The sequence below is a fragment of the Chenopodium album genome, chromosome 7 (genome assembly GCF_948465745.1).
Source record: "Chenopodium album chromosome 7, dcCheAlbu1.1, whole genome shotgun sequence".
NCBI lineage: Eukaryota > Viridiplantae > Streptophyta > Magnoliopsida > Caryophyllales > Amaranthaceae > Chenopodium > Chenopodium album.
In genome coordinates, this window is record NC_137840.1 from 16,003,697 (window position 1) to 16,075,785 (window position 72,089).

A 72,089-nucleotide genomic window follows, 5' to 3' on the forward strand; every position below is an offset into this window, starting at 1 on the left:
CTATTCCTGTGATTAATTTGGCATTTTTGCATATGTATAGACGTTTTAACGTCGCATTTAGGTCTGTCCCGTAAGAAAAATCGAATAACTTAGTTGCGCACGAAGGAAAACAGGGCACCAGTCAGATCTTCTGACTGCCGTGCCACGACAAAATCTGTCGTGTCACGGTACAATTCACCATCTGACGGTGCACAGTACCGTGGCACGGGAATTTTTTTCCGTGTCACGGTAGTCTTAAAATCAGTCCAGTGGCTTATTTTCTCTTCTCACAGTGAACTTCCTTCGATTTTTCTGAAAAAACATATGTGTTCTACATGCGTCTTCGCCCCGGGGGATTTAAGCTCTATCAATCAAAAAACGCTCATGGCAATAAGGGTTCATCCGAGTTATTAAATCCACCCAAACCATGGAGTCGAGTTCGATTTCATCACAAACTCGCGGAGCCGCCCGTTGACATACACCCTCAAGGGAGGCTGCCTTGCTAAGGCATCCAAACTCTTAACCATTGTACCCTTTTGACACCCAAAGCTTGACCAAAAGTTGAACATAGATGTTGACTCTAGGTTGAGAACTTTTTGTACATCATCGTGCCTAAATGCTACATGGTTGTTTGGTGCTAACCCTAATGTGTTTCCTCTTTTGTTTAACCCATGACCGAGGGTTTTTATTCTCACATAGTAATTAGTATGGACCTTAAATCGATTAAAATCTGGAAAAATCACAAAAATGACTTGGAACTGTGCACCGTGTCACGACATGTTCTGTCGCGCCACGATGAACAGTGCCGTGACACGGGGCTTTCTACCGTCTGACGGTAGACTGCACTGTGTCACGTCAGTCAGCACCGTGACACGGTGCCCAGGAAAAGTGTCCTGTCAGTATTTTTTCGGTTTTTGTGCGAACGTATGTGGTTGATGTGTCCAGTTTGGTGTCATGTCTAGCTGTACGGTCAAAACACGCGTCCATAACCTCACTTAATCACTCACATATCGTGTTCACACACTTTTTTCCTTAGTCGTGCACTACTTTTTGACCGTATTTTAGGGTAGTCTTGTTTTTGTGTCTTTTTTTTTTCTGAGTAAGTCGGATGGTATCCTCCCATATTTTAAAATAATAAAAAAAAAATAAACAAATAGAATTTCAAAATTATAGATTGTTTTTTTTAAAAAAAATTCATTTTTTTTTTAATCCGGATGGGTTAAGGTTAAGTTTGGTCATTTAAGGTGTGTTTGTTTCGGTGTCACAGCACTTGGTCAAGAAGCAGGGGTAGATTGTTACGGTTCGAATCAATACCTCAACAACCTCTTATACCAAAGTGGCATACAAGGAAACCACCACAATCGTCTCCACAAGATCCATCTCCAGTCTACTTTCAATCAATGGCTACCAAGGAAGACATCGAGAACATCAACAAGACAATCGAAATGTTGTCTAACATGATGCAGACTCTCACCACTAGAGTCAACATGGTAGAGCAAGACAATCAAAACAATGTTACTACCGCTGCAATGGACAAGATTAAGGAACAGATAAGCAAGATTTCTGTAGAATTCACTTATGTAGAACAGCCTGTCACCTCTTCGTCCATAAGGGACAAGCTTCCTGAGAAGTTTTCCACTGCTGACATTCCCAAATTCAAGCCTGCTGATAATCCGCTTTTGCATTTGAAGGCTTTTTCTGCAACTATGGCTCTTAAGGGGGTCGATGTGACACTCTTCCCTACAGTGTTCCCTCTTTCCTTAGAGCATGCCTTTCAACAATGGTTCTATTCTTTGGAATCCAAACATGTCGCGACCTGGGAGGATGTTGTTGAAAGCTTTATGAATCGTTACAAGTGTAACATTCAGGCCAAGACTTTTGAACGTGAACGTGAATCCAATGCCATTAATAGTTGGAGAGACCATGATTAGTCTCGATGAATTGAAAAGGGGCCCAAAAACGCCTTTTCGCGGTTCTCCAATTTTATTACAGGTAGAAAAATAACATTTTTAATTACAGAAATAAAAAAAAATATATATATTTTTGTATTGTAATAATAATTTTATTTGCATTGCAATTTTTTTACAAATATGGCTAATGGAGAGGCTAGGATTAATTAGCCCTCCGGATGACATCGAAAAATATACTCCCAATTGCTTCGTGAGAAGAAAGAAACGCATCCCTAAAATTAGGCGCCATGGGTGGAGAAAAGTATTTGAATCACGTGATTTTGCTATCAAGTTGGTCATCCCATGGTGGAAAATAGAAAGGATGGTTGGTGTTAACAAGCAACCTTTCTGTCGTCTTCCAAGCTTGTCTCGCGTAACATATTATTATCCCTGCAGGGTAAAGAGACAATATGACTTACTTCAAAATATTCCTTCCGGGGATCTTCGTCCTCCCTATGAGTACCCTGTATCTCAAGAAGTAGATAGATTCGACGCTTACTGGAGCACTAGACCTTTATGGGAAGTGATTACCTAAAAGGTTCCCCCTTCTTTACCTAATGATGTAAAGAAGTGGTTGCTGAAGAAATCTTCTATTGATCAGGGTAGAACCGATGTGAAGAATCGTCTAGGTGACATGGTGACGCCTGCCAAAGAATGCTTAGGTGCAAAAATTGAATTCAAAACACCTACAATGCCTAGGAAGAAAGATACTACTAGAGACAAAGGAAAAAGGAAAGCTAACACCACAGACAAAAAGGCTTGGGTGGAAAAGAAGCATGGAGTGCTAGCTGAAGGGGAGACAATCTATTCCAAAATTGAATGTAGGTCCTCTAAAGGATGCCTACTAGCTAAAGTAATGGATGAAGAGGAGGAAGCAGAAAAGAATTGGAAGAGAGCTAAAAAGGAAAAGAAAGATTAAAAGCATTGCTTAGCTTTAGATTTATTAGACTTAGCTTGTTGTTTTTATTTAAAGTTAATTTATTTCAGCCTTATTTAAATTCCATCAATAATGTAATTTTATTTTATTAATGAAATTTCAGCTTTCAATTAAATTGTTACTTTAAATTTATTTTATTAAAGCAATGAAAATCGAAAAAAAATTAATTTTCTAGAAGTTCTTCGAGTACGGAAGTCGAAAATTTTCCGAAAAACACCGAAATTTGCCCAGATTTTATTTCCAAATTGGCGCCAGTAATTGGGGTTTGGCGCCAACTATTGAGGTCTGGCGCCAGGCGCCAATTCCATTCGCTGGCGCTGATGACCTCTGGCTGGCGCCAGGCTCTGCTCTGCGACGCCAATAATTTGCCAATTTTCTGTTGAATTTTTAATTGATTCTGGAATGCGGAGATGTCGAAAAATAAAGTGGCCGCACCCGTAAAGGGTTGCCTACGTATCCTTTCCTAAGGAATCAGGCCGAACGTAGCTCTCTTGAGTATCCTACTCAAGTAATTATGGGTAGTATTTTTTTAAGTTGGTCAAGATTGGTCATGTTTGAGAATTCATTGCCATCCATATCAGTTAGTTTTGCTGCACCACCTGACAGGATTGTTTTGACAATGTAGGGACCAGACCAGTTAGGTCTAAATTTTCCCGTTGGGTTTGAAACATTTTTCCTTAGTACTTTTGATACCAAATCCCCTACTTTGATATTTCTTGTCTTGACCTTCTTATTAAAATGTCTAGCCATACGAGTTTGATAACACCGAGTGTGATGTAGAGCTTCTAGTCGTTTTTCGTCGAGTAGAATCAATTCTTCATATCTTGCCCTAGTCCATTCAACTTCATCGAGTTTACTCTCTAACGCAATGCGTAGAGATGGTATTTCTAGTTCGATAGGTTGTACGGCATCCATTCCATATACAAAGGAAAATGGCGTATTTCCCGTTGATGTACGGATTGACGTGCGATAACCCCACAATGCGAAGTGGAGCTTGTCAGGCCAATCCTTATAATTTTCTGTCATTTTCTCGATGATAGTCTTTAGATTCTTATTAGCTGCCTCGACTGCTCCGTTTGCTTGAGGTCTATAAGGGGACGAATGATGATGTTGGATGCCATATTTTTGTAGCAATTCTTCACATTCGGCTTGAAAGTGAGTTCCATTGTCACTTATCATTTCATGTGGGACTCCATATCGACAAATAATATTTCTCTCGATAAAGAGTGCTACATGTTTTGCAGTGAGTTTAGCGTATGATTGCGCTTCGACCCACTTTGTAAAGTAATCAATTGCTACTAGAATAAATTCGTGGCCTCCTGTCCCTGGGGGAGTGATTTTGCCAATTATGTCAATTCCCCACGTAGAGAATGGCCAAGGTGATGTGTAGGTGTAGAGCAAAGATGGAGGGACATGTTGTAAATTGGCGTAAATTTGACACTTAAGGCATCTTTTTACGTATTGATGGCAATCCTTATTCATTGTAGTCCAATAATATCCTTCTCGCATTACTTTCTGGACTAACATTTTGCCATTTACATGAGTTCCACAGATTCCTTCGTGAACTATTCTCATTATTCTTTGTGCATCCACCTTTCCTACACATAGGAGAGCTCGACCTTTAGGTACCCTTTTATGTAGCTCGTTGTTTATGAGTACATATTGAGAAGCCAAAAGTCTCAGTGCTCGCTTTGCTCTTTTGTCAGCATGAAGGGGGTATTCTCCATTGGTGACATAGTTGAGTATGCCTGTGTACCATGGTTCTTCTTCTTGTTCTTCTTCTTCATCTTGGACATAGTCGTTGTCTTCTATAGCCTGGATATACGCTGGTTTATGCCTTTTTCGATAGTTAGAGGCATTTGCTCGATTTCCGTGGGAATCCTAACCATTGAGGCTAATCTTGCCAAGGCATCAGCAAATTGGTTTTCTTCTCTAGGTAGATATGTGTATTGTACCTTCTCTAACTGATCGGTAAGAGTTTCCAGATAGGTTTGGTAAGGGGCTAGGCTTTCGCTCCTTACTTTCCACCTTTTAGATATCTGATTGATGATCAAAGAAGAGTCTCCGAATATCCTTGACTTCATTACTCCCAATGCCAGGGCTGTTTCAAGGCCTACCACACATGCTTCATATTCAGCAGCGTTGTTGGTAACGTCGAAATCAAGCTTTATTGAGATTGGAACGAGTTCTTCTTTATGTGATACTAGTAGCACTCCGACGCCACATCCCTTTTGGTTTGAGGCTCCGTCGAAATACAAGGTCCAAGTATCATCTTCAGTAACCATCAAATCTTCATCCGGAAATTCATTGTCCTGTATTGGTGTCGAGTCTTCTATTGGAAAGTATACCAGAAAGTCTGACACCACGGATCCTTTAATAGCTTTTTGTGGCATAAACCGTACATCAAACTGGGCTAGATTGACTATCCATCTTGAAATACGTCCATTGAGTGTTAATTTCTCGAACAGATACTTGAGTGGATCCAATCGAGAGACTACAAAAACGGTATGTACCAACATGTAATGTCTCAACTTAGTTGTGGCCCATACCAAGGCGAGGCACAATTTCTCGAGCGGTGTATAGCATGTTTCGTATTCGAGCATCTTTTTACTTAGGTAATAGATTGAGTTTTCTTTGCCTTCTACCTCTTGTGCTAGCATGGCTCCCATTGTCTCTTTGGTAACCGTCAAGTATAACCTAAGAGGTATTCCGGGAAGTGCTGGCGCTAATACGGGAGGATTTGCGAGATAGGCTTTGATCTTGTCAAAGGCTTTTTGACACTCGTCATCCCATATTACTGGTACATTCTTCTTGAGCTTCTTGAAGATTGGTTCACATATCGTTGTCAGTTTGGATATGAACCTACTTATGTATTGCAACCGGCCAATAAATCCTCGAATCTGTTTCTCAGTCTTGGGCGATGGCATCGACATGATTGCTTTAATCTTGGTTGGATCCACCTCTATTCCTCTAGAGCTTATGACGTATCCTAAGAGCTTGCCCGAGGTGACTTCAAAAGCACATTTTGATGGATTCAACCTCATATTATATTTTCTTAGCCTTTCGAAAAATTTCCTTAAGGCTACTTGATGGCCTGGACGGTCCTTTGATTTCACAATCATGTCGTCGACATATACTTCGACTTCTTTATGCATCATGTCATGGAGTAAGGCAGTTGCTGCACGTTGGTAAGTAGCACCCGCGTTTTTCAACCCAAATGACATTACCATGTAGCAGTAAGTGCCCCATGGTGTGATAAAGGTTGTTTTCTCCATGTCTTCTTCTGCCATGAGAATCTGATTGTACGCTGCGTATCCATCCATGAATGAGAGAAGCGCGTGATTTGTCGTGTTGTCTACCAGAATATCGATGTGTGGCAAAGGGAAGTCGTCCTTTGGACTTGCTTTATTTAGATCTCGATAGTCGACACACATCCTTACCCTTACGTCTTTCTTTGGAACTGGGACGACGTTGGCGACCCATTCGGGGTATTTGGATACCTTGATGAAACCTGCATTTATTTGTTTTTGAACTTCTTCTTTTATTTTAAGTGCTACGTCGGGTTTCATTCGACGCAACTTTTGTTTTACATGTTTCATTCCTGGGATTAGTGGTATAGTGTGTTGGGCTGTTTCTCTGTTAATGCCTGGCATATCTTCATAAGACCAAGCAAATATATCAATTATTTCTTGTTTATTCAATGTTAGTCCGATTTTAACTTCTCTTTTATGAGTTGAATAATTCGAGATGTCAACTGTTTCAGTTTCTTCGATTACTGGTGTTTTCTTTTTGAGTGTTTCCATTGCTTTAATAATTTCTTTGTCTTTTTCATCGTTAGCTAAGCAATGCTCGTCATCTTGGGTTAGGGAAGAACACAAGAAGTAAGGAGAATGAGAAATATTATTATACTCTGAGATCATTACATCAAAGAGTGATATGTCCTTAGGGACTGGATCACTAACTATCCTAGGAGAAGAAATAGGAAGGGTAGGTGTTATTGCTAAAGACTTAAAAGACTCTAAAGGGAAAGACTCTGACTCGGACTCTGACTCAAACGACTCTTCGAACATCAGCCCTTGCCCTGTCGTGATTGATATCTTCCTTCCACCTGGAGTAGTCACTTTGATAGTTTTGCGCCACCCTTGTAGTGATCCCTCGGCTGGAGTAATTAGCTTCGAGGGGTCGAAGTTTTCGCTTTGTAGGACTGTTTGAATGAGCGAGGAGTTATCTTCTTCATAAGTTGGCTCATTCTTTTCTCGCCCAAACAGTATCCCATGACGTTAAAGTCAAAGCATGGGGGTGCTTTCTCCTTATGGACGGGAGTTGGGATTTCATCAGTGAAGTAGCAATCCAAGAAAATCTCGAATCCTGGTTGTCGTATGCCATTTACAACAAATGGCTCGGGAAATTCATGTCATGGATAGTCCTCTCCTTCTTTTATGAACTGACCATTAAGTGTAAGAGGGTACTGATCCATTGGAATTGCTTTCTTTTGAATGCGAGCGTCCCTAAGTGCTTTCAATTTGTCATGGGCTCGCTTGAGATCTTTCCGAGTCGGTTCGAAACCAAGTTTGAAAGTATCTAGCTTAGGGAGGCCAGGTGACTCCAGCGATTTTGCTATCCCCTTCTTCTTTCCTAGGGTCATCCCAGGGAAGTGTCCTTGTTTCTTCAGCATGGTGTTGACGATCATGTTGGAATGGGGGTCATGGCAAAGAGATGTCCTTTCATCCTCTTGGATTAAGGAGACTTCTTCGTTAAAGCCCCATAGGTCTTCATCATCTTCGTCGTGCTCCACATTGATGATTGGATTCTCTATGGATTTGATTCTCATCGGCGAAGCATCAATAGTGATTGGAATTCCTCCAACTATGGCTTTCACTTGTTGGTGGAGAGATGAAGGGACGGCCTTTAGATCATGAAGCCAAGGGCGTCCCTACAACAAGTTGATTGAGGCTTTGATGTCTACTACTTGAAAAGTAGTAGCATGTTCTATTGCTCCTGCCGTCACATTTAGGGTTATTTTGCCAAGAGCTTGACGGCGAGTATTATCGTAGGCTCTTATTCCTTGTGTGGACGGAGTTAAATCTTCATCCCTTATGCCGAGCATCCTCGCAGTTCTAAGTGGATAGACATTGATAGCTGATCCATTGTCCACAAGAGTCATGGGAACATTCATCCTTTTGCAGACTACCGTGAGGTTTAATGCCTTGTAGTGTTTGTCACCTTCTGGGGGTAAATCTTTGTCAGAGAAGGTGATTAGATTAATCGGACTAGGAAGGTCACTTGTGAGGAAGTTAGCTAGTCCCTCAGGAGTAGTGTTAGAATCTATCCCGATTTTATCCAAGGAATTCATTACAACCAACCTAAGTTCTCGAGATGTTGCTAGGAGCTTCCACACATTCATCTCAACTTTTGTCTTCTTAAACTGTTTAACAATGTCGTTGTCTTCGATGATAGGTATGGGAACTTGTTGTATGGTAGGCATAGGTTGTGTTGAAACGGGAGGTTGCATCCTCCCGGATCTTGTGAGGACGTCTATTGATGAATCTTCTTCAGCCCAAATGTCGTCTGTGGTGTATGATACAGAAGGTGAAGGTCCTACTATGTCCTTTAGGTAGACATCTTCTTCATCACTGTCCCACACTCCATTAACGGTTATATCCTCTTCTTGTTAAACTTGGACTAATTTCTTTTCATTAATCATATTCTGTACCAAATCCTTGAATTTGAAACAGTTTTCTATGGTGTGCCCCCCTGATTGATGGTACTGACAGTAATATCTGTCTGTCCTTTTTAATGACTCAAATAGTCTCGATTCAAGAGGTTTGACCTCGCCACTCTCGGAGAGCATTTCGAACATTTGCGCATATGGGATCCCAATTGGAGTGTAAATTATATTGCTCTTCTTGGGTTTTTCGGTGACTTGTAAGGGAAAATATTTTGCCTCATAAGTCGTTTCCTTGCTAGCTAGAGGTAAAGAGATCTTATTAGCTTCCACAAGATGTTGAATGAGGTTTTGAAACCTGTAGCATTCATTTGTGGTATGACCGTTTCCTTGATGGTACTTGTAGTAGGATTTGAGATCCCATCTTGGAGATCGCTTTTCTGGTGTTGGATCCTCTGTTGGACCAATAGGTTTGATTAGTCCTTGATCATAGAGACGATCAAAAGTAGCATCGTAGGTCATTCTTATGGGTGTGAATTCTCTTTTAGGTCTATCTTTCAGAAGTGGAACCTCATCATATTTCTTATGGAGTTCGTTCATAACTTTGAGAACTTCACGTAGTAGTTACGATGCCTCCTTCATAGACAGTGTGAGCAATTGTATGTCTTCCTTATTTGTCTGTTCTGGAAGGTTATCTCTGACATCGAAAAAGATCTCCTCTCCTTTTTCTATGACATTGATTTCTTCGACAGGTTTAATGAGAGACGAGGGGTCAACCTCATTTTCTTCATCGGAGATAGCCAAAGTATGAGCTAGAGGTGCATTGTCAATGCTTTGCTTGTTACTGGTAGGGGGCAACGGTAGTTTGTTATTGTCGATTAGGTCTTGGATAGCTTCCTTAAGCTTCCAACAGCTTTCAATAGAATGGCCCCTACGTTGCTGGTACTTGCAATGTGCGTTGGGGTTCCAGTTAACCGACCTCTTCTCAACTGGTGGATCCCCAAATGGTCCAATGGGAGTTATAAGACCTTTTGCATTTAATCGATCAAATGCGGTGTCATAACTCATGCCAATAGGAGTGAAGTTCCTCCTAAATGGTTTCCTTTGTCCTTGGTTGTTCATGGCGAGGACTTCTCCTAGATAAAAGGTGCTAACGTTTTTTGAGTGGGCGATTTTAGAAGAAGAAGGATTGTCGTTCTTCTTTCCTTTCCAACCACTGTTGGAGTTATTTTTGGCAGCTTTTGACTTAGCCAAGTCATCTTCAATATTGATTCCAATATCATAAACAGCCTTAAAGGTATGGAGGTTATTTTGATATTTAAGATGTTTGAAATATTTTTCTTGGAGATTCTTGATAAACAGTCTCACAGACTCTTTTTCACTTGGTACCTCAATCATTTTAGCTGAGGTTTCTCTCCATTTGTTAAAGAAAGAAGTGAAGCCTTCATTCTCTTTCTGTTTGAGGATTTCAAGTTTTCTATGGTCCGTCTCGACTTGAATGTTGCATTTGTACCTATCAACGAAAGCGTTTGCTATAGACTCCCAGGTAGAGGTCTTTTCTTTCTCGAGAGAAAAGAACCATTGTTGGCAAACGGTCTTGAGAGATAGTGAGAAAAGAGAAGGGAAGACCTTATCAATACCCTTGATACTCATTATTGTTTCAAATGCTCTTAAGTGGAAGTAAGGGTTGTCAACTGCTCTGAATTTTGGGATGTCGTTGGCGTTGAACTTCTGCGGAAGAAGATCTTTATCCAGCGAGACCCCTTGGGATGTGAGTTCTTGAAACTTGTAGTCGCTGGACAACTTGCTTAGGCTCTCTTGCATGAGGTCCATTTGTTGTTGTTTCACGCGATCATCGATCCTAAGTGCGAGAAGCTTCAGTGTCTCGGTCACAGTAGCCAGTTGGTTCTTAAGATCATTGACTTCTTTTTGAGTTGCCATTATAACCCTTGCTTTCCTCTTGCGGGCTATAGGTTTGTCGAAAAGTTGGACTTGTACGAAGAGGTTATCTTTGATTAATCGTCCTTCCTTTCTTGACCACGCGCTGTAAATTAAACCATTTTGCGTTTTAATTACTTGACTCGAATCAACTTGACTTTATGGTTTATTTTAAGAAAAAAAGAGGGGTGCATATTTTTGGCAAAAATAACGTACATATTTTTAGGGAACTAAGTATTATTATTTATATTGGAGGATTAATATCCGACTTACCCCCCTAAAAAAATGACGGAAAAAACGCGCACACAAGACTCTCTTAATCATGTTCAAAGCATGTGTATTGGTGTGTGCATTGAGTGTAAGTGACATGCTTGGACTCTTGTGTAAGACCATGGGACTTAATGCCTAAACTCGATCATTGATCCAATTAAGCATTATTGTAAGCAAAATTAACCGAATTAAATAGAGGACTGATTAATTAGACTTTAGGTGACGACTCCACAAATAATCCGAACTGTCGGCCAAGCTACAGGACTGGCGTCACACTGTGGAGGTTGGCGCCAGACAACTTAGCTGTCGTCTGGAGCTACACACCATAGTGTGGCGCTACAGCTCATACTTTGGCGCCAATAGTGGAGCTTCGGTCTGGGACTGTTTTCGGTATTATTAGTCAACTGGGGTTAGCCTAAAGTCGTACTAGGTCAATTCCGATTGAAAAAAATAGACTTTATTGACTCAAATTAAATAATTATGTAATTAATTAATTAATTAGGCAAAGTTCTTTAAGTCATTAATTTATTTATTCTCAACACAAATCAACAAACGGTTAAGAGAAACATAGAATATATATGCACAACAAATAATGCACAATTATTTAAGTAGGCACAATATGATGCAATAAGTTCGCAACCTAACCATGGCTCTAGTTCTCTAAAGTTCGGGATATAGTTTAGTCAAAGAGGGTCCATGGTTAATTGTCCGGATGCACCGCGCGGAAGCCTAACCTTGAAGGGTTGGCGCGAGTGGATGGGACACCGCGAGTTTTAGAAAAACTCGCATCCATGGTTTGGTGAATTCAACATCTCAGATGTACCCTTTGTTGCACGGAGCGTTCAATCGGGTAGATGGAGCATGAATTCCCAGAGGGTTATGTCCATATGTAGAACACATATGGGTTTCAATCAGGAAGTAGGATCGAGCAAACAATATGAAAAACCGGTCGAAATTAGAACGCATATTTCTGGCTCGGTATTGGGGGAAATTGGCGCCAGCAAACAGAGACTGGCGCCAGATTTTGACTGTAGCGCCTGACGCCAATGCTGGCGTCTGGGGCTACGGCTAAAAGTCTGGCGCCATGCTCTGGCCTCTGACGCTACTTCCCACATGCCTCAGCAGCTTTCTGTGCTCGATAAAATCTTCCAGTTTCGCGCGGTGTTATTTCAGTCCTAGTTGTGAAAGATATTTCTCAAATTTCCTACGTGTAAAATCCTATGTTTTTTACTCATTACGGATGGTCTTTCCAATGAGATCCTTTTTATGCATATGACAATAATGTTAATCAAAATTACGCACATAAAATACTTAGAACTTTTCGAGTCTCATCCACTCATTCTAAATCATTGCTGAAACAAATTCAGGAATTAAAATAGAAATCCTCCCTAGTGGAGTCGCAAAAAACTGTAGGGAATAATTTCAAGCCTTTAAAATCCCACTAGCTTGAACCCCACTGTGATCATACACTAAAGTACGGTGGCGTCCAAAAGGGAAGAAGATAGAGCAAAAGAGTCGCCAACAAGTTTTTTAGGAACTTGTAAACCATTCACATGGTGAAGGTTACACCCCTTAACGATCCAAGATATCGTCAACTCCATAAGGTCTAGAACCAAATAAGGGTTCGGGGATGATGGTACAAATCCAACCTAAAAGAGATTGAACCTGCCCTAATAATAGGCCTCTACTTTATTCTAATCGTATTCATGTGCGCTTTCTGACTAACATGCAATCAATAGATTAACCCTAAACCTGTTTAATCTATGTTGGTTGAATATTAATGCACAAATAAATCTATTATTGGCGATCACTTGAATTATAATCACAATTAACCTAACAAGATTATTAATTATCTTATTAAGCGTGATTACAAGTACCAAATTCCCTTTAAACATGCAATAAAAGGTGATCAAGCAATAACAAAATAAGCATCAAGCAACATGATAAATAATAATAAATAAATAACTATAATCATGATCATAAAATTATAATAATCAAAATAATAATCACAAAAAATAATCATCATAAAAATAATAATAATAATCATGAAATCATAATAAAAAATCATGTTAAAACATAATAAACATAGCAAGATCCTAGGCATGATACTAAAAAGATAAATAACAAACCCTAGCATGTCACTAAGCTATAAAAATCAAGTCTTTAACCCTAACATGATACTAACAACTATAAATATTAGGAAGAATATAGGAAGCATCACAAGAATCATATTTAATATTAAAATTACCCTAGACATGATACTAGGAATCAAAATAACAATATAAACATGATTTCTACATCATAACATGAATCAAATCAATTAAAGCACTTACTTTGATGCCTCGTACCTCTTTCTAATAACAAAAAACACACGTTAGTAACTTCAAGGAAAATAATAAACAAAAAATTAAATTAAATAATTGAAATAGAGATTTGGGACCAAACCCTCAGAAATTAAAACCTTTCACGTCTAGGGCGAAGGCAACTTCGAATATGGCTAGGTGTATCTTGATCTTGTGAATGCGGAATTTTGTATGAAAACAAAGTAAGAAAGAAAGATGAATGTTTTAAAGAATGCTAATTAAAACTTGTGAATGAAGAGAATTGGTGAATGATAGATGTAGATGATGAATTAAAATGGAATTTTTGATACGATATTTATAGAGAAAATCAGCCGAAAAAGATAATTTAACAAAACAGAGTCTGACACTCAGGAAACAGAGCTGGCGCCAACCCTGGCTAGCTGGCGCCAGGCGCCAATGGCTAGCGTCTGGCGCCAAGCCTGGTTCCAGGTGCCAAGGCCTGGGGTGAGACGCCAGTCTTGATTTTAACGCGTTTTCGAAAATCCGATAAGTTTACTGTACTGGAGGATAAAATAATATAATTTCTTCGAAAGTGCTATTTGATTTTGATTAAAACTCTGAATAGTCAACAAAATCAACTTATCAATGCGAATTGAATTAGGAATGAAAAGAACCTTCTAGAAGATTCTAGAAGACTAAAACCATTCCTAATTGAATTAGGAATGATAAATCATATTAGGCCCTCCCCTAGATCATTGGGCCGTACATAAAGCTCAAAACGGGCCCAGTTTGGTAAATTAGCCATAACATCCTCAATATTCATCGGAATTGGGCTTATAATATATCGTTGGAAAGGTCTTTGCAAGCCCTATCCAACTACACCACTATTAGACCCATATCATGGACCAACAAAACTTGATTGGCTGTTTTCTTAAGATAAAGTTTTTAAAAACAGAGAGAAGAGAAAAGAAATATAAACTTTCCGCAACACTAGACCTTTCCACACTTTCGTTTCATTCGATTATGATTCGTCGTGAAAGGTACTCATCACTGGGTTTGGTTTTGGGGAGACACATATGGGTGTCTACAATGTCGAATTAAGCACAAGGTATACCAATGATTTAAGGCACCCCTTGTAGCCACATCATATCTCCTTTCACCTTTCAATTATGCAATCCTTTCTTCATAAACCACTTTGAGCCTCGTCTAACGATAGACCTTTCTTTTTTCAACCACATCTACCGAACCTTGGGATGGGATGGTGTGCAACTTATGCAATTCTAAAAAAGGGCTTGAGTGATTCAAAAAATTAAAATAGCAAAAATAAGCAAAAATAAATAAATAAAGTGTACAAAAGGGCAACTGTTCCAATGTCCTTGATATGAAAATATCTTCGATAAGAACACGTCTCAGATTGCGTCTCTGTTGACTGCTCGGTACCGTGCCTGAGAAACATGAATGCCAAGTGAGTGATAGACCGCATGATCGGGATTGCCCACACTTGTTAAAATAAAATAAATGCTAAAGCAAAAAGAGCTAAAAGAGAGTAGAAACTCAAGCATAAAAATATAAAGATTCAAAAGCGAGGTTGCACGCCTTGGGGGCTTATCTAGGGTCTTGAGCCTTTATCCCCTTCTTCTTCAAACCTTTAGCCTAACCACGTTACAATCCTTAAAAAAGACCTTTCTGAGGTATACACACTTGTGCGAGGTTCGGCTACAGCTACGTTCGGCCTGATTCCTAACGGATACGTAGGCAACCTCACATCGAGGCGCGACCGTAATAAACATGCATTCATATTCATGTTCACACACTTACACCACGATCATATCAAGAGATATCCTATGCTCATCCCTATTCATTTAGAGCTAGACTTGGGGGCTTGATCCCTACATCATTAGCTTACCTAGCCTAAGAGTCACCATCATTTGACTCTTCTTAAAATAATATTTTCTTTACACATTAAGCCTTTGCGGCCTAACTTTAATGTCACTTTCACACACTGCACAGATACATGACCAAATATACTTTCCTTAGGAACCCTTTGTTATAGAATCTTAACATAACGCTGAAGCATGCCTTGTCATATCAAAATCGCTCATCAATCATAATTGTCATTGCATCACGAAGTATGAAGTACTTAGCCTCCGTGCCTAAGTTACCCAAATACTTTCATCATGGAGTCAGCAGTTGAGATAGCCTAGTATGGATTAATCCTTGCACCTTGAGAGATAGTATCAAACAACATTTGACTAAACTCCTTCAACATGCACTTTCAAAAACTTTGATTCTTTTTCACGTCTTTCTTTTTCAGGAGAAAGTCGGTACCCTCCACAAAAATGACAGAAAATTTTTGCTTTTTTGCATTTTCGAGTCGCATAATCAACACTATGCACACACGGGTCATGAGTCACACGGTCATTCCACTTCGAGTCGAGTCAACCTCGAGTTAGTCGATCACATTGAGTCAAGTTTATAACCTGAGTCGTGTCAAGTTATTGAGTCAAGCAACATTAAACCTTAGGTCAATCCTAAGATAATTTAAAGCCTTAGGTCAACCCTAAGATGGTTAAAAAGATTAGCAAAGTTCGATAGTAAAAAATAAATACAGGTGCAGCAGAATAGGGAAGACCCTATCACAGCATTCGGCGATAGAGTCAATTCTTGGAGCCAGAGATGTTTCAGCAATGATAGAGCTCGAAGCCTCTCAGAAAGGTGATTTCAACCTTATACAACAATTTCGGGTTCCTTGGTACGCCAGTTATCCCCTATAAGCAATTTGACATGACTAAGTAGTCAGATTGATTACAATCACAATAAGTGGTCGACCTGATGAAAGATCGTCTCACTTAGCTTAAAGCGCCTAAGAATTGGCTCATCACAGAAACACCGACATACTGGTTTTAGCGGAAGCAAAGTTCAGGAGAGCTTTAGAGATTGACAAACGTTGGTCTTCGGAATTTTTTCTTCAGAATATTATCGCAACAAATGCTCAAGTACCGAAGCTCTATTGTTCAGAGACGCGTAGACATTTCATCAAAGCTCTTTGCTCTAGAGACGCGTGGACATATCAATCAAGCTCTTTTAATCAAAGACGCGTGGACAATCCTTTCAAGCTCTTTTGTTCAGAGACGCGTGGACAATCCTTTCAAGTTCTTTTGTTCAGAAATGCGTGGACATGTTCTACAAGCTCTTTTGCTCAGAGACGCGTGGGCATCCTATTATCAAGCTCTTCGTTCAGAGGCGCGTGAACATATCAAAAAGAAGCTCTTTGTTCAGAGACGAGTGAACATCGAAACGGCAAGATGGCGTTCCCCAGATTGTGGAGAGTTGTCACAAAAAACTGAAGGTGATTTCAAGAGAAGTTGTCTTCAATCATGTTCCCTTAGACGTGGAAGATGGTCATAAAGCGGAAGGGGATTGTTTCAAGCGAAGCAATATTCGATAGTGTTCCCTTAGACATGGAATATTATCAAAGCGGTAGAGGATCGTTTCAAGTGAAGCAATCTTCTATATTGGAGGCAGTTACAAGCGTAGCGGTTTTCAAGCGGGATGACATTCTTTTGGCAATAGGTCGTAAAAACAACAGAAAAAGCGGCAGCAAATCGGTTACTTCTAGAGACGTGTGCTCGACGGTGCAAGATATGTGTTTCTTAACTCTCTTATCTGTTTAACTAATGCTAGTTTGCAGGTATCGGCGTTACAAGAATGATTTAGGATCGCAGAACGTTCTGAATCATTCTCCGTCCCTATCAATACTTTGACTTTTGTTTTCGAAACTTGCGTTTCTCCAAACTCAATCAAAGTGGAGGCTTCTGTAGACACCCATTTGTGTCTCCCCAAAACCAAACCCGGTGATGAGTACCTTTCACGTCGAATCATAATCGAATGAAGTGAAAGTGTGGAAAGTTTAGTGTTGCGGATAGTTTTAATTTCTTTTCTCTTCTCTCTATTTTTAATTTCTTTTAAATTACCAAACTGGGCCCGGTTTGAGCCTTATATGCGGCCCAATGATCTAGGGGAGGGCCTAATATAGATTTATCATTCCTAATGCAATTAGGAATGGTTTTAGGCTTCTAGATTCTTCTAGAGGTTCTAGATTCTTCTAGAGGTTCTAGATTCTTCTAGAAGGTTCTTTTCATTCCTAATTCAATTAGCATTGATAAATTTACTTTTGTTGACTTTTCAGAGTTTTAATTAAAATCAAAGAGCATTTTTTAAGGAAAGATATGATTTTATCCTCCTGTATGGCAAAATTTATCTAATTTTAGAAAACGCGTTAAAAACGGGATTGGCGCCTAACGCCAGGCATTGGCGCCAATCTCGTTTTGCGTGCGTCAATGCTCTGTTTTGTTAATTTTATCTTTTTGGCTGATTTTCTCTATAAATAACGTATTAAAAACTCCGTTTTCATTCATCAACAACCAGCTTTTCAATTATAATCACCTACAACCAGTTTTCAATTCTCTTTCATTATTCTCTTTAATCATTCGTTAATTCTCATTCTCTTCTCTAATCATTCATCCATCTCTCTCTCTCTTTTCTAAACTAATCTTTTGCATACAAAATTCCGCATTCATTAGACTTAGAAACACCTAGCCATATTCGAAGTTGCCTTCGCCCTAGACATGAAAGGTTTGGTTTCTGAGGGTTTGGTCCCAAATCTCTATTTCAATTATTTAATTTAATTGTTTTAATTATTATTTTCCTTGAAGTTACTAATTTGTGCATTTTGTTATTAGAAAGAGGTACAAGGCATCAAAGTAAGTGTTTTAATGGTTTTTATTGATATTATGATGTAGAAATCATGTTTAAATTGTTATTATGTTATTCCTAGTATCATGTTTAGGGAAAAAGTTATAATATCAAATATGCTTATTATGATTCCTGCGATGCTTCCTATGTTCTTCCTAATATTTATGATTGTTATTATCATGTTAGGGTTAAAGATTTGATCTTTATTGCTTAGTGACATGCTAGGGTTTGTTATTAATCTTGTTAGTATCATGCCTAGGATCTTGCTATTTTTGTTATGCTTTAATAGTAACATGAACATGATTATGATTATAATTGTTATAATTTATGATGATTATGATTATTATTATTATTATTACGATGATTGTTATTATGATTAATTTTATTATGATTTCATGATTATGGTTATGATGATTATTCTTATTGTTATTATAATTATGATTATTGATTATGATTATTTATTATGTTGCTTGATATTTATTTTTATTGCTTGATCACGCCTTTATGCATGTTTAAAGGGAATTGGTACTTGTAATCACGCTTAATAAGATAGTTAATAATCTTGTTTAGGGTTAATTTGATTATAATTTCAAGTGATCGCCAATACTAGGTTTATTTGTGCATTAATATTCAACCAACATAGATAAACAGGTTTAGGGTTAATCCTATTGATTGCATGTAAGTCAAAAAGCGCACATGAATACAATCTGAATAAAGTAGAGGCCTATTATTAGGGCAAGTTCAATCTCTTTTAGGTTGGATTTGTACCTTCATCCCCGAACCTTTATTTGGTTCTAGACCTTATGGAGTTGACGATCTCCTGGATCGTTAAGTGGTGTAACCTTCACCCTGTGAACGGTTTACAAGTTCCTAAAACTTGTTGGCGACTCTTTTGCTCTATTTTCTTCCCTTTTGGACGCCACCGTACTTTAGTGTATGACCATAGTGGGGTTCAAGCTAGGGATTAACGCTTGAAATTATTCCCTACACTGTGAAAAAATTAATTGGCCGGTTTGGGGTTAAAGTAGGTGATTTCACATCTGATCGTGCTAAGATGTTTCAATTGTGTATGAAGATGTTTAGGCACAAGTGTGCTGAACTTTTGCAAGAGAAAAGAGGAATACAAGATGCTAGTTCAGGTCAAGGGCCTAATGTACTAATGGAGAATGTTCATGTTGCAATTAACTATGTTTAGTTCTTAGGTATAGTTATGAGGAAAACTGGTGCTTCTGTCACTCCTATAGAAACCACTTGGGTAGAGAGTCGTGGTTTTATTTCTTGGTTAATGGTTACTTGTCCTCGTACCAATACTAGGATTGAGTGCATTTTTAGTGATCCTTCCCCTGAAATAAGTAATTTTGAGCAAAGAGTTGCAAAGAAAGCTATTTTTTCCATAACTTGTAAGTATAATATGGAAATTGTTGATGCTAATTTTGGAGCTACAGCTAAGATAAGTAGAGAATGTTGCCTTATGAAAGAGAAATTTATGGTTTTAAAGGAACATCTTGAAAGTCTACAACAAGAGCCTAAACAAATTGACACCGTATCTTGTATACCTGATGACGGATTTACTACTCCAACTGGTGAAGATTCACAAGCACCTATCACTACTGTTCTTCCACACGGTCCTGTTAAGTGTAAAAAGATGTTGGAGTTTTCTTATGCCAAGGACATGTGCGTAGGGACTTCTAATAGGATGGTGGCTGAGCTTCCTGAACTAGAAGATGTATTTAAGGCTGCTAGGTTTCGTTAGCTTGTTTCATTAGCTGCTATGTTTAAGAATTATCTTAGATTTTATTAAGATTTTTAGGTTGATGTGGTTTAGGCAATATCTCCTTGCCTTTTTGTAAACCTTTCTCTAGATTATATGGTTGTTGTGATTCAGGCAGCATGTTCTTGCCTCTTTTGTTGTAAAAGAATTTTTGCTTTGCATATATAAAACAACCTAGGTTGTATTATCTTTAATGTTATTATATAAAGTAATGGTTTATTTGTTATTAACAATCTGTCCTTGCAAAGTACTTTTTTCTTTGAATTTAAATTGTCTTTGCCTATTTCAAATTCTCGTATGTCAATCAGTAATTTACCATAAAGTAAATATATTTGATATTTGCAGGATGCACACTCATTTAATTTATAACAGAGCCTACACATTATTTGGTTGCTACTTATAGTAATGGGTATTTGTTCAACCAGTTAAGTTTCATTACCATTACATAGTATGCAGTATACTTCTACATTGGCAATATTGTAGAATGAAAATGTTGGTTTTCAGACATGTGTATTTGTCTTTTAATAGATTACCACTCTGGGATACTTCGATTATCTAAGAAAAGTTGCCATAGATTAAATCAGGTTGCACAAAGAACATCTGAGTCAGCATTTGCAAGGTATAAAGTACAATAATTTGTAATATTTAAAATGCCATATAACATCATTCCTAGTAATCGTTAACTGTATTTTGTCCATAGCTCATCAACAAGTAGCAATTCCACTGAAGTTCCACGGGCTATTAAGCCTCGAGTATCAAAAAGAAATCGCTATGTTACTGAACATATGGAGATGCAAGGACATGGGTATATGATTAATTAAGTTTCTTTCATTTTTTATTTCTTCCCTTTTCTTTTCCTGAAAAGTTTTTGCATACATTGTTGCATCATACTTATAATAGCATTTCTAATCTTTAATATAGCGCCCAGGTAACACCAGCTAAAAATAAACGCTTAAACGCATTGAATCAGACTTCATAAAGGTAATGGCAATGAATTAAAACTATTTATGTATTATTGTTCTATTTACAGACCTGTTCCTATTGTATTGTTTTTAAGGCTATTACACTTTAGCTTAATAATATATTGGACTAATCTTTAGTAGGTTAGATGGAATTGGTTCTTCAGTGAAAACGAGAACCTATAAAATGAGTCGAAGTATCCAAGGATCTGCTCCATTGCTTCTACCTAGGGACAGTGATCAACAACATAAGACTACTAAATCTTAAAAAAAAAGGGGGGGGGTTCTGCATGAGGGGAACAACTCAATTTGACCTTTGTGCTCTATACTTTACTAAATATGACATTAGTAGAGTATTATTTGATTAAAGTCTTTATTGTTTATGACATCTTTAGATATCCTAGCTGCTGCTATTGATCGTGAAATACCAGCACATCCTTTGAAATTACCTGTTCCTGAGCAATGTGACAAGTGTAGTGCAAAAATTTTGCATTTAAGTCTCTTAATTTTTGCTGTGGTGATGAAGAGATAGAAATTGCAGCAAATGAATATCCTCCTGAATTAGCACGCTTATTTACATCTCAAGATGAAGATGCTATACACTTTCGCACATATGCAAGGCTATATAACAACTTATTTGCCTTTAGCTCTATTGGTGGGAATTATGATGCAGACACTTAAAAAGGCATTAACGTCTTCAAGTTGCATGTGAAGCTATATCATTATGTTCCAGATTTATTACCTGAAAAGAAAATTCCTAAATATTTACAGTTGTATTTTTATGATGGCCAACATGAACCTAAGAACAGTCTTGCTTGTTTTCCTGAGTTAAGGGAGGATGTGATTGACATTCTCATGGGTGTCTCATTGCAAAATCCATATGCTGCATTCTTTCGATCTGTAAAAGAAAGACAGGTCACTGCTGATACTAAGATTGTTCTGAATCGAAATACAGTATTAGATGAACAATTTTATAATGCCCCTGCTATAGATGATGTTGCGGTCATTTGCCAGAATATGCTTCAAGTAGCGAGAGTTTAAGTCTTCACATAATGGTTTCTGGAAAATTAAATGAATCTCATCGAATATACCATAACTATGGCTGCTATGACCCACTACAATATCCTTTGTTATTCCCTCGTGGTGAATGTGGCTGGACAAAAGGACTTAAAAAAAAGTCATGGAGGTTCAAGGCAAGCAGCTACACATACAAATCCTGTACAGTCTTGTGCTATACACACAGCTAAAGAGTTGTTGGAGGAAGAGGGAACACTTATACATTTCTTTTTTGCAGTCTTTAGTCATATTTTTATGTATAATATATCACATATATGAGACAATTAATGAATCTATTCTATATTTTTGTACATAGGAGCACGGAGAAAAAACACTGGAGCAGATAAGTTTATTTCTCCATGGGAATATTATGCTTATAAGCTCCAGATTCGCCCCAATAACATGTTGCTACGAGCTGGTAGATGCCTTCAGCAATATATAGTTGATATGTATGTGAAAATAGAAAACACCTAGTTAGATTATTTTCGTAACAATCAGGAAACCATCAGAGCTGATCTTTATCAAGGCATCCTTGATTAAATAGATTGTGGAGAAAAAGTAGCATACAATGTTGGGCGTAGAGTAATATTACCTCCAATTTTTCTTGGAGGGCCACGAGACAAGAAGAAGAGATATTTAAATGCTATGGCTTTGATTCAGAAATATGGTTAGCCTGATTTCTTTGTAACCATGACTTGTAATGCTAATTGGCCAAAAATTAAGGCTGAGTTAGCTGCAGGTGAATTAGCACAGGACCGACTTGATTTATTTGCCAGAATCTTTAGAGCAAAGCTGCTTGCACTAAAAAAAAGAAATTATGGAGAAAAAGGTTTTGGGCGAAGTTGCTGCAATGATCTATGTTGTAGAATTCCAGAAAAAGGGACTACCCTATGCTCATTTTTTGATAATTCTAAAACCACAATACAAATTGAAATGCCCTGCTGACTACGATAGGTTTGTATGTGCTGAAATACCTTCTACTAGTGATACTATGCTACGAAAAATTATACTTGGACACATGATGCATGGTCTGTGTGGTGAATTAAATCCAGAATGTCTTTGTATGCGTACAAATGGGCTAAAACAAACTTGCAAGAACAAGTATCCAAAGCAATATGCAGCTAAGACGACAAATAACAAAGATGGGTATCCTATTTATAGAAGGCAAAACACTGGAGAAAAGGTTAAGATCCGAGGTGCACAGCTTGATAATCAATGGGTTATTCCTTATAATCCATATATGTCTATGCTATATGATTGTCATTTAAATGTTGAAGTATGTTGTACTATTAAGAAAGTAAAGTACTTGTACAAGTATGTACAAGGGCCATGACAAGATTTCATATACTATTGTACCTGATGCTACTAAACCTATTGATGAGATTGAACAATATTAATCAGGAAGATGGGTATCTCCTTGTGAAGCAGCACGGAGAATTTTTAGCTTTGACTTGTTTGAAATTTATCCCCCAGTGCTTCCTCTACAAGTGCACTTACCAAACATGCAAACTTTTCATCTGCACCCTCATGAGAAACTGAATGATGTTGTTGCTAATTCAAAGCGTTTTAGAACTCAATTAACTGAGTTCTTCGCTGTAAATGCAGCTACTGAAGGTGGCACAGGTCACTTATATGGAGAATTTTGTGAACATTATAGTTGGGAACGAAACAATAAACAATGGAAGCAGAGATTTTATGATAGATTTTCTGTTGGCAGGTTAGCATTTGTTTTCCTTGCTGAAGGTGAGCGATTCTTCTTACGCTTGTTGTTATTAAATGTCAAAAGTCCTACATCATTTGAAGACTTACGCACTGTCAATGGCCAAATCTATCCTACATTTAAAGAAGCAGCATTGAAGTTAGGCTTGATAGAGCATGATGATATAGCCAATCTAACTTTATCTAGTGCCTGTCAAGTTCAAATGCCTGTTGCTTTGCGCCGTTTATTTGCAACCGTTCTTATGTTTTGTCAATTAAACAACTAATCTTGAAGCTCTTTGGAATAAATATTACTCTCATTTGTCTGAAGATTACCGCCTACAATTTCGAGAATTCTCAGAAGTTTCATTGCCTAACTGTAAGAGCAATAGAACAGTACCTTAAAGCTATGGGGAAATCTCTTGCTGCCTTTGGCCTTGAACATCTCTATAGCCAATTTGATGAAGAGTTTAGAAGAACAAAAGATATAATAGATGCCTTATATGCACTTATTCCAGAAGAATGTTTAAATTGTCGCTCAAGGTTAAATCCTTAACAAAATGTTGCATTTACAAACATTTTTTTTTTAATAGCAAAAATATTTCAATAAATAAAAGTCATACGACATCTACAATAAAGATTCGACGTTAACAATTACATAAGATATTGAATCAAATAGAATTTTCCTTCATAAAAACTACGATCGTTGAGTAGATCTTGCACTGCGGAGCATCTCCCGCTTATATCGCTGAAAATTACAGCCTTGTTGGAGAGACAATCTAACGATCCTTTGTAGCCATGAGGATGTTTTCCTTCTGATTCACCTGTTTGTATTCGAAAACTTGATAATTTTTTCACCAACGAAATAATTTCACGACAATCCATTAGATCTGCTACCATGGATTCAAAAATAAGAAATTTCTCCCTCGAAAAGAGGAGATAAACCTTATCTTTCGAATTAGGTCGAAAAACCCTTGTCTTTCGAAGGAGATCGAAAACCCTTTCTTTCGAGGGAGAAAAGTTCCTCCCAAAAGAAGGAAGCATTATTATAAACTTAAAAAATAAACAATAAAGAAACAAGGATTGGGGCTTTCCACCGATTAAAATCGGTGGAAGCCCCTTCAAAATTCAACAATGGAGGCTACGGTTTTGGAGACAGAAAGGAGGAGAGAGAAAGGAGACTTATAATGAAATTTTAACTATCTGTTTGCATTTACAAACATAATGAAATATATTATGGACAAAAAACCTGGTGCATTTTTTATAGATGGTCCCGGAGGAACAGGAAAAACTTTCTTGTATAATGCTTTGTATGCAGAAGTTCGTCTTATGAATAAGATTGTTCTACCTACATCAACATCAGGCCTTGTAGCTGCAAATATTCCATGAGGTCGTACAACTCATTCTAGATTTAAAATTCCAGTTGATAGTGAAGCTTCTTTAGCCTGTGATATTCCCAAACAAAGTATCCTGGCTGCTCTTTTGACAGAAGCAACATTAATAATATGGGATGAAGCTTCTATGGTTTAAAAACAAAACATTGAATCACTAGATTTACTACTACAAGATCTATGTCACAATAATGTTTTGTTTGGTGGAAAAATTGTGGCATTTGGAGGTGATTTTAGGCAAGTTCTACCAATTGTGCCTCAGAAGACAATGAAGGAAGCAGTTGAAACTAGCATTGTTACATCATATGTATGGCCTGAATTTATAACATTCAAATTAACAGAAAATATTAGAGCTCGAGAGGATCTATTGTATTCTGCATTCTTACTTGCCTTGGGCAATGGTGACCTACAAGACATTGAAGCTGCTTTCATACGGTTACCTACTACAGTTACATAAAGTTTTGAAAATAAAACAGATCTAATCTATGATCTAACAACAGCAACATTCCCTGAGATAACTGAAGGTCACTTTCACCCTAACACTTTTACTAAGAAGGCTATTTTGACACCACAGAATGATGATGTAGGTTCTATTAATTCCTTTATGATCAATGACTTTCCTGGGAAGCCTGTCACATACAAGAGTTTTTATACCATGCTAAATGACAAATGCAATGTCTATCCTACAGAATTTATTAATAGCCTCTATACAGGAGGAATGAGTCCTCATGAACTTACATGGAAAGAAAATCGTCCTGTCATATTGTTGAGGAATTGTAGACACCTAAAAATGTCTCCCCAAAACCAAACCCGATGATGAACAACCTTTCACCGCCACTATTGGTCGGGTTTAGTATTTAATCCCGAGAGTGCTTAAAAAATCGTATTTGATTAAATTCATATTTTTGAACAGTCCATGGATTAGTCTTGATGTTTGGTAAAAGCATAGTTTTGATTTCAACCCAAACTTATTATTTAATTTTAGCCCAAACCTTTTTTATTTTATTGTTTTATTATTTATTTTTGGCCCAAACCTATTATTTATTTTATCCCAAATAATAATAAATCAGAAAATGGCCCGAAATTATCAATCAACACTTAAAATATTGAACGAAATTAGGGTTAAAAATGTATTTAGACGGAAAAGCATGCTGGGAATTCCCGCGCCACGGCAGGTACCCACCGTGTCACGGGAATCATTCCCGTCTGACGGTAGAATTTCCCGTGACACGGGAAATCTACCGTGACACTGGAATTTCCGTGTCTTTTTCGCGTAAACCCTAAACGCGTTTTCTTCCCCGTTTACTGAAAATTTCCCGCGTCACACCAAAATGCACCGTGTCACGGGAATGTTTCCCGTCTGACGATGGGACTTCTTGTGTCACGGTACAGATTGCCGTGTCGCGGGATACTTTTTAGGGTTTTTATCATTTTAGGGTTCCGTGTGCTCCTTCAACACATTTTCTCTATAAATACCCCTTCATTTCTAATGTACGGGGCATCAATTAATTCTCGAATTGATTTTTCTCTCTTCTATGATTTAGCCTAAACGCTAGCCTACCCTTCTTATTTCAAAATTCCTTCTTCAAGTGCTCAAAGGAGTCCATACTTTACTCGTGGTTCAGTCCTTAAGCCAAGGCGTGAAAGGTAGAACTGTTTGAGGGTTTGGCCCCAAATCAACTCTACTTTATTTAATTTAATTTAATTGTTGTTTTATTATTATTTTCTTGAAGTTACTAACTCGTTTATTATTTTGTAGTTGCAAACAAACAGAATCAAAGTAAGAATTATGTTCCTTTTATTTCTATTATTTTTCTAACGATTTTATATTGTTGGAATTATTGTTAAATTGCTTCCAATGTTAATGATTATTCTATTATATTTTTATGATCACCATATTTCATGTTTAAAGGGAATCTGTAATTGAAAATCACGCCTAACAAGATAATTTGGACGACCGGTTTAGGGTCCTTTTTAATCTTGTTATTAATTGAAGTGATCACCAATATTTTGGAATAATGTGTGCATTAATATCCAACCAATTTAGCTTAATAATAGTTTGGAGCAAATTGAATATTTTGTTTGTATGCCTTTGAGATCACAGGAATGCTTTTCACTATAAGAATCGAGTAGAGGCCAATACGGGCGAATGTGACTCCATGACTCACTTCGTACCATCATCCCCGATCCTCCTTTCGTGGTTCTGAACCATATGAAGTTAGTAATCTCATGGATTATGAATGGGGTGTAACCTTCACGGGTCAATCGTTGTTGTCTATCGTTGTCCCTTTATCGTGGTTGCCTTTTATGATCCGTGAACGATTTACAAGTTCCTTAAAAACTTGTTGGTGGCTCCCTACTTTCCTTGTCCCTAATCATATTATGTCAATTCCCACTTCCTATGAGTGCCAAGCATATTCACACATGATTTTAACGTAGGCGCACTTCGAGCGACGCCTACAATTTGGTGACTCCACTGGGGAGGATTCTTGGTTATTTATCGATTTGAGTGATCGATATTTAATTAAGATGAGTGGATGAGAATTAAAAGATTCTTGAAAAAATATTCCTGTGATTAATTTGGCATTTTTGCATCTGCATAGACGTTTTAACGAGGCATTCAGGTCTGTCCCGTAGGAAAAATTGAATAACTTGGTTGCGCACGAAGGAAAACAGGGCACCAGTCAGATCTTCTAACTATCGTGCCATGGAAAAATTCTGTTGTGTCACGGTATAGTGCACCGTCTGACGGTGCACAGTACCGTGGCACGGGAATTTTTGCCGTGTCACGGCAATCCTAAAATCAGTCTATTGGCTTATTTTCTCTTCTAACAGTCAACTTCCTTCGATTTTTCTGAAAAAACGTACGTGTTCTACATGCGTCTTAGCCTCGGGGGATTTAAGCTCTATCAACCAAAAAACGCTCATGGCAATAAGGGATTATCCGAGTCATTAAATCCACCCAAACCATGGAGTCGAGTTCGATTTCATCACGAACTCGCAGAGCCGCCTGTTTGCGTACACCCTCAAGGGAGGCTGCCCTGCTAACGCGTCCAAACTCTTAACCGTGGTACCCTTTTGACACCCAAAGCTTGACCAATAGTTGAACATAGATCTTGACTCTAGGTTGCGAACTTTTTTTACATCATCGTGCCTAAATGCTATGTGATTTTTTGGTGCTAACCTCCATGTGTTTACTCTTTGTTTAAACCATGACCGAGGGTTTTTATTTTCACATAGTAATTAGTATGGACCTTAAATCGATTAAAATCTGGAAAAATCACAAAAATCACCTGGAACTGTGCACCGTGTCACGTCATGTTCTGCCGCGCCATGATGAACAGTGCCGTGATATGGGGCTTTCTACCGTCTGACGGTACACTGCACCGTGTCACGACAGTCAGCATCGTGACACGGTGCCCAGGATAAGTGTCCTGTCAGTTTTTTTCGGTTTTTAGGCGAACGTAGGTGGTTAATGTGTCCAGTTTAGTGTCATGTCTAGCTGTACGGTCAAAACACGCGTCTATAACCTCACCTAATCCCTCACATATCGTGTTCACACACTTTTTTTTCCTTAGTCGTGCACTACTTTTTAACCGTTTTTTTGGGTAGTCTTATTTTAGTGTCATTTCTTTTTTCGGAGTAAGTCGGATGATATCCTCCCATATTTTTTAAAATAATAAAAAAAAATTTAAACAAGTAGAATTTCAAAATTATAAATTTTTATTTTAAAAAAAAAATTCATTTTTTTTTCTTTTTTTTCCGGATGGGTTAAGGTTAAGTTTGGTCATTAAAGGTGTGTTTGTTTCGGTGTCACAGCACTTGGTCACGAAGCAGGGGTAGATTGTTACGGTTCGAGTCAATACCTCAACAACCTCTTATACCAAAGTGGCGTACAAGGAAACCACCTCAATCATCCCCACAAGATCCATCTCCAGTCTACTTTCAACCAATGGCTACTAAGGAAGACATCGAGAACCTCAACAAGACAATTGAAAAGTTGTCTAACATGATGTAGATGCTCACCACTAGAGTCAGCACGGTATAACAAGACAATCAAAACAATGTCACTACCGCTGCAATGGACAAGATTAAGGAACAGATGAGCAAGATTTCTGAAGAATTCACTTATGTGGAACAGCCTGTCACCTCTTCGTCCATAAGGGACAAGCTTCCTGAGAAGTTTTCCACTGCTGACATTCCCAAATTCAAGCCTACTGATAATCCGCTTTTCCATTTGAAGGCTTTTTCTGCAACTATGGCTCTTAAGGGAGTAGATGTGACACTCTTCCCTGCGGTGTTCCCTCTTTCCTTGGAGCATGCCTGTCAACAGTGGTTCTATTCTTTGGAATCCAAACATGTCGCGACCTGGGAGGATGTTGCTGAATGCTTTATGAATCATTACAAGTTTAACTCAGGCCAAGACTTCTGAACGTGATCTCTCCATTCTCAAACAGAAAGAGAATGAAGGCTTCACCACTTACTTAAGCAGGTGGAGGGAAACAGCCGCGCTCTTGGTGGATCCCCCCAAAGAAAAGGAGATGGTTCGCTTGTTCATCGCCAATCTGACTCATAAGTACAAGCAACACTTGAAGTTTCTGCCTTTGAGTACCTTTGAAGCTGTATACGATATTGGAATCAATATCGAGGACTAACTAATGAAGACTGCTGGTAGCAACAATAATAACAACACTTGAAAAAACAAGAAGAAGGACACTCCTTCTTCTTCGTCTTCTAAGCCCAATAATGCTACAAAAAATATCAATATTAATGATGTGCTGGCCCTTAATGCTCCTCCTCAAAGATTCCAAAAGGCAAAGGAGGGTTTACACGCCTTTGGGAATGACTTATGATGCTGCTTATGACCGTTTGCATGGTCAAGGACTGATTATGCCAATTGGACCATTTCCAGAACCTCGACCAAAGAATAGGACCTTATTGCAAGTTTCATCAAGGGAAGGGTCATAATACTAAGAAGTGTTAGAGGTTGAAAGATGCAATCCAAGACCTAATTGATGCTAATCAACTTCCTGTCCTTCCAGGGGGCAAGAAGCCTAACATTCAAACAGGTCCTCTTTTTGATGCTTTGGCTATCACGGGAGACGAAGTCTCCTTTGATCCGTCAATACTCATTCAACCTGTGAATGAACCTCTGCCAGAAGTTGTATTTGTCTCGAGTTCTGAAGAAGTGAATGGAATTTGGGATAGTGACGATGAAGACGTCTATCTCAAGGATATAGCCTGTTCAACTCTTGGCACAAGTGAAGATGTTTGGGGGAACTTTGAGGTCAAGGTTCTCACCAGAAATGGACAGTTGCAACAACCTAATCCACTTACACCTCCACCACAATCACATCCGATAATTGATCCCATCGACCTTGTGAATAGCGATGTGGTCAAACAATTGCAAAAGACCAAGGTGAAGATGAATGTATGGAAGCTTTTGGCCACCTCCCATGAGCATCAAAAGGCTCTGATGAATGCTCTGGTGAAAATAGGAGTTGATGATGACATGACTCCTCAAGGACTGGTCAATTTTCTCACTACTGAATTGCCAAGTACTAGCAATCTGATTTCGTTTTCTGACAAGGATCTGCCCTCGGAAGGGGACCAACATAATAAGGCCTTACACCTCACTGTGGTGTGTAGGCAGATGAATGTTCCTATAAGCCTGGTTGATAATGGCTCTGCAATCAATGTGTGCCCACTCCTACTGCAAAGAAGTTGGGCATAAAGAATGAAGAACTGACTCCCTCCACTCAAGGGATTCACGCTTATGATAATACTCGCCGTCAAGCCGTAGGTACTATCATACTGAACATAACTACTGGGGCCATTGAACATCGCACTAAGTTTCAGGTGGTAGACATTAAGGCCTCCTTCAATCTGTTGTTAGGACGCCCTTGGCTTCATGAGCTAAAGGCGATTCCATCATCGCTGCACCAAAAAGTGAAAGCCATAGTTGGAGGGGTTCCAATTACCATTGATGCCTCTCCTATGCGCATTCAAGTTATCAATACTCCTATCGTCCATGTCGAGCACGACGAAGAAGACAAAGATCTTTAGGGTTTTTCACTCGATGATGTTCTCGTTCTTGAAGAAGAGGAAAAGTGCCAACTCGACTTTGATCCCTATTCAAACACCAATATCAATGCCATTCTGAAGAAGCAAGGTCATTTCCCTAGAATGACCCTCGGACTTAAAAAGAAAATGGTTGAATCTTGGGGCCATCCTGGTGCACTCAAGAAGGATACTTTTGGTTTGGGATTCAAGCCAACAAAAGAAGAGGTGAAACAAGCTCTGTTGAAGATGAAGGCTCGCAATAATGCTCGAATCACGAAGGCGGAAATGGCCATGGATCCATATCCATTCACCCTCAATGGCCAGTACATCAAAGAAGGGGAAGACTTCCCATGCTATGAATTCCCTGAGCCATTCGTTCACGATGGGAAGCGTGAACCAGGATTTGAGATATTCCTCGATTGTGACTTTGTTGATGAAGACGAAGGGCTCTTCACAACCGATAAGCCAGCTAGCCCGAGTTCTGATGATCTAGGCATCAACCTGCTTTTTGGAATGGAAAAAAATGAGTCTAAGCCCGTCTGCAATGATAACTCTGAGCTCATTCAAGCTGTCATAGCAAACAAGGATTTTGACCCCTCCGAGTTAATCGTCTAAGCTGACAAAATTTCAAGGGGATGGCGCAATACATTGAAGATTACTACGCCAAGTGGAGAGAAGTTGGAAATAATCGCTGGCGAAGGTCCTATGTTTGATGAGTCTGAGTCGTCTGGGTCCGAGTCCGAGTCTGAGTCTAAGTCTGTAGACGAGTCCTTAGAGTCTGAGGCCGATCCTCTTTCTGCTATAGAGTCCAATCCTGAGTCTCTTGTTGTGTCCTCTCTTTCTAGTCCAAATAATTCCGGTGAGGTTGCAGCTGACCTTGCCCCTCTTTATGTATTAGCCGATGAATTTAATAAAATGAGTACCTTTGCTTATGATGCGTGCCATTCCCCTAACCCTGATCAATATTGCTTTGCTAACGATAAAAATGAAAAAGAAATATTAAAAGCAATGGAAGAACACGAAAATAAAACAGTAGTTATCAAAGATACAGAATCAGTTAACATTTCCAATGATACGACTGTTAAAGAAGTAAAAATTGGATTAACACTAAGTCAAGATGAACGCAAAGAGCTAATTAACTTACTTAGTGAATTTGTTGATGTATTTTCTTGGTCATACCAAGATATGCCAGGAATTTACAGGGATATAGCTCAGCATACAATACCACTCATTCTAGGTATGAAGCCTGTCAAACAAAAGCTGCGCCGTATGAAATCGGATGTGGCTCTCAAAATCAAAGAAGAAATCAGAAAGCAGTTAGCCGCAGGTTTCATCAAAGTATCCAAGTATCCAGAATGGATAGCAAATGTGGTTCCAGTTCTAAAGAAGGATGGAAGGGTCAGAATGTGTGTTGATTATAGGAACCTTAATAAAGCAAGCCCGAAAGATGGGTTTCCTCTACCTCACATTGACATTCTGGATGATAACACAGCAAACCATGCACTCCTATCATTCATGGACGGTTACGCCGGATATAATCAAGTATTGATGGCTGAAGAAGATATGGAGAAAACCACATTCATCACACAATGGGGTACATATTGCTATACGGTAATGCCATTCGGGTTGAAAAATGCGGGTGCCACCTACCAAAGAGCAGCTATGGCATTGTTACATGACATGATGCACAAAGAGGTGGAGGTCTACGTCGATGATATGATCGTTAAGTCTAAAGATCGCCCAGGCCATATTATTGTACTTCGCAAGTTCATTGAAAGACTCCGCAAGTACAACATGAGATTAAATCCGGCAAAATGTGCATTCGGAGCCACGTCAGGCAAATTAATTGGATATGTGATCAGTTCTCAAGGGATTGAAATAGAACCCACAAAAGTAAAAGCGATCATGGTCATGCCACCACTCAAGAATGAGAAAGAGATTCGAGGTTTCATTGGAAGGTTGCAATATATAAGTAGGTTCATATCAAAGCTCACAACGATATGTGAACCTCTATTCAAGAAGCTCAAGAAAAATGTCCCAGTCACATGGGATGACGATTGCCAAAAAGCTTTCGACAAAATCAAAGAGTACTTGGCAAACCCACCCGTGCTAGCGCCAACAATACCTGACTTTCCTCTTCGACTCTACCTTACGGTCACAAGAGAAATGATGGGGGCAATGCTAGCACAAGAGATTGAAAGCAAGGAGAATGCAATCTACTACTTGAGCAAGAAGCTTCAAGGATACGAAACGCGATACACACCACTTGAAAAGTTGTGTCTCGCACTTGTGTGGGTCGCACAGAAACTAAGACATTACATGCTCACTCATACGGTGCATGTCGTGTCCAAGATGGATCCTCTCAAATACTTGTTCGAAAAAGCAACACTCAATGGCAGATTATCAAGGTGGATAGTCAATCTTGCTTAGTTTGACTTGAAATTTGTACCACAAAAAGCCATCAAAGGTTCTGCGATTTCTGATTTCTTAGCAGACTTTCCGCTAGAAGAAGTTGAGAAAGAAGAAGATGAGTACGATTTCCCTGACGAAGATTTACTCATGACCGAAGACGATAGCTGGACGCTCTATTTCGATGGAGCTTCAAACCAAAAAGGATGTGGTGTAGAAGTCTTGCTTGTATCACCCAATGCAGAGCACATCCCAATTTCCATGAAGCTCAACTTTGATGTCACCAACAATGCCACAAAATATGAAGCATGTATTTTAGGGTTAGAAACAGCTGTCGCCTTGGGAATTAAGAAGCTCAGAATCTACGGTGATTCTTCACTAATCATTAACCAAATCTCCAAGAGATGGAAAGTGAGAAGTGAAAGTCTTGCTACGTATCAAGCTCATTTAGAAACTCTCACGGAGCAACTAGATGAAGTGGAATATATGTATTTGCCGAGAGAAGAAAACCAATTCGCCGACGCACTAGCTAAATTAGCATCAATGGTGCGAATTCCAACGGATACAATCAGAATGCCACTAACCATAGAAAGAAGATATGAACCGGCTTATGTTCACGCACTCGACGATGAACAAGAACCACAAGAAGAAGATGAAGAGCCATGATGTACAGATATCCTTAACTATGTGACAAGAGGAGAATACCCTCCCAATACTAATAAAAGGGCACGTCGTGCTTTTAGGCTCCTGGCCTCACAGTATGTGCTCATGAGGGGAGAACTCCATAAGAGAACTGGAATGGGGAGAAATCTTTTATGCATAGCCAAGAAAGAAGCACACAGAGCCATGGAAAACCTTCATGCCGGTATATGTGAAACGCACATGAATGCAAAGATGTTAGCCCAAAAGATTCAACGACAAGGTTACTATTGGACTAGTATGGAGAGAAATTGTCACAAATACGTCAAGAAATGTATGAAGTGTCAAGTCTACGCAAATTTACAGCATGTTCCACCTTCGCTTCTCTACACATATACTTCTCCATGGCCTTTCTCCACTTGGGGCATCGACATCATTGGAAAAATAACACCACCAGGACAAGGGGGGCATGAATTCATCCTCGTAGCAATCGACTATTTCACCAAATGGGTCGAAGCTGCCTCATATGCTAAGCTGACGGCGAAACTCGTAGCTCAATTCATTGAGAAAAATATCACATGCCGCTATGGGGTACCACATGAGATGATCAGCGATAATGGAACGCATTTCTAAGCCGAATGCGCGGAATTATTACAGAATATCATATCAAGCATCACATATCATCACCTTACAGACCACAAACAAATGGTGCGGTCGAATCGACCAACAAAAATGTGAAAACTATCATCGAAAAGATGACAGAAAATTACAAGGATTGGCCAAGTAAGCTACATTTCGCCCTTTGGGGTTATCGAACCTCTGTTCGTACATCAACGGGGGCTACTCCTTTCTCTCTGGTTTATGGAGTTGAAGTTGTACAACCAATAGAACTCGAAATCCCTTCTCTTCGAATCGCATTGGAAAGCCAACTAGAGAAGTCGACTGGATTAGAGCAAGATATGATGAACTAGTCTTACTTGACGAAAAACGCTTGACAACTTTGCATCATGTCCAAACCTACCAACAGCGTATGGCGCGACGTTTTAATAAAAAAATCAAGACTAGGAACATCAAAGAGGGTGACCTGGTGCTTAAGGCACTTCGTAAAAATGTGTTAGATCCAAGAGGAAAATTCAGACCGAATTGGTCAGGCCCGTACATTGTTAAATCCATCTTGTCTGGCGGAGCGACACAATTGGTAGACATGGACGGTAACGGTTTCCACAATTTAAGCAACTTGGATCAACTCAAGAAATTCTATGCCTAGTCGCATGGGTTCATGACCCAATAGAGCTACGTTCGGCCTGATTCCTTTTTAAGGATACGTAGGCAACCCCTCAAGGGGGCCCGACCACTTTAAAAAATAAAAAATCCTCCCTCCGTCGATCAAGTATGCGCGTCAGCATTGTGTCACGACAAAAAAAAAAAAAAATTTGCTGCGACACGGGACATTCCACCGTGTCACGGGACATTCCACCGTGTCACGGTACAGTCTACCGTGGCATGGTGGACCTGAGAAAAAAAAAATAAAAAATTGTCGTGACGTGGGAATTTGCAACGTGTCACGGGATTTTTCACCGTGACACGGTGGAATTTCAGGTTTTCCGATTTTTTTAGTGACGCATTCTTTGCGAATTCATTATTTGTTTGAGGTTTTTATTTTCATTCTTCCATTGCGTCCGACTCCTTGACTCGGATAAATAAAAAAAAAGTCATTGTAATTTTTTTATTGAAGGCTAAAATAAATATGCTATTATTATTGAAATAAATGTGACTACAATTATTGGCATCATACGCTTTATTTTAAATAAAATTTATAAATCATAAAAGCAAAGCAATACTGATCTAATCCCTCTTCACTTTAGGAACATCCTTCTCTTTGTCAATTAGGTCGGCCTTCACCATTAATGTGTCTTTTGTAGCCCGAACCGTCACACCCCTAGTCGAACTTTCACCCCTTTCACCTTTCTTAAAATTCTTCGGTTGTTTCTCTCTATAGACCATCTTCTCTTTACCCTTCCCTTTCACATAATTCTTCCTTTTCGGCATTATAGGAGTCTTAAACTCAATCCCTTGTGTTCTTGGACCTAGACGATCTTTAGGAGGTGCTTTCTTGCTTCCAAGACGACTCTTCACATCAGACTTGCGTGATCCGAATCGTTCCCACCTACTTCTAGTGTTCAACCATGCCTTGTATGCACTAGATAAAGGAGGAGGAGCTTGGTCACTTGCAGAAACGGTCCACAAAGGTCTTCCAATCCAGTAAGTCTCGTACTTGTGAACGTTACTTTCATGCAACGATACTTCACGAGGACTATCGTTATAGCGTGGAACTACTTGTTCAAGTCCATACTGCCGCATCATTCGAGAAGGACAATAAAAAGTCAGTTTTGAGATACTAGGAACATGACAATAAGGAGTATCATTCGTGCCAACCATCCTAGTAAGCCTCCACCAAAGCACCACCCAACGAATGGAAAATTCCCTCTTTACAAAGACATTTTTCCAGTCTTCATACGACATGTTCACAGAGTAATTCTTTTTCCTGCGGACTAAGTCGTTAGGGCCATATTTTTCAACATTGTCGAGGGGCTTCAAATAGTTCTAAACGCTCCATCAACCAAATCTGCAAAAAAAAAAAAAAAAAAAAAAAAAAAAAAAAAAAAAGTGCAGATTCCCGTGACACGGCAGATCTCACCGTGTCACGGCAGACACCAACCGTGACACGGTGCCTTTTTTGTGTCACGGGAGCTACTCGGAGCGTATTTTTACCTGCAGCAGTACCAGAGAGCCCTTCCTGATGGCTTTTCGGTCAGCTTTTGCTTCGTCAAGGCCACGAAATGTTTCTCCAAGGCACGTAGGCATAGGAGATCTCCCAGATTCGACATGTTCAAGCACATACGCTAGACAAGCATGTCCTACCCTACCGTTTGCAAATAAAAGCTTGCTAAACATGCAAAAAATATATGTCCCTCTACGATATACATGATAAGACTCAGAGATAGGGCGATTAAAATATAAATTTGCAAGTTTTTTTAAGTCTACCTCATTACCACATACAATTCTATTTAAATCTGGATCTGTTAGATTCGGATGGCGTTCAAAATATTGGTAATAATATTCACGCGGGGAAGGCATGGCATAAGATTTCTAGCAGGAAATCCAAAGATCGCACCAAATTCCTCCGGCAGGGGACAGATTTCATCGTAATCAAATTTAAAACAATGTGAACCAGTCACGCAATAATTCTAACTCTCTTTTGTCAGCATTGGTCAAAGAATAAGACCAGTCACGCAATATATTATCAAAATTCTAAGACATTATTATTGAAATATGAAACTCTAATTATTTTGTGTTTCGTAATTATGCATATCATGAATATACTGGTCCTATTTAATAGCAAAAGCGCTCGGAACTACTCAGAAATTATCTTTTCGTACGCGTAAACCACACCGTTGTAGAATACGCGTACCGTGACACGGGAAATCCCACCGTGTCACGAGAACTTTTGCCGCGACACGACAGTTTTTTCCGTGACACGGTGTACAGTGTCGTGTCATGGCACTCCACGCGTTTTCTTTTTTATCTTTTACCTTATCTATCCGGATTTTTTTTAGTATTTTATCTTCACCGTTTTTTTTCAGTTTTTTGAGAGTTTCATTCCTAATAAAATTCTCAACTTTTTTATTTTTATTTTTATTTTTATTTTTATTATTATTATCTTTATCATTTATTTTATTTTATTTATTTATTCATCACTTTAGTATTTTATTTTATTTCCATACCTCTTTATAATTTTTATATTTACTTATTTATTCTATTTATTTTTACTTGTCTTTTTATTTCTTTTTCTTTTGGGGAAGGTCGGTACCCTCCACTTACTCCACTTACGTTTTTGTCGCATCATTAATAAATACACGATCACACACAATGAGTCTCAAGCACACACTAACACACACTAATAAATACATAAACTGTGAATAATGTACAAAATGAGTCATAAGAAATAAACAACGTCAAGTGTCATCACAGTATGTACAAATAAAGACCCTCGGTCAAAAGTCTGCAGAACCAGAATCAGTAACATCTCCCTGTGAATACGGGAACGGTGAGCCAAAGAGTCCCGCCATCATCCGAGTACGGGGAGTAGTGTCCCTAGTAGTTCCTGTGACTCCAGCAGTAGTCAAACTCAAGGCAGGACCCCTCCAACCGGCAAACGGTGTAGACTGACTCAAAGACACGGGAATCGTCGGTGGAGGCATCGTCACATACATCGGAACTGAGAACAAACCCGACACCGGTGGAGGAATCCCAGACGATGGAGCTGAAAATAAACCAGGATCCACGGGAGTCAAAAAAGGCCTAAACTCACGCTGTGAAGGCTGTGAAAACGATTGTCGCTGCCCCTGACTCTAACTCGAAAAGCGCTGGGAAGACTGAGGTTGCTGCCACTGAGCCTCCTGAAACGGCTTAGTAATCTAAGGCTCTCGCTGAGATTGAGAATGCCGATGAATCCCAGGAGGTCGCCTACCACGACCAAGCTCCTCCTCGTCCGAGCCTCTATACCTCGAGCGCGAGCGGGACCTCCATTGCTCCTGAAGGATACAAAATCAAAAAGCGTCAACAAATGCAAAATAAAACAAATGGTAGAAGTAAAAAAAAATGAGGCTACCTCAAGTATCGCTAGAACTGCTCCGACAACTCGCACCACGCTGAAGCTTGATGATGCAGTACTTCAAAGCGTCAACCAGCTTTATGAATCTCATCATCTCCGAGCGGTTAGGCTGAGGATAAAACAAAGAAAAATCAGTAACAAGCGGTGATAAAAAGATGAGTAATGCATAAAAAAAAACTTACCGACTCAAAGACCTCGGGCAGAGACTCCTGCGCCTGTCTGTAACCCTCTGGCGCGTCAGCAATATGGTCCTCGATAATACCAATCGGCCCCGGGTAGCGGACAGACTGAGGCAAAATCTCGATCCTCCCCACAGGGCGAACAGTCGTCTGAAAATATGATCAAATAATCAAGTTATTCGACTATTTAAACAGAGACTAGTAACAAAAATCCTCAAAAGAAATCATACCTCAAGAAGACGGGGTGGAGGAGCCAGAGAGGGAAGCAAGTCCTGCACATAATCACCCTCCATGTGCACAAGCTCCTGCCAAGGAAAAGTATAGCGCTCTCCCCTGTTTATCAACTCCCTAAGCAGGCGCGAGTCCAGCATCGACTCCGGTGGAGATGAGGGCACCACAAAGCAATCACCTCTATGCTGACGAACGACACGCTCCCCCAAATACCAGACAAAGCGTCCAGTACCAACCAAAATGGTGCGGTGCGGTGAAGACGCAAGGCCTCAGGAAGATCAGTCATCCCGGCCCAAGGACGATATTGGACATCAATGGCAACCTGAAAACCATAAAAAGTTGGCATGAAACATTGGAAATAACGTCAAAGAGAAAATAACAGGCAACAAAACTAATTCTTACGCCAACAAAAGAGGTGCCTCGGCGTAGCAGCCCGCGCAGCGCAGAGACAGACTCCACCCGTGACTCTCCTCGGTCACGCCAGCTGGCCCCGACAGGGTAATCATGAACCTCTCCACGACGCCGTCGAGGAGCCAAGCTTGGGAAGTACTCGTAGAACCATAGCTGCAATGAAAAGTAATCTTTGAGCACATGAGTCGAACAAATTAAAATAAAACAAGAAGAGGAAAAGATCATCACCTCTACGACTCTCCACAGACCGTAGACAGTGATGGGAGACTCGTCGTTCAGCTGCCGACAGCCATGACGTAACGACAAGAGAAGCTCGGCGTATCCGAGGCTGGCCCAGCTATAGGATTCTATCTCACTGATCCTGACTAAAGAAGGGAGGTAGCAAAGGAGTGCGCGTGAACTCCTATCAGGAGAAAGATTCATGGAGATCAGAATCAGAATGAAGATCCACACTCGTTGCTCAGCCGATGTCTCCTCCATGTCAAAACCACGAGCTAGAACTGAAGCCAGCTCGATCGCCCGCTCCTAGGACCACCTCGAGACACTAGTCGAGTCCTTATATGCTGAACGATCGGACCTAACAAATCGGCTGCCTCAGCCGCTCCCTAAGACAGATCAGACATCTGCGCTACGGCCCGGTCAGTGAAGCGTAGCCCGCTAATCATGCTGAAGTCCAGAGGGGTCACTGTCATCTCCCCCCAAGAAAAATGAAAAGTGTTGGTAGTATCCCAAAAATACTCCAACAATGCGCGAACGACTTTCGCATCGCAATCCCGGAGGCTGCGAAACCCTACGACCGCCGTATAAAAATCTACTAAACCAGGCGATTCCCATAAGGCGTTCGTAGCAGGATCCCTCGTAATGATCTGGTGAAGTCGAGGAATCAAATCTCCGGCTTCAGAACCGTGGTGTCAAAGCGTGTCGTCGACTATGCCGGAGAGTGGGCGATGAGAAACGTGGTTCTCACGACAGAAAACCAACTGGTCTGGAGTCCACAGAGGTGGAACCCACCTACCTCTACTCGTAGAAGCCCGAGGCTCATACTCTAAGACATCGTCGTACATACCCTCGGGAATAGTGGGAGTATCCTCCCAAAAAGCCTGACGCCGGCCATGGGTGGAAAGATCGCGATCCCGTCGCCTAGGCATGCTATTATAAAAACAAAAATCTAATTGCTTAGCATCATTTCCTAAGACATTTAATTCGAGTTGCATTTTAATAAAAAATCTAAAAGCTTAGCATCACTTCCTAAGTTATTTAGTTCTTTATCGCATTATACGCTAAATTTTTACCTCAAGGCTAAAAATTGGCAAAATAATGGAATTATTTATAGTATTTAGTTTCTCCATGACAAACTAATACTACAGTTCTCCTAGCCGCATGATACTATGTTCTCCATGACGATATAGTACATACACGAAATATGTTTCGAAATCAATGAATCAACACATCATGACATATTTTACAAGATCTACCACCAATATTTCACCATTTCAAGTGCAAAGAAGTAACATGAACAACAAGAACATCAAAAGTAGTACCCAAAAATGGTGATTTGCTCAATTCTCCATCAAATCATGTAATTTTTGTCTCAAATTTCTCATAAACACACATACATACATATACAAGTAAATTCATGGCAAGAATTTCAACATAAAACCTCAAAATCAAAAATCCCCAAATGAATTTTTTTCGAGGTTTTTACATGAAATTACTAATTTGAAGCAAATTTGAGACAACAATCAAAGGAAACTTACATGGATCCTTGTGGAGAATCGAAAATGAGGGAAGTAGCAAAAAATTAGAGTAAAAGTGATGAGAATTCGAGCCCCGAAGCTCGAAAAAACCGTGAAGACAGCAACGCAGACTACCGCGACACGGTCAGTCAATGTCGTGACACGGTGAGTGGGTCCCGTGTCACGGTGAACCTGGGACGCGACGGAGCTCTGGCGACACCAGCGGCGGCTTCAGGCAACAGCAGCACGACGATAAACAGCAACGCGGCAGTGAGCAGCAAGCAGCAAGCAGTAGCGGAAAATTTTGAAAAAAAAGGGGAGGCAGAATTGCCGTGACACGGTAGGTTATGCCGGCTGACGGTAGCAAACTTCGAGCACCGGTGAGAAGCCGCCGAGACACGGGAATCCGAGCAAAAAGAAATTTTCTTTGGGTGAAAACCGGACAAGAAAGAGAAATGGTGGATGAGCAAAATGGGAAAAATGGTTGATATTTAAAGCCAAAAAAAAAAAACCCGTGCAACGGATCCCTTTCCCACGTAACGGTCATATATTGTGTGGTGCACGTGGTCTGACTGGTCAAAGATGCCAGTTGACTGATTTTTAACCAACTAAATTCCCGCGCCACGAAAAGCTGCTCCGCGTGACGGGACCCCACTGTCGCATCACAGGAATTTGCTCCGCGTGACGAGGACTTGTGCCGTGTCATGGGAATCCATTTCGTGACACGGTGGCTTTGTGCCTGCCCTACATGGCTATTTGCGAATATTCCTGGCATTTTGACTAAAATTGCACGATTTTCCGCGCAAATTGGACAGTTATTTTTCGCTGGAAATACGCGAAAAATTCTAACTGATACTTAAAGGGGACTAAAATTACCATTTTACCCCTAGCAAGCATCAAAGTCTATTTTTCAACATTTTAAACACCTAATATGGTCGGATAATCGATTTGAAGGTGTGAATCATCTGCGGCCCACGTTCAGGGATAATCGAACCATCATACACTTGCAAATCTCAGCAATTACAGTAGTCGTCGGCTTTCCTCAAGCTTGGAAAGCGTTATCGGTGTATTTTTCTTCAAGTATAGAAAACCGCCAAGTCGGCTTTCCTCAAGCTTGGAAAGCGTTATCGATGGATTTTTCTTCAAGTATAGAAAACCGCCAAGTCGGCTTTCCTCAAGCTTGGAAAGCGTTATCGGTGGATTTTTCTTCAAGTATAGAAAACCGCCAAGTCGGCTTTCCTCAAGCATGGAAAGCGTTATCGGTGGATTTTTCTTTAAGTATAGAAAACCGCCAAATTCCTTTGTCGGCTTTCCTCAAGCATGGAAGGCATTATCGGTGGATTTCTTCAAGCATAGAATGACACAAAATTCATACGTCAACTTTCCTCAGGCATAGAAAGTATCATCCGGTAGGTTTCTTCAGGCTTAGAAAGCTACCAAACTCATCTGTCGGCTTTCCTCAAGCATGGAAAGCATTTCAACAAACGTCATCCGGTGGATTCCTTCAAGCATAGGAAAATACCAAACTCATTTGTCACCGATACACTGGTGTCAGATAAGTGTTCTATCCCTTTAGTCTTTTATCTGTGGAATTAACATTTTTCTGCAGGTATCGGCGTATACAGAGTGATTTAGGATCGCAGAACGTCTTAAATCATTCTCCGTCCCTATCGGCTACTTTTACTATCGTTTTCGAAACTAACGTTTCTACAAACTTAGTCAAAGTGGGGGCTTCTGTAGACACCTAAAAATGTCTCCCCAAAACCAAACCCGATGATGAACAAACTTTCACCGCCACTATTGGTCGGGTTCAGTATTTAATCCCGAGAGTGCTTAAAAAATCGTATTTGATTAAATTCATATTTTTGAACAGTCCATGGAATAGTCTTGATGTTTGGTAAAAGCATAGTTTTGATTTCAGCCCAAACTTATTATTTAATTTTAGCCCAAACCTTTTTTATTTTATTGTTTTATTATTTATTTTTGGCCCAAACCTTTTATTTATTTTATCCCAAATAATAATAAATCAGAAAATGACCCGAAATTATCAATCGGCACTTAAAATGCTGAACGAAATTAGGGTTAAAAATGTATTTAGACGGAAAAGCAGGCGAGGAATTCCCGCGCCACGGCAAGTACCCACCGTGTCACGGGAATCATTTCCGCCTGACGGTGGAATTTCCCGTGACATGGGAATTTCCGTGTCTTTTCCGCGTAAACCCTTAACGCGTTTTCTTCCCCGTGGCGCGGGAATTCCCAGCTTGCTTTTCGTCACACCAAAATGCACCGTGTCACGGGAATGTTTCCCGTCTGATGGTAGGACTTCCCGTGTCACGGTACAGTTTGTCGTGTCACAAGATACTTTTTTAGGGTTTTTATCATTTTAGGGTTCCGTGTGCTCCCTCAGCTCACTTTCCCTATAAATACCCCCTCATTTCTGATGTACGGGGCATCAATTAATTCTCGAGTTTTATTTTTCTCTCTTCTATGCTTTAGCCTAAACACTAGCCTACCCTTCTCATTTCAAAATTCCTTCTTCAAGTGCTCAAAGGAGTCCATAATTTACTCGTGGTTCTGTCCTTAAGCCAAGGCGTGAAAGGTAGAACTGTTTGAGGGTTTGGCCCCAAATCAACTCTACTTTATTTAATTTAATTTAATTGTTGTTTTATTATTATTTTCTTTAAGTTACTAACTCGTTTATTTTTTAGTAGTTGGAAACAAACAGAATCAAAGTAAGAATTATGTTCCTTTTATTTCTATTATTTTTCTAACGATTTTATATTGTTTGAATTATTGTTAAATTGCTTCCAATGTTAATGATTATTCTATTATATTTTTATGATCACCATATTGCATGTTTAAAGGGGATCTGTAATTGAAAATCACGCCTAATAAGATAATTTGGACGACCGGTTTAGGTTCCTTTTTAATCTTGTTATTAATTGAAGTGATCACCAATATTTTAGAATAATGTGTGCATTAATATTCAACCAATTTAGCTTAATAATAGTTTGGAGCGAATTGAATATTTTGTTTGTATGCCTTTGAGATCACAGGAATGCTTTTCACTATAAGAATTGAGTAGAGGCCCATAAGGGCGAATGTGACTCCATGACTCACTTCGTACCATCATCCCCGATCCTCCTTTCGTGGTTCCGAACCATATGGAGTTAGTAATCTCATGGATTATGAATGGGGTGTAACCTTAACGGGTCAATCGTTGTTGCCTATCGTTGTCCCTTTATCGTGGTTGCCTTTTATGATCCGTGAACGGTTTACAAGTTCCTTAAAAACTTGTTGGCGGCTCCCTACTTTCCTTGTCCCTAATCGTATTATGTCAATTCCCACTTCCTATGAGTGCCAAGCATATTCACACATGCTTTTAACGTAGGCGCACTTCGAGCGACGCCTACTGGAATCTACTTCCTTCTTTAGGGTTATGCAACGGCACCCGCCTTATTTGTAAGAGATTTTTCCCCAATGTTATTCAATGTGTCATTGTTGTAGGCCATTATAAAGGAGAAGAAGTTTTCATTCATAGAATTAATTTGAGGCCTTCTTGTTCAACCAACTATCCATTTCAATTTGAAAGGAAGCAATTTCCTATCAAGTTAAGTTTCGCAATGACATTCAATAAGTCTCAGGGACAAACACTTAACCAAGTGTCGATATATCTACCTCAACCATGCTTCTCTCATGGACAGTTATACGTTGCTTTGTCCCATGCCAAAAAAGCAAAAGATGTAAGTGTTTTCTCTGCCAAGCCTTCATAACAGCATGCACCAAAGACTGTAAAGAATATTGTATCATATGAAGTCTTAAGGCTAGCAGGTATTGCCAATCATTATTCAGAAAAATTCACTTAAATCTAGAATATAGTTGCAGTAAGCATAAGGTATGCAGCTATTAGATACAATCATATAGATGTACATCTATTGTACTGCAATCAATGTTGTATTTGTTATAGTAAAGTATGTGACAAAAGAGAGTGTTCCGGCTTATAAGAAATGGTAAGAATCTACATATTTGTATGACAATATAATAAATATGCAAGTATATGATGCATATAAAATTGGTACTACCAAGGCTAAATGGCTAAATGTCTCATAACCAATAAAATTTTACGTATTATTAACCAATGTTATAAGGAACGCGGTACGATGCCACGAATCGCGAACTGATTCATGCGAACCGGAACGCGGAACAAACGCGAACTGAGTCGCTAGTGGTCGCGAACCAGAACGCTGAAGGTGGTGACTCCTAGTTGTGGCTGATTGAAGACGGTTGTTCTCCCTCTGCAACTTCTAATGGGTTGTTTCCCGACATTTGCAGTGCAATATTCTCTCTCTTCCTTCTTTCACGTGCATTGCTTATTTAATTTTTGAAAATTTTCTGACTTTTTTCTCTCTACTCTCTCATGTTTTACATAGCAGTAACATTTACTAGGGTGGCAGCTAGGGTTTTGTTTCAATTGGTGAATGGGCTTAAACCTCTATCAACATTTGGGCCTTTTTTTAATGAGCAACTTGGGCCTTCTATTTTATATACTCTAATTTTTTAGCAATCCACTCACCTAAATACATATTTTTGGAGGAGTTATTATATACTTGTGTTTATTTTAATTTCTAATATAAAATCTAATAATAAAAATCACCTATATTTATTTTTATTAATTTACTATTTCGTACCCAATCGTACCGGATTCACCATGGGTAGCGTTCCGCGTATTCGTTTCTGTACCACGTTTCGAATCGAATCCCGTTCCTTGTAACATTGTTATTAACCACAATGTATTTTTTGTGAAAAATTATTAATGCCGAGGACACCGTAATGTTACTAAGTTATGTAGTTATCATTAGTAATCAAACTTTCTACACATACCTTAGTCTATATTTAGTAGAAACATGTAAAAATTAAAATTAATTCCTTTATCCCTTCCAAATTACTTGATAAATTAAACAAGCCCATTCAATATTTATTTGGGCTTAGCCATTTTATACAAACATTAAAAATTAACATTTACAATACAGACATTCAATATGTTTACAAGTACGATTCTTATCTTATAGGTTAAGTATACAATATTCTTATTTTAATGAATAGTTCTATTGTTTACCTTGACAAGAAATCAGTAGGAGTAGTTAAGGCAATTGATAACACTTTAGTTTATTACCACTATTTTTTCTACACTTCTTTACATCAAGGATAAATATCTAAATATTTCTGTCAAAAAAAAAAAGGATAATTATCTAAATAGAGGTATGGTCTTAAGTACTGTTACTATCAAAAAGGTCTAAATAGAAGTATGGTCTTAGGTACTTTTAGTATTTAAAAATAGTCTACAATACTTTTTTACTTCAAATACTGAGGAAATTTAGAAAAAAAAAGTACGAAAACAATGCAATATTCAATTAGAGTATGCATTGAATGGTACTGTCAAATTCCCTTTTTAGATTTCCTTTGCCTTGCCAAATTTAATAATCTCAAAAAAGATATGTGGCTCCCTTTTCTCTTCTTCATTTGCCTATAAATAGCATACTTCCTTATTGAAGTAAACTTGACTTGAAGCTCAGTTACTTGCTCCTTGCAGCAGGTATATCTTCTTCTCTAACTCTAGCAATTAATTTTGTGTGTTTCGAATGTTGAATGATTCGTTAGCTAAGAGCATGAACAATTTGCACTATAATACTAGAGCAATAAATACATATAGGTGAATATATATTTGATGTTATGCTCCTATGTTTCACTACATGCTCTTGGATTATAGTATATAAATGCTTTGAATTTTCCTCTGTTTTCATTCATGTCTTTGTCAAACCATTACTAAATTATACCTCAATAAATAGGTATATACATGTAGAACATTTTTGCATTATAATGTGACCTGCTACTTTATACAAAATTACTTAATCAAATTTCGTATAAGAAAAACCTGCTTAAAAAAAATTATAATTGAAGACACATAGCGTAAATAAATGCAAACTAGCATATAAATAATACAATTAAATCTTTTACAAGTTCTTTGCTATTTGATTTTTAAGAAATTATAAAGAAATCTCAAGGACTGTTGCTTATAAATGATTTATATCTATTTTTATGGTGAAAGCTATGTTCTTGAAAAATATATATAGTCAAGACACAATAACCAAAAAAAAATTCCTAATAAATATGATATTATGTGTGTTACTAATATAATTTACCATTTGATTTTTAGAAATAATAAGATATCAGCATGAAGCTTGAACCTGTCTTTTTGGATGAACTAAATACACAAAGTAAGGACTATAAGGTTTCAGTCACTCTTGCTGAAAAAGGACGTGTTCGTGATTCACCCAAAAAACCTGGGGTTACTTTCCAAACTCTGATCCTTGAAGATGCAAAGGTATATGTACTTTGCTCATTTATTATCTTCTACAAAAAAAAAAATAGAATTATAACATGTTCTAAGGTATATAGTTCTAATATGTAGGCTAGCAAATTTGTTAGAATTTTGTTAATTTACTTCTTACACTACAATGGAACTGTTAATCTAATTTAGTTACCAATCTGGTCAGATTATTTAATGGTAATTTAGTATCAAATTAATATTTCAAAACAATCATAATTACATAAATTCAACCTTCTTCTTAGATTCAATATAGAGAGAACATATGTGATGCTAAATGTCTTGGTTAGTGTTGTATGTCATAGAAAAACAAAATGTGGTGCTCATTATTTGGAGATCAAATACCTGCCTATGGAGAAGTGTTTGTTGCAAAAGGAAAATATGAAATATCTAAGGCACCTATAAGTTTGTAGAAGGTTATCAGAGTCTGAATTTAGAAGAACTTCCATATCAAATGACAAGTGGACGACAAACTGTTATGCAAAGACTAGATTCAGAAACAGGTCTAATTGTACCTAAATATCAGCCATTGTTCACTATTCCAAGAGCTATAGATCCAGATGGAAGATATGGTGATTTCATTAGTGTTAGTTGTTACCATATACTTTAAACAACTTTAATCAAACAATGTCTACTGCTTTGCTATTATATCTGATTTTTAACAATTTATTTATTTCTGAAATCATATGTGGTTGCCATTGTCCTTTTTGTGGAAGACCAACCACGACTGATTCCTAATATTCGTGGTCGTGATAGTCCAGTTTGAGAAATCATAGTCACTGACACAAGGTTGATTCTTAAACTTATATTCAAATTTACATGTTGTTAACAACATAATTGCTTATGAAAATAACTCATGCTATCTTTACATTCTCCATTAGCCAAGAAAGGCCAATCACAATTTCTGCATGGAACGATTTGGCTGGCAAAGAATGCGATGCATTGTGTACTTGGGCTGAAAATTTAATGTGATTAGATTCACTGTTATTAAGAGTCGTATGACAAAAGGTATCTTCCTAATTCCTTGTTAGCTTATCTATTGCTTTTTACAATTAATAAAGCATATATAAACACCTATGGACATGTATTTTGTAGCAACAGGATTCTCATTGAATACTACAATGTCTACTTGAATCATTCATGAACCAAAAGGTGACAAAGCAGATGTGCTTCGTGAATGGTAATCAACAACCAAATAGTAAATTTTTAGTTACATCAAATAAAGAATATTATTAACAATTGATACATTCACATTCTAGGGCTAAGATGTATCCCCAAATGTTATTTGGTAGGCAGGAAAAGGTTCTTAATGTCCGTTATCCAAATACTATCCAGAACTTTGTCACCATTGCAGAGCTCAGGGCCAGAAAGGTTTATATAACTTTACATGCATTGTTTTTATTAAAGCCTATAACACTATGTTTACTAAACACAACTCTAGATCAGAAATCCCTTACATTGTTCCTTGGATTATTGAATTAACAGACAATTCACACAATGCAAAATGAAATTGCTCGGATTAAAGTAACAATACCTGAACCTGAGATGGAAAGACTCAATGCATATGTTGGATGCCAAGGCTGTGGAAAACGCACTAACATTCCAGTTGGAACTCCTTTCCCTTGCAATGCTTGTAGGAAAAGGGACAATGTCTCTTCCCACATGTAGAATTTAAACTTTGGTCTATTCATGCAATGTATACTTGTATAAAAATAATGCTTTGTCATATGATGCAGCGATAAAAGTGGTACTATGACATTTACAACTTTCAACGACGCAACAGAGAAACTTTTTCAAAAATCAACCACTTAAATTTTCAACATCAAAACCACTATAATATTCTACTTCTTTTATTTACTGCCAAAATCTGATTGAATTTTTATGATATCTAGTATTGCTTATGTGTTATAATGATTTTTATGGTCAGTTATTACTGAACCTATTTATAATGTTTGGATTATGTTTCATAAGCACAATATAATTTTAAAAGAACAATCTCTTAGTGGCTGAGTTTTTCTATCCAGCTCCAACTTGTGGCTATTTTGAATTGTCATTGCAGCATTGCATATATAAAAAATTAAATTTTATATTTGCGACACTTAAAATATAGAACCAAGTAGCTTGTATTTTCGATCTTTATTGGTTTCTGATATCTGAAGCTTATCCAACATTATTGAATTCCTATAATATTGACTTCCTTTTCTTACTTTGTTTGATTTGATTTTTAAAATTCCTTTTTATTTTTACAGTTCTGTTTATTTACCATTTTGATGCTACTTTTCAATTAATTTTTTGAAATTCAATATGCTAGAAGGTGTAAAACCTGCTCTTCTAACAAAACTAATTTTGTACAAATATAGTAGCTGTTTTATAGTTCCTATTTTTCCCTTCTTAAGAAAAACAAAGTACACATTTAGAAAATTACATAACCGTTATAATCAAATTTTCAGGAAGATGTAGAAGCTTTTAGAAAGATACAAGAGATGTTGTCAACAAAGCCTTTCATAGTTCAAGTGACACCTTCATAGGAACTTGAAACTAACAATGTCTTAATCTGGACTCTCAAAGATGTTGAAATAGTAGATGATGTTAGCATTCCTGAAGTTGCAAATTCAGCATCTGCAGAACTGTCACACCCACTGATGATAAAGCCATCTGATAAAGCAAGGGAATTGAGCATGAATTACTACTGGAAACAGAAGCTCATGGAAAAAAACCTATGTACTTGGAGTATGGATCAACCACTGACTACAACCAGATCCTTGAATACTTGTCTGATGATGTTTTAGCTGAATTTTCTCAGTTTCAAGAATACAAGCTTTCTCAACAGTTCTTTGAAGAAAAGGCACCCTTGCCTCCACTCACAATTTCTGAACTAGTTGGTGAAAAAAGGCCCCTTCCTACATGGGCTCAGCTCTCTCGCACTCGCAGCAGCCTTGTGAAAAGGACTCCAGCATCAGCATCTGGCATAGATGCAACATCTAAGGAACAAGATGCAAAAAAGAAGCTCAAACTAACTTTGACTGTGGAAACTACTAACCCAGAGAGTCTGAGAAGAACGACTCCCCCAACAGCACTTTAGATCAGCCATAGGTGACTGCATTTGCAAGTATGTACATATGGAACATCTTTTGCTGATAAAAAAATTGCTACGTAGCTGAATAATAATATATCTTTTGCTGTCAATTATGTATTAGATCCTGTAGAGAGGACTAAATATTTTGGAGTTTTTAAGGGAACATTAATCTTCCTTTCTGTTCCCCATAAACACTACTAATGTAAATATAGCAGCTCTTAAGTAGCTACTGCTAAGGATTCACACTACTTTGGAAAAGTAGATGTGTTTTGGGCACATAATCTTAGCTTAGCCTAAGTACTATCTATTGTACAAAGAATTGTAGGCATACATTGTCTTAGTCTTAAGGTAAACTCAATGTAAATATATCCTTAAATCAAGATATCTATCTATATAATATGAAGTTTAATCATCTACTTTTTCTTTAAGTTTTATATTTATCAACACTCACTAACTCATGACCAAGACTATTATTATCATTTGAAATTAAGAATAAAATAAGTAGACAGTAAACAAAGAGTAAGCACTGACAATTTATGTGTTATAACAATGATTCTGATCAATTTAAGGGCCTTTAATTTCTCAATTCAATACAGTTTGTTTTAAAAATGGTTTTATTTTCTGACTTAATTCAATTAGTTCATCATTTTAGAAAGGTTTTGATATAATTTGGTATATAAAACAGGTTTCAGATTAACGTTACAAATCTCATTGATTTTAGATACAGTATAAATTATACTTCAATTAATGTTCAAGGCACAAACCATGTCTTTATTGTGGCAGAGGGTCTGATGCTCAATGATGAGAATAGGGTGTGATGCTAAATGATGAGAATAGAGTCTGATTTTGATATTGTCTCAAAGGAATATTGCCAAGAATTGGGTTCCTGCTTCATGCAACATGACATTTCAAGTAAGGGTTGCTTGATTAATAATGTTATTTTCTTACTGAGTCAAAGGATGAAATAGTTACCATTGTTGGCTTGCATTGGGAAACCATGTATCACAAATTCAATTTCATTTGATACGATGGTGTATGTTATGTTGTTCTACTCAAACAAATACTTATGATTATAAGAAGCTCACTCTAGGATTTGACTTTGAGTGGAAGAATCAAGGTAAAAGCAAATTCAGGGTCTTATGTGATATATGGATTGAGTTCCATTTTTAGTGGTACTTCTTCCTATACTGAAGGAGTGAATATAATACTAATGATATCCTTTGTATATTTTCTTACAACCATGTATGATCTTATTGATCTAAGAAATAACATTAAGGATAGACTACTTAATTAGTAATATCATATCTACAACTTTGTGTCAACATATATGCTTTGTAATTCATAATTTATTCCATTACAACAAAATATCCATGCATGGAGTGAAAGGGATTACAAATGTGCTAGCTAAGTTTGCGATAACAACAATTAACAACCATCAAGACGGAAAAACAAGTAATAAACGAGACAAGGAAAATTTACCGTGGGAAACCCAAGAACCGGGAGAAAAACCCACCAATCCACTATGGAGTAACAATTTGATGAAAAACAATGTATATTACAAGCTTCAATCCCCATTAAAGCTCCCACCCCAAGCTCACCCTCTCAAACACTTAAACCCTAAGTGTTTGGGTTTACATGAGGCTCTCTCTATCTCTACATCTTTCCCTTCATCTCATTTTTTTTCACTCTACAATGACAATACAAGAGTATATATAGTGCTAGAAGATCAACGGCTAAGATTACATCCCGAGCGAAATAAAAGAAATCGCGTCGCTGAACAGGGGCTCGATGGTTCGACCGAATGATATGTCCATTTTATATAATGTTTTACCCCTGTCCCTTGGTCGTTATTAGTAGTGTTTTTGGCTCTTTCGGGCCACTTTTATTACTAATTTGTGTTTTCTAGTGTTTTCGTAGTTTTAGTTGTATTTTACAGGAAATTGCACTCTTGGAGCATTTTTCCGGGCTTTATGGATCAACTACGGAAGCTAGAAGGACACGACCACTTTTAGAGCCCAGGATCGGTGAGAGCCGGTGATTAAGGGCTCGGTAATTGAGATCCCAAGGCATTTGGACCAAGTAGTATTCAAGACCCGAGGAGGAAATTTGGATTGGGCCGAGAAATCAAGCCCAATCGAAGTCCAAGCCTCAAAGTGAAGCAAGGGCCCGATCAGGCAACCTCTAGCCCGATCGGGCGCGACAAGGCAATTATGTTGTGCGTGCTATAGCGTGCCTGATCGTGCGAGCATCTAGCACGATCGGGCGATGCTGCTGGAAAGGAACGCGAAGAAAAAGGTGCGCCCGATCGGGCGCGCGTTTTTAAAAGACCTAATTAGTTTAGTTTTAATTTTTGTTTTAGAAAACATTAAAGTACAATTTTTCTACGGATTTTTAGATTACCTTCTCTCTTAGACTTTCTCTCTCTACTTAGAATTTTTCTCTCTCTTAAATTCTCTCTCAACTTTTGCAAGCTCAGTTAACATCTATTTGTCAAAAATTAGATAATCTTAATGCTGCTCCTAACTCTGTAGCTAATGTTTCTGCTGTTGCTAACCATGAAGCTTTTTGTGAAAATTGTGGAATTGTAGGTCATTGGGAGCAAGATTGTAGGAGCTCTATGGAACAAGTTAATGCCTTTCAAACCTATAGGCAAAATAACCCCTTTTCCAATTCCTACAATGCCGGTTATAAAAATCATCCTTATCTCTCGTATCGGAGCACCATTGAACAAAATCCTCCACCTCCGCAACAACCACAACAGCAAACCCCACCACAGCAAAAATATTATCATCCTAATTCCGGCCAAAAAAGCCAAGCATCACCCTCATCAGCTTCCGACCCTGCCATGACAAAAATTAGAGCAATACTTGCCAATATACAAAAACATATGGAGAGTAGGGATGCGCAAATTGATTCTATCATAGCCCATAATAAAATCATGGACAATCAAATTGCACAACTTTCATCTACCCTACAATCCCGTCAGCAGGGTGCTCTACCATCACAACCTATCCATCCTACAGATCATGCCAATGCAATCACTCTAAGGAGTGGTTCGCATTATGATGGACCTCCTATGCCAAAGGAAGATAGACTAGTTCCTGATCTAGATTCCTCTATACCAAACGCTAATCCTGCTAGCCCTGCAGGGCTACAAATAGATACTAACCCTACTAATGTTTTTGTGCACGGTAAATCGCAGGATAAGGGAGGAGATGTGCGGAGCCTAGTTATCAAACTTCCATTTCCTAATAGACAATTGAAGAGTAAGTTTGATAAACAATTCGGTAAGTTTTTAGAGGTTGTGAAAAACCTGCAAGTAACAGTTCCTTTCACTGACTTAATCACTCAAGTTCATGCTTATGCTAAATTTATGAAAGACATTCTGACTAGGAAAAGGGCCTTTAATGAAGTAGAAATTGTAGCTTGCACAGAGGAATGTAGCGCTTTATTGCATAACAAATCCCCTCCTAAATTAAAGGATCCCGGTAGTTTTTCTATCCCTTGTCATATTGGGAATGTATTTATTGATAAAGCTCAGTGTGATTTGGGTGCTAGTGTTAGTGTCATGTCATCGTCTGTCTGTGCTAAACTTAATATGGGAGAATTAAAAGTTACTAATATAACTTTGCAAATGGCAGATCGTTCGGTAAAATACCCCTTAGGTATTTTAGAGGACGTTCCTGTCAGAGTTGGTAAATTTTTTATTCCTGTTGATTTTGTTGTTTTAGACATGGTAGAGGACACACAAATACCCATTATATTAGGTATGCCTTTCCTCCATACTGCAGGAGCGATTATTGATGTTAAAAATGGTAAACTAACCTTTTCTGTAGGTGACGATAATGTTACTTTCAATTTAGGGGAGGTTTTGAAAGGGCCTATGTTAGAGGAAAATTATTGCTACATTGATATAATTGATATAATGGATTATATTTGTGATTATAGCTTGCCACAGGTTCTTGCGAAGGATCCTTTAGAGGAAGTTCTCTGCGAGAATTTATCTAGCGACAATGCAAGCGTTTGGGCTTAATGAGGTACAGGATATTGAAAAGGCTCTTTCCTTAAAAGAGTTAAGCCCCGAGGAAACAATAAAGGTAGTAAATTTAGTTCAGGAATCAAAACCTGCAGAGGTTAAGAAACCTGAGCTAAAACCTCTCCCTTCTCATTTAAAATATATTTTTCTAGATGAACAGGAACTACACCCCGTGATCATCAGTACTGCACTTACTGACCTACAAACTTCCCTACTTCTAGGGGTTCTCAAAACCCATAAGAAGGCTATAGGGTACAGTATTGATGATCTCAAGGGTATTATCCCTGACTTTTATATGCACAAGATACATCTAGAGGAAAATTACAAGGCCTGCATTCAACCCCAACGAAGATTAAATCCCAACATGCAAGAAGTAGTCAAGAAGGAGGTGATGAAATTACTTGATGCAGGTATTATCTATCCTATTTCTCACTCCAAGTGGGTAAGTCCTGTGCAGGTAGTGCCAAAGAAGGGTGGGATGAATATGATAACAAATGAAAAGAATGAATTAATTCCCACTAGAACTGTAACAGGGTGGCGTATGTGCATAGACTAACGTAGATTAAATATCTCCACTCAAAAGGATCACTTCCCTCTTCCCTTTATAGATCTAATGCTTGAGAGGTTAGCTAATCATAAATTCTTTTGCTATTTGGATGGGTATTCGGGATTTTTCCAAATTCCGATTCACCCTGAAGATCAGAAAAAGACTACTTTTACATGCCCTTATGGCACTTTTGCATATCGTAGAATGCCCTTTGGTTTATGTAATGCACCCGCTACCTTTCAACATTGTATGATGAGCATTTTTTCTGATTTCATAAAGTAAATTATGGAGGTCTTTATGGATGATTTTAGCGTATATGGTTCTTCATTTGATTCATGTTTGATTAATCTCGCTAAAATTTTGAAAAGATGTGAAGAGTGCAACTTAGTTCTTAATTGGAAAAAATGTCACTTTACGGTGACAGAGGGAGTAGTCCTAGGTCGTATTGTATCTGATAAGGGCATACAAGTAGACAAAGCTAAAATACCATTGATTAAGCAATTACCTCCCCCAGTTAATGTTAAGGGAGTTAGAAGTTACTTAGGTTATGCGGAGTTTTATCGCCGCTTTATCAAAGATTTTTCTAAAATTGCTAAACCACTGACACAGCTTTTTCTCAAGGATGCCCCATTTAATTTTCTGACGAGTGTCTTGAGGCTTTCAACACGATTAAGCAGGCTTTGATATCGGCACCCATCATATGTGCTCCCGATTGGAACCTTCCGTTTGAGATCATATGTGATGCAAGTTACTTTGCGCTAGGAGTCGTGCTCGGACAGAGGAAGGACAGGTTTTGCATTCTATTTATTATGCTAGCAAAACTTTGGATGAAGCCCAAGTTAGCTATGCCACTACGGAAAAGGAGTTTCTTGCTGTTATTTATGCTTTAGAAAAATTTAGATCATATCTTGTTGGTTCTAAAGTTATTGTTTTTACTGATCATGCAGCATGGAAATATTTGATAGCTAAGGCGGAATCAAAGCCAAGGCTACTCCGCTGGGTTCTCTTGCTCCAAGATTTCAACATAGAAATAAAAGATAAAAAGGGAGCAGAGAACGTAGTGCCAGACCACTTGTCACGTATCAGGTATGATGAGGGTAAGGATTCTCTACCTATAGATGATTCTTTCCCTGATGAAAACCTATATGCAGTTGTAGAGCAACACCCATGGTATGCAGATTTTGCTAATTATTTAGTGGGTGGTACTCTATCTCTTGACTTGTTCTACCAACAAAAAAAGAAATTCCTTTCTAATGTTAAACATTATTTTTAGGATGATCCTTTTTTGTTTTGTGAGTGTGCAGATGGATTATTTCGCAGGTGTGTTCCCGAATGGGAAGTCCAAGGTGTGCTTACTAGTTGCCACACCTGACCATATGGAGGACATCATGGCCCCACTAAAACGGTGGCCAAGATTAATGAGTCAGGTTTTTATTGGCCTACAATGTTTAAGGATGCTAACATGTTTGTGCAGGCTTGTGAATCTTACCAGAGGACTGGCATCATCTCGCGGAGGCATGAGATGCCCCAAACAGGAATTCTAGAAGTTGAGATTTTTGACGTTTGGGGTGTTGATTACATGGGACCGTTCCCTTGTTCAAAAGGGAACCGTCATCTCCCGGTCGAATTGGAATATAAGGCATATTAGGCTATTAAGGAGCTCAATCTAAATGCCAAACTAGAGGGAGAAAAGAGGTTACTTCAACTTAATCAACTCGATGAGTTTAGGTTGACGGCCTATGATAGTGCTCGAGTCTACAAAGAGAAGACGAAGAAGTGGCACGACAAGATGATCCTTCCGAGAGAATTCAAGGAGGGTGATGAAGTGTTACTATTCAACTCACGACTTAAACTTTTCCCAGGAAAGTTAAGGTCAAGGTGGTCGGGTCCTTTTATCGTAAAAAGGGCCAACAAATTCGGTTCTGTGGAAGTTTTCGACGAACATGGTAACGAGTTCAAGGTTAATGGCCAAAGACTCAAGTTATATCATGAGGGGGCTACAATTGGTGCAGTTGATATACTTCACCTAAGTAGTTTCGATTCACTCTGAGTTTCACTTTGGTAAGAGGGTCGTGCGGGACCTAGATAAACCAGCGCTTTGCGGGAGGCAACCCGTATTTCTTGCTTTCTAGACTAGTTTTCCTTTTTATTTATTTTTATACTATTTTAGAGAGGCGAGGAGTGTGAAATTTTACCATTTATAAGTGTTTTTGTACAGGTATAGGTTTAAGAGGCCAAAGGACTTAGAAAAATTTGAAGACGAAGAAAAAGCTAAGGAAATCCGACTGGGCACAGGCCTAATCAGGCAGAGCTCGCCCGATCGGGCGCGCAAGGAGAGCTAGAAGTCAGTTCTTATTTTGCCCGATAGGGCGAGGTTGCCCGATCGGGCATGCCAGTGCAGTCAGAAACTCAAGGAAATTTCACCCGATCGGGCGCAAATCGAGTTAACGAAAAGATATGTCGGGCGAGCCAGAGGGCGAAATTTTCGTTCGTGTTCGCGCCCGATCGGGCGAAGCTCGCCCGATCAGGCGCTTAACTATGGTTCTCAAATTAAAAATTATCCGCCCGATCGGGCGAGGCTTGCCCGATCGGGGGCGCCTATTTTGGTCGTCCCCTTTAAACTTTTCTTCTTCTTTCTTTCCTCACTTTCTTCTACTTTCATCTTCTTCTCCATTACTTTCTCTCTCTAAAACCTCCATTTTTACACCTTCAAACTCACTTATTTTTCAAGATCTTCTACAATCCTTCCATCAAAACTCAAATTTTTTTGCATATTTTTAATCCTTTCATCTTTCTCTACAATCTACACCCAATTTCTACCATTTTCTCTCAATTTTCTCTAAACCCTAAGAGAGAGAAACCATTCAATTCCTATATTTTCTAATCTCAATGGCTCTCAAGAGATCAAGAACGGTAAGGGGGGAAAGCTCAAGGCAACAAGAGGCGAGAATTGACCCGGATTTGCAAATTCCGGGATGGGAAAGGGTGGTCATCACCACCCAAGAGCAAAAACAGAGGATGCTCAACCTCATTACAAGGCAGGTAATTCCCACTCGTTTTATTCATCACCCTACCCTTATTAGATTAGGAATTGATAAGCATGTAGAAAAATATTCAAGGGAGTTGGCATGAACAGTTTCTTTAACATGCATTACGATACTTATGATTATTTAACCTTAGAATTCGTTTCTAGTTTTAATGTCATAAAATCAAATGCTTTAATTTCTCTTGTTCAATTTCGATTATTCAATAATGATGTTAGATTGACATTGAAAGAATTTGGTAAACTTTTTTAGTTGAAATCGGATAGGCCCCTTGAACCGCCCCAAGACAACATTGCCTTTGTCTATCAATCCCTTACGGGGGATCCTAATTTGAACCTCCAACATGCTAAGGGCACTTGGATACAATATCCTGTGCCAAAGATTTGGCAATGGTTTGTTGGCCTTACCATTTTTGAAAGGCATGAACCCGCCAATGTTAGGCGAGATGAGCTCGAATTGCTAGGGTCATACATGATCCCTAGGAGTGAAAAGCTCAATATAGTCCATAAAATGGCCAACCACTTCCAACGGGTGGCCAATGCGGCCGAGGCGGGTAGGTCTAGGGTACCCATTTACTTTGGTGGCCTAGTTACACACATAGTAGTCAAACACCTTAGCTTTGTCCCTAACGATGACGGTAAGGTAGCCGGCCCAACTATTATGGACCTACCCTATCTAGGTGGCCTTAATTGGATTAATGTCATGGGAGGGGAGACTTGGTGGGTGATTCAATGGGAATCGGGTAGGAGGGATAATGCTTTCACTTTACCCAACCCCACCTTGACCAAATTTGAGAAGGGGAAGCCTTCTTACACTTTCGAGCTTAACGGTCAAGGTGAGGTGCAACCACCTCACCCTTAACCTCAACCACACCACTCTCCCATTGACCACTCACCTCATCACCATTCACCACATTATCCACCACTTCCACCCTTTACATACGATATTCCCACTTCCTCTACCAACTAGAACATAGACCCCAACGCCCCTTATGACTTCTCGGCTTTTAGGAGCCAATTAGATAGGATTGAGATGGGGCAAGGTCGAGTTGAGGGTATGGTTAGGGATTTGGACACTAGAGTAGGGTCTCTAGATAGAATGGTAGGGTATGTGGAGAGGAACCTAGGGAGGGGTTTATACCCCATGTATGATGACTACGCCCGTTGGGGGGCTATTCCCCCCGATTCACTTGTCCTTGATTGGTTCCAATATCCGCAAGGTGGATATACGAACCCAAGTGCCTTTGGTACCTACGTCGACTACTCATCGGTTCATGGTTATGGGACCGATGTACCTTTTGGTGGGCTTGGGGGGAATGTGGACCCTAACTACTTTGCAGGTGGTTCGGGTTATGGAGGTGGTGGCTCTAGCCATGGAGGAGCCGGTTCTAGCCACGGAGGGGGCTATTCGAGGATGGATGAGGATGAGGAGTAGGCTCCACTCCTAAGTCAATGAGGGCATTGCTTGATTTGGCTTGAGGGGGTGTTCTTTCACTTGGTAATTCTCTTCCTTTTCTCTTTTTATTTGCTTTCCTAGTGTAGTTTTTATTGGTTTCTTATATATGAAAAATACAAAAAAAAATTGAAAAATAAAAAAATTCAAAAATACGTTCCAATGAATTATGAAAGATGCTTTCCTGTGCCCCTTACTTGAGAAAAATTTGTTTTAATTCTTGGTTATTGATAATGAGCATTGTGGATTTGTTGGTCATGATTTGAAGTTTAATTGCTTGGATTCCTAAACATGAGTCAATTTTGCCAACTATTTGTGAATATAGTGTTTGACTAGTTGATTTGGTTAGGAAATGTGTGATAGTTCCATAATTCCTGGTATGTCAATGAATTTGAGTATTGATTTGCAACTATGAGTAGTGTTTCATGACTTATTATTATGCACATGAGGAGGACGAAGGCGTTCATTCTTTTAGGTAGCCTTCAGAGTATTAGATACATTTGTTCCCTTCTTGTTACCCATGTTGTTGCTTGTGCCCTTTTATTGTTTATTTAGCCACATTACAAGCCTATATGGGCCCCATTGGTTACTAGTCCCAAACTTGGCTTGGGGGAGCTATTAGTTGGTAAGGTGAGGGAGTTGTGGTGTGCATATTATTTGCACAATGTGGGAATAAAATAAGAGTTATTGTTCTTTGATTTTTGATTGGAAAATATTGATATTGTGTTTCAAAGTTGAATTTTCCAATATGAGTTAAAAAGAAAAAAAAAAAAAAAGAGCAAAATAAAAAAAATTTATTAATGCTCAAATGTTCTATTTGAAGGTTGTTCAAAGAAAAAGGAAAAAAAGAAGAAGAAAAAATTCAAGTAAAAAAAAAAAAAGAATGAGTTCAAAGTTTGTTTTTCACTCAAAATTCTACATTATCATATTTTTATGAGTGATTATTGTAAGTGTTGGGATTGTTTATGATGATTAAAGTTGTATTTGGTGGTTTTTGTTGGAGTTAGTTATATTGATGGAGATGTATGATCATCATTTATTTTGATCATGGGTTTATTAGGATTTGGCTCCCTTAATGCATAGCTTTTCTCTCACATAATCCCAAATTTATCCTACCCTTTACCCTAGCCTTACATTACAAGCTTTAAAGACCTTCCGACCTTGTGCATAGAAGTTATGTAAATGTGAAAGTGTTGTTTATCAATGCAAGTTATGACTTGGCATATTTCGAGTCGACTAGTAGGATGAGCGTTCATTGGTTTTATACACACGAGAGTGTGAGTTGGGAGGGCATTGTTCACATTAAAAGGGTTGGTTGGAGAGCGATCGAGTACATCTTTTACTCGCCACATAAATGAGAGTTGAGTGTGTGAGCACTAGTCTTGAATTCTATATGCTCTTGTGGTTTGCTCTATTTGACAATTGTTGGGGAGGAAGGGTGATTAGATGAATAAGATTGATTGATGTTGAAGCATGTTCATTAGATTTGCCTTGAATAGTTGGTGCTTGATTTGATTATTGGGGTGAAGTATGTTTTATATGTTCATTGATGAGCTCTTTGCTTAGGGACAAGCAAAGGTTTGGCTTGGGGGAGTTTGATATGTCCATTTTATATAATGTTTTACCCCCGTCCCTTGTTCGTTATTAGTAGTGTTTTTGGCTCTTTTGGGCCACTTTTATTACTAATTTGTGTTTTCTAGTGTTTTCGTAGTTTTAGTTGTATTTTACAGGAAATTGCACTCTTGGAGCATTTTCCCGGGCTTTATGGATCAACTACGGAAGCTAGAAGGACACAACCACTTTTGGAGCCCAGGATCGGTGAGAGCCGGTGATTAAGGGCTCGGTAATTGAGATCCCGAGACATTTGGACCAAGTATTCAAGACCCGAGAAGGAAATCCGGATTGGGCCGAGAAATCAAGCCCAATCGAAGTCCAAGCCTTAAAGTGAAGCAAGGGCCCGATCGGGCGCGGCAAGGCAATGGTGTTGTGCGTGCTATAGCGCGCCCGATCGTGCGAGCATCTAGCACGATCGGGCGATGCTGCTGGGAAGGAATGCGAAGAAAAAGGCGCGCCCGATCGGGCGGCCCTTTGCCCGATCGAGCGCGCGTTTTTAAAAGACCTGATTAGTTTAGTTTTAATTTTTGTTTTAGAAAACGTTTAAGTACGATTTTTCTACGGATTTTTAGATTACCTTCTCTCTTAGACTTTCTCTCTCTACTTAGAATTTTTCTCTCTCTTAAACTCTCTCTCAACTTTTGTTCTTAATTCTTCCATTAATTCCAGATTTCTTTTTGGTAACAATTTCTTCTCTTTTAATTTCAGCTATTTTATTTACTTCTTTGATTATGCTATTATTTATTTATTTGATTAGTTTAGTTATGATGATGTGTGAGTAGTTTAATTTCTAGGGTTTATGGGGATCTAATAAATGATATGAAGGGGTAATTTTGTGATTGTAAATTATCAATGCTTGGTTGATTTCCTATTGATTGTTTTAATGCTATGCAATTAGGTTTGGCCAGATTTAATTGTATGAGTTTAGCAATATTAATTCGAGATTCGACATATGAGAATTGATATTTAGGCTTAGTTTCAATAAGCAGATTAATTTATAAATGGTTAAGTCGAGATTCGACAGATGAGATTTAATACCGGTAAATTAACTCTGTGATTATAATACGTAGCGAAATCCCTTTATAATCTGATTAACCAATGCTTGATGATTGCTTATTATGAATTGCCCTGGAATATTGTTTATTAGTGAACCTATGCCCTAGGCCTTTTAATATTTGATTTTCTCCCTACTTTATTCCTTTCGACTTTATTCTCCGTAGTTTAGATTTTATTCACAAAAAAAATATTGGTTACTTAGATAATTTAGATTATAATAACTAATTAGGAGAAAAAAGATCTGTTTCCCTGTGGAGTTCGACCCTACTTCCCTATCTACTTTAGTTAGAGGATTTAGGTAATTATTTTGATTAGGGGATACGACTTTACCCTGTCAAAATTTTGGCGCCGTTGCCGGGGAAACGGTTTTATTTTTGTTTTCTTATTATATTTTTGTAGTCTAGATTATCCCCTTTTTCCTCAGAGAACGTTAGTTCTTTGAGGCAATTCTCATATATTTCTTTAGCTCTTTGTTTATTCCCAGGTGTTCCAGATCAGGTTACATCCCTTTCGACCCTGAGATTGAGCGTTCTTTTCATAGGCAAAGGAAACTCTATAGACAAATTCTGGCGGGTTCTGAGGAGGACAACGGTCAAAGAGATCCTCTCTCTGATTCTAGTGACACAGATATTCCTTCAGATTCAGAATCAGAGATGACGGCCCAGAAGAAACTCAGTGACTACTCGCAACCGAAGCTCACAGATTTCCCGCACCTTACTCCCACTCCGGCTCTAAATGGAGTATAATTTGAGATCAAGCCCCAATTTATCACTATGATAGAGAAGTAGCAGTTCAGCGGAGCTAAGGGTGAAGATCCTAATCTTCACATCGCAGATTTCTGCCAATATTGTAACACCATTAGACAAGCCGGGGTCACACAAGACCAAATCAGGGAGATTCTTTTTCCTTTTTCATTATGTGGTAAGGCTAAATTATTGTTTAATGGTTTGAATAGAACTGCACTTGGTATTACTGACTGGGAAACTCTTGCTTTGAATTTCTATAATAAATACTATCCTGTAGAGAGAACAGCGGTGCTAAGGAGTGCTTTTCAGAACTTCGCTCAAGAGGCCGACGAAACGTTATATGAGGCTTGGGAGTGGTTCAAGGATCTACAGAGAGAGTTCCCCCACCACAATCTAGCACAATGGCAATTGATCCAAGCGTTCTACAATGGACTTGGAAATTCTTCTAGATCAGTGCTAGATTCGACAGCTAGTGGGAGGTTCATGAATTTAAATGTGGACAATGCAGGACAGGTTATCGAAGACATGGTAATACACAATTCCCAATATGGGAATCCGAGAGGGTTTGCAAATAAAGGAAAACATAATATCGATTCCGTATCCTTTTTGCAAGCTCAGTTAACATCTATTTGTCAAAAATTAGATAATCTTACTGCTGCTTCTAACTCTGTAGCTAATGTTTCTGTTGTTGCTAACCATGAAGCTTTTTGTGAAAATTGTGGAATTGTAGGTCATTGGGAGCAAGATTGTAGGAGCTCTATGGAACAAGTTAATGCCTTTCAAACCTATAGGCAGAATAACCCCTATTCCAATTCCTACAATGCCGGTTATAAAAATCATCCTTATCTCTCGTATCGGAGCACCATTGAAAAAAATCCTCCACCTCCGCAACAACCACAACAGCAAACCCCACCACAGCAAAAATATTATCATCCTAATTCCGGCCAAAAAAGCCAAGCATCACCCTCATCAGCTTCCAACCCTGCCATGACAGAAGTTAGAGCAATACTTGCCAATATACAAAAACATATGGAGAGTAGGGATGCGCAAATTGATTCTATCATAGCCCATAATAAAATCATGGACAATCAAATTGCCCAACTTTCATCTACCCTACAATCCCGTCAGCAGGGTGCTCTACCATCACAACCTATCCATCCTACAGATCATGCCAATGCAATCACTCTAAGGAGTGGTTCGCATTATGATGGACCTCCTATGCCAAAGGAAGATAGACTAGTTCCTGATCTAGATTCCTCTATACCAAACGCTAATCCTGCTAGCCCTGCAGGGCTACAAATAGATACTAACCCTACTAATGTTTTTGTGCACGGTAAATCGCAGGATAAGGGAGGAGATGTGCAGAGCCCGGTTATCAAACTTCCATTCCCTAATAGACAACTGAAGATAAAGTTTGTAAACAATTCGGTAAGTTTTTAGAGGTTGTGAAAAACCTGCAGGTAACAGTTCCTTTCACTGACTTAATCACTCAAGTTCCTACTTATGCTAAATTTATGAAAGACATTCTGACTAGGAAAAGGGCCTTTAATGAAGTAGAAATTGTAGCTTTCACAGAGGAATGTAGCGCTTTATTGCAAAATAAATCCCCTCCTCAATTAAAGGATCCCGTTAGTTTTTCTATCCCTTATCATATTGGGAATGTTTTTATTGATAAAGCTCTGTGTGATTTGGGTGCTAGTGTCAGTGTCATGCCATCATCTGTATGCGCTAAACTTAATATGGGAGAATTAAAAGTTACTAATATAACTTTGCAAATGGCAGATCGTTCGGTAAAATACCCCTTAGGTATTTTACAAGACGTACATGTCAGAGTTGGTAAATTTTTTATTCCTGTTGATTTTGTTGTTTTAGACATGGAAGAGGACACACAAATACCCATTATATTAGGTATGCCTTTCCTCCATACTGCAGGAGCGATTTTTGATGTTAAAAATGGTAAACTAACCCTTTCTGTAGGTGACGATAATGTTACTTTCAATTTAGGGGAGGTTTTGAAAGGGCCTATGTTAGAGGAAAATTATTGCTACATTGATATAATTGATATAATGGATTATATTTGTGATTATAGCTTGCCACAGGTTCTTGCGAAGGATCCCTTAGAGGAAGTTCTCTGCGAGAATTTATCTAGCGACAATGCAAGCGTTTGGGCTTAATGAGGTACAGGATATTGAAAAGGCTCTTTCCTTAAAAGAGTTAAGCCCCAAGGAAACAATAAAGGTAGTAAATTTAGTTCATGAATCAAAGCCTGCAGAGGTTAAGAAACCTGAGCTAAAACCTCTCCCTTCTCATTTAAAATATATTTTTCTGGATGAACAGGAACTACACCCCGTGATCATCAGTACTGCACTTACTGACCTACAAACTTCCCTACTTCTAGGGGTTCTCAAAACCCATAAGAAGGCTATAGGGTACAGTATTGATGATCTCAAGGGTATTAGCCCTGACTTTTATATGCACAAGATACATCTAGAGGAAAATTACAAGGCCTGCATTCAACCCTAACGAAGATTAAATCCCAACATGCAAGAAGTAGTCAAGAAGGAGGTGATGAAATTACTTGATGCAGGTATTATCTATCCTATTTCTGACTCCAAGTGGGTAAGTTATGTGCAGGTAGTGCCAAAGAAGGGTGGGATGACTATGATAACAAATGAAAAGAATGAATTAATTCCCACTAGAACTGTAACAGGGTGGCGTATGTGCATAGACTATCATAGATTAAATATCGCCACTAAAAAGGATCACTTCCCTCTTCTCTTTATAGATCAAATGCTTGAAAGGTTAGCTAATCATAAATTCTTTTGCTATTTGGATGGGTATTCGGGATTTTTTCAAATTCCGATTCACCCTAAAGATCAGGAAAAGACTACTTTTACATGCCCTTATGGCACTTTTGCATATCGTAGAATGCCCTTTGGTTTATGTAATGCACGCGCTACCTTTCAACGTTGTACGATAAGCATTTTTCTGATTTCATAGGGTCTATTATGGAGGTCTTTATGGATGATTTTAGCGTATATGGTTCTTCATTTGATTCATGTTTAATTAATCTCGCTAAAATTTTGAAAAGATGTGAAGAGTGCAAGTTAGTTCTTAATTGGGAAAAATGTCACTTTATGGTGACAGAGGGAGTAGTCCTAGGTCATATTGTATCTGATAAGGGCATACAAGTAAACAAAGCTAAAATATCAGTGATTGAGCAATTACCTCCCCCAGTTAATGTTAAGGGAGTTAGAAGTTCACTACTACAAATCCCTTAGTTTTTGGACGCTATTGGTTCGACGCTGTGTATGGGGTGTCAACGTAAAAATTAATTCCCGCTTTTTTTCGACGCTTTTATGTGTTGAACTAGTTTCAAAAGCGTCGACAACTTCGTATGATTTTCACGTGACTAAAGGCAAGGAAAATTAAAAAGAAAAAAAAAAGAAATATTAGAAACCGCCTTATACCCACGATTATACCCACAGTCTCACACGCATAATTCTTTCTCTCTCTCTCTAGCTCTTAGATCTCAGCATTTCATCACAAATTAAACCTAATTGTTTTTTTCCCTTCATTTTTATACCATCTCAGTTCGTCTATGGTTCAAATCGCTTGAAATTTAGCGGATTGGGTAGAAGCTATGATATAATTTCCTTCCTCTCCTTGTTAATTTCTTCAATTTAAGGTAATCTCATTCTTCTCCTCATCAATTTCCAAGATTTTGTGCTAAAATACCGTTCAGATTTCATTTGTTATATTTAATTGTTGTGAAATATCATTGAATTTGTTTTCCTCAAAAAAAAAAAATTAACATTGAATTTGTAGTTATTTTATAGTAGTATGTAGAAAGCCATTGTATTGGAATCTAGGGATTTTTTGTATGCTGTGTTGGGTGCAGGGATGTAGAATTCATTTTTTATTGTTGATTTTGGTCAGACTTAGAAATTCATGTTTTTTTTTTCCAATTTTGGGTCTAATTGCAATTATTCTTTGAGAAATACTTTTTGTGGGTGTTTCGTTTCAATTTAGAGTTCTAATTGCTTAGCATTCATACACCTATATCTCTGATTGTTCTTCTTCATCCCTTAATCTCTCGTTTTTGTCCTTAAATATATTTGTTTGGTTACTTACCTGAGCTAATTCATAGCATTTTGGTATTCCCAGGCAGGGCAAAAGAGTATTGGGAGTTTACTGCCTGATGTCAAGGATCCAAGGCAGATTTAATTAAGTTGGTTGTTTGTAGTGCTGATTACTGACTAGATTTACCTGGTTTAGAAGCTTCTAATTATTGGAGCCAATTTGATGCATGATTAATTGTGGACTTCAGGTTTTTGTTTGTAAGTGCATGTTTTGGTACATGTTATTTATTTATTTATTTATTTTTACGCTTGTTTCTTCTATATCTCATTTTGCTAGTAAAGTTTGCTATTGTTTTGGCACTCTCTACAAACTGATTAGTGTCCACTAAGGTTTGCACCTCTAACTTAATATACTCTAATCCTACTTGAAGGAACACAAGTTAGATTTGATTGCTTTACTTATACTATCAGTAGCTGACATTTGCTGCTGCTTGTTTATTACTGATTACAAGCAAATATTCGAGGGAATTAACTAATTAAAAGAGGATTATATAGCTGAGAGCTGGAGAATGAAATTAAAACTCTAAATTTATCATTTTAGTTGTTTCATAATTGTTCTAGGTTCAGCTGATTTGTCAATCCCCCTTTTTGTTTTTGGTATACTTCGTAAATTTACTAGCTAGTATAGGAGATGTTTCATCTTCATTTTCTCAATCTGCTGGGTGTTTAGCTTACCCTGAGATTTTCTCTTTTCAACTGAATTGTAAGCTAAATATTTTACTAGAGGTGTATGCTGAAACAATTTTGTGTGGCCCTTTTCTTAGCACTTGTATATATGAAATATCATGAATTTTAGTCTATTTTGTGATTATTTAGATTCTATATTATAATTTTATGGATAATAAAGAAGGATATACCGATATATGTTTATCTTGGCTCATTTGTGAATCAGGTCATATCTTATTTTGCTTGAAAATTTTGACTTTGATATGAGAACCTGCTCTCTTCTCTGTCATTTCTCTCTCGGGTATTTAGCTCTTGTTTGGATTCAACTCGATTTGTTCCAATTCAATTGAATTATTGCTTGTAGAGAGATCCCGAAAGTTTGTTGATTTGGTAACTGTAATTTTTATGCGTGTAGGGAGTTGTGTTTTATATGTGTATTCAGATTCAAGCTATGGTGGATGACTCAGAGAATGGGTAATTGTGGAGGAGACATTCCGTTTGAAACTCAATTCTTGATGGTTGAAGCCAATAAAAGCTCTACTAGCTCTAAATGACATCGACCACCTATATTATGTTTTTACCTATATTGTTGACCTAACTTTAGAGCTGTGCTCTAAGGGAACGCCCAAGACGAGCTCAAAATATGCCTTGAAATTGCAATGTCAAACATAATTACTCACTTATTCTGTATCAATTTTAAATATCATCAGAATAACACATGTCTCTGCTAACTTTAGAGCTGTGCTCTAAGGGAACGCCCAAGACGAGCTCAAAATATGCCTTGAAATTGCTATGTCAAACATAATTACTCACTTATTCTGTATCAATTTTAAATATCATCAGAATAACACATGTCTCTGTTAGCATGGCAGGGTGAAGTTGAAAAGTTTGGGGGCTCATTTGCTGTATGTGGTTGCAGGTTCTAGGTTTCTAACCCTTTTGCTGTATGTGGTTAAGAAGTTCTACAACTTTGTTTCTCATGATGATATTGGACATAAAATTACCTAGGGAAGTCCTGCTGCTCTCCTTAAACTGAGATCATAAATTTTTCTTTGAAGGATAGTTGCCGAATTCTTAACCATGAACATTTTCTTTTGGTGTACATGGTTTATAGGTCAAAAATATGCTTAAAATTAGGGCTTGGATGCCTGTAGACTGTAATGTTAGTTACATTTGTGAGATATTTTAACTTAAGACTATTAGATATACAGGTTTGGAATTATACGCTTTAGCTTGCATGACAACTTTGCAGGTCATAGCTCTGGTGCATATCATATTTTGAGCCTATCGTGACCTATTAAATGTTGGCAAATGATGTCTTTTATTCTGAGTATGGATGCCTTGATACTTTTGGTAAGTTTTCAACTTCGGAATTGGATTGGTTTTAGAGAGTTGTGATTTTGGTTAGATTTGGTGGAAATTTTTTTTTTTTTTTTCAGAGAATGTATTTTCTATGTTTTTTTTTGGCATATGGCTCCCTAGTGTTATTAATTTTGGTCTATTATTGTATTTAGATTCTCTTGGTGATGTCTTGATGCAAATGCTGAACTTGGTGGAGGGTCCAAAAATTATGCGACTTGTATGAATATTGAGAAGTAGTAGAAAAGGTCTGACATCTAATGGTGCAAGATTACAAGGATGGAAGAAAGATATTCTTTTAGCGTATAAGTTATAATTATATTTGTTGTAATAGAAAACTCATTAATATGAGATATTGTACAAAAATTGTTTACTAAATATATTTATATGCAAAATTTTTTTTTTTCCTAATATATATATATTATTTATATTTTGCTAATACTACAAGTAATAATTTTCATCAGTGTGAAATTTTTTGTTTTTTAAGTAAATATATTCTATATAATTTCTAATGAATATGGACAAGCTCTGGACACTAAAAAGCGTCGCAAAATATTAAACATCAAATATAATGAAGCTCTGGACACTAAAAAGTGTCGCCAAATTTAAGATACTAGACACAAAACAACGTCGCTAAGTTGAGAAAGTGCGCCAACTATTGCAAATTCCGACGTATAAAAATTTGGACACAATATAGTGTCGAGATTTGCGACGCTTTTTGATGACGCCTAATTTTCTCGACTCACTTATTCTCGACGCTTTTTTGAAGCGTCGAGAAATAATTTTCCGACGCTTTTTGGCGTCGAAAAAAACCTTTAAAAGCGTCCAAAAAGCACGGATTCTCTAGTAGTGGTTTCTTAGGTCATGCGGGGTTTTACCGCCGCTTTATCAAAGATTTTTCTAAAATTGCTAAACCACTGACATAGCTTTTGCGCAAGGATGCTCCATTTATTTTTACTGACGAGTGTCTTGAGGCTTTCAATACGATTAAGCAGGCTTTGATATCGGCACCCATCATATGTGCTCCCGATTGGAACCTTCCTTCGACATCATGTGTGATGCAAGTGACTTTGCACTAGGAGCCGTGCTCGGACAGAGGAAGGACAAGGTTTTGCATGCTATTTATTATGCTAGCTAAACTTTGGATGAAGCCCAAGTCAGCTATGCCACTACGGAAAAGAAGTTTCTTGCTGTTATTTGTGCTTTAGAAAAATTTAGATCATATCTTGTTGGTTCTAAAGTTATTGTTTTTACTGATCATGCAGCATGGAAATATTTGATAGCTACGGCGGAATCAAAGCCAAGGCTACTCCGGTGGGTTCTCTTGCTCCAAGATTTCAACATAGAAATAAAAGATAAAAAGGGAGCAGAGAACGTAGTGCCAGACCACTTGTCACGTATCAGGTATGATGAGGGTAAGGATTCTCTACCTATAGATGATTCTTTCCCTGATGACAACCTATATGCAGTTGTAGAGCAACACCCATGGTATGCAGATTTTGCTAATTATTTAGTGGGTGGTACTCTACCTCTTGACTTGTCCTACCAACAAAAAAAGAAATTCCTTTCTGATTTTAAACATTATTTTTGGGATGATCCTTTTTTGTTTTGTGAGTGTGCAGATGGATTATTTCGCAGGTGTGTTCCCGAATGGGAAGTCCACGGTGTGCTTACTTGTTGCCACACCTCACCATATGGAGGACATCATGGCCCCACTAAAACGGTGGCCAAGATTAATGAGTTAGGTTTTTATTGGCCTACAATGTTTAAGGATGCTAACATGTTTGTGCAGGCTTGTGACTCTTGCCAGAGGACTGGCAACATCTTGCGGAGGCATGAGATGCCCCAAACAGGAATTCTAGAAGTTGAGATTTTTGACGTTTGGGGTGTTGATTACATGGGACCGTTCCTGTTTTGGGTATTTTTGTCCCTCGGGAGAGTTACGTCACGAAGTCTAATCCGGCTGAGCTGTACCTGCAAAACAAACAGAGACACCAGTTGGGTGGTGCTCCGCCTCCGACGCACAAGTTAGAAACTTGAAGGGAGAAAAAGGTGCGGAAATTTAGGTAGGGATCTGCTCGGATTCCAAGCTCGATGTTTCTCTGATGTGAGAGAATGCAAGTGTAATAAATGGTAAAACGTGCCCCAAAAATGAGGGACATCTCCTCATTTATAGGGTCTTTGGAAATTGTGCCCCTAATTAGGTCACTGAACCCTAATCATTGGTCGGTTGCACGTTTTGCGGCGTTCTCGGGATTTTGGCCTAAAGGCCGCCATTTTTCCCTTTATTTCTGGAGTGACACGTGTCAAGCAGGGATTGGTCCACTCTGGACCGTTCTGAGGCTGACACGTGTCATCCTCTTATTGGGCCACGTGGTAGGGTAAAATTACCCTAAACATTTGCCCCTCACAGATGTGATGTGGCACACCACGTGGCATCTGTGACACATGTCACGCTCCGGTTGGCGGTAATTTTACCATAAAGAAGTAACCGTTCACCTTCTGAGTAAATTACGGAAATGCCCCCATAATTACCCTCTATATATAGCCGTTTTACCCTCATAATTTTGTACGTTTACAAAAACTTTCTAGAGAGAAAAACTTTCAGAGAGCAGAAGTCATCCGTTTGAGTCAGACACGAGTAAGAAAGTTTGTTCTTCAACGACCCAGCCGGACCCGCCTACCTTCTGACATCAAATCCAAAGGTACCGTCTCTATCTCTCTCAGCTCTTTTCTTTTTCCACCGCTTGTACAAATTTCTTGCAATAAATGGATGCATCACCAACACACATGGCACAGCCTATGTTAAAATCCAGCTGGTCACCAGGAGTGCCGTCTTGGGGTATTGGGACCACCCTTTGCCTTTGATTCCGACAAGTTATATGTCTGTGCAGGACACCATGGCTCGGACAATGCAGACGGCAACTGATCCAAATTACAAGAGCTAAGGCT

At 38.5% G+C, this 72,089-nt stretch overlaps 2 protein-coding genes across 2 annotated transcripts; both read left to right on the plus strand.

The window, feature by feature from the left end:
• The first annotated feature begins 22,399 nt into the window (after window positions 1-22,399).
• Window positions 22,400-22,915, plus strand: LOC145640052 (uncharacterized). The gene has a single exon (XM_081691362.1). It carries the CDS (start codon window positions 22,400-22,402, stop codon window positions 22,913-22,915), a length of 516 nt encoding a protein of 171 aa, XP_081547488.1.
• A 169-nt stretch (window positions 22,916-23,084) lies between these two features.
• LOC145640053 (uncharacterized) lies at window positions 23,085-25,128 on the plus strand. The gene is made up of 3 exons (XM_081691363.1): window positions 23,085-23,537; window positions 23,612-23,804; window positions 24,833-25,128. The coding sequence occupies exons 1-3, from the start codon at window positions 23,085-23,087 to the stop codon at window positions 25,126-25,128; spliced, it is 942 nt and encodes a 313-aa protein (XP_081547489.1).
• Window positions 25,129-72,089: the final 46,961 nt, after the last annotated feature.

Excerpts from the sequence above, each read along its gene's own strand:
- LOC145640052 (XM_081691362.1), top strand. The coding sequence starts at position 22,400 with ATGGAGAAAAAGGTTTTGGGCGAAGTTGCTGCAATGATCTATGTTGTA.
- LOC145640053 (XM_081691363.1), top strand. The coding sequence starts at position 23,085 with ATGCAAACTTTTCATCTGCACCCTCATGAGAAACTGAATGATGTTGTT. Across the intron at positions 23,538-23,611 it reads TGCGCCGTTTATTTGCAACC|ATTACCGCCTACAATTTCGA; the intron begins GTTCTTATGTTT and ends ATTTGTCTGAAG. Across the intron at positions 23,805-24,832 it reads TGCACTTATTCCAGAAGAAT|ATTTACTACTACAAGATCTA; the intron begins GTTTAAATTGTC and ends TTGAATCACTAG.